Raw genomic sequence first — 72,089 nt, forward strand, 5'->3', positions numbered from 1 at the left:
TGCCCAAAGTTTAAATTTTTTACCTGAGAAAGATGTCAAAACAAGAATTAATCGTTTCAATATTGCATCAGTTTCTTCAAATTCTTCATTGATCTAGCCAAATTCGACATTTTGATTCTCATGTATAGGTACTTCTGCTCGAAACATTCCAATTTTTCCTGCAACTTCTTCCCTTTGATTATTTCGCTTACTTCAATAACAACACCTCGTAACTCACAAAAATCTAGATCATTTCATGACAACTAAGAAGACAACTCAACAAACCCATCACATTTATGGACTCTTCCATTTCTACATTATTCTAATAGTTAAGATATCATATAAATGTGTGCATTAGTAAGGCATCCTTCATGTTGCAATAGTCTTTTTGGTTATATTTATGAAGCCTTCGACTATATCCACCACATTAATATTTTTAATGTGGTTGTACTAATTATCAAATTTTTAATTTAATATTTATATATGTCAAAAATATTGTAAAATAATAATAAAATTGTTATATTTAAAACGATTAATTGAGAATAAATGTTTCTTTCTATTTTTCAATTTATTATTATCATAGTTATATTAATGTTAATTAAAAAATGAATTTCTTGATTATGAGATTAAACAATTGGGTGAAACTCTATTGATTCACAATCTTTACATCGAGTGCAATTTTTTGAACTAAACATAAAAGACAAGGGCTCTGTAAGATTTGATTCTCCACCCTCATAATGTAGAATTACAAATAACAAAATACCTCAACTTACATTGTAATAGCTAACAATATTCACAAGAATAAAAACCATACATAATTTTTTATATAATATTACACTATGTATTTGTAACATAAGTCCATTAATGTATTGAGAAAAAGTCCAATCGATGAGTTGCCTTTAATTAATTGCCTTAAAACATACCAGGTTCTTTGAATGCCCTCCGCTCATGTGCAATCTAATGCCCAAGGTTCAGTACATTGATTCTTACAGTTACCACACTCAGCATAGTACTTAGCAAATGCGAAACTTGATGAAAATTTATAATCTCTACAACCATGCAAGGGTAAGGTTAATGTATAATGTTAATTTGATGTTTGTGATGCTCTGAATCCCGAGGTCATTAATTTTATTAAGGGTGGTAGGAGGATTTGTTGTCATACATCGCTTGTATTTACCACAGTTGTACGCCTTCCAAACCCTTCTGCACAGATGGAGGTTTCTCCCAACATCGATGGTCGAGATCCCGATCCAATAGATGAGCTGCGACTAGGGGCAAAGAGGTCAACACCTACCTCCTCCATCTGGCAGCTCACGACATTCGCACAATGGTTTTCCTGTGGAGAGGTTTTGCAAGTCAAGGGTTTTCTAAGGTGAGGGTTGAATGGCTAATCCACCAAATATGACACAATTTTTGGCATTCACTGAACTAGAATTTCATTTCTTCCAGGTCAAGCATGAGTTTGACAGTCTCACTGGTCGTTTTCGCTTTCTGAGGGAGCGTTCTGGTTGCGACGATGATTCTACTCCTTCCTCTGCAACGCATGTGTCCACAGTTCAAACCAGGCTCTGCTTCGATGGAGCTTTTGGCACAGGTAAGGGTGGTGTCATACCCCAGTAGGTTTGGCTACGTTGAAAGAATTTTTCCCACACTTACCCTTGTTAAATTCTTTGGCTGACAGAGTTCCTCGAGGTTTTATTGCTTTCAAGGCTTCTTATACAGGTAGGTTTCTTTTCCCCCCTTCCCCCTGTCTAAACAATTGTTGAGTATTTTCAGTTCAATGATTTGGTTTAACTCTCAACAACTCTCTCTTGTAGGTATCTGAGACCCCCTCACTGCGCATTCTTTGCATTTATGAATTCTACCAGCAATGAACCCACCAGTATCTCATGCTTGTTTCAAGTTTTTCTCCTTACATGGGCTTGCAATTTGGTTTTGAATCAAATTTTATTGTTCATTGAATCCGACCACAAAGGCCACGACCTCTACCAGTTCTCTAGCGGCAAGGGATGTAGGGTTCCACACTAGGGTTTCATTTCATGTCTTTTGGACTTCAAAACTATATTAATTTTTGATGTTTGTACATGGAAGGAGTAACTTCTTGAATTCGTTTGTGGATTATTATCCATTCTGTGTTTTAATGTATGATTCGAATATTGTGACTACGCAATTGATGCGGAAAGACTCATACAAAGTTTATATTTATTAATGTTTTGTTGTTGTACAACGAATGTAGTTCATAGTCATGTATATATTTAGGTCTATGAATCTCGTTATTGGACAATGCATATTGCCCGACTCCACTCAAAGATTTATTTTCCTTTAAGTTTGTTCTAGGGCTCTATCTCGTCTTACGATTTATGTTTGTATAAAACTTAGATATGAGGGTTTGCGTACTCTACAAGCAATGAACTTGATTCTTTTAGTGCACTCTTGTATTCTCTGTATGAGATGGCTTAAGCTTTTGTTGACGGTTTGGTCATAGTATTTTCTTAGCAAAGGCTACAGGGCCTTAGAGTAATTCCATGCTTGGGAGTGTCATGAAACTAATGCCTTTTGCAGTTATGCTAGAACCTAGATGCTTACTATTTTTCTTTTTTCTGAAAATGTTTGTACAGTTGATGATGCAAGTTTTATTATTCTTTACATCAGTTCATAAATCCTGCAGCAATAAACTATGATTATACATATTATGCAATGTACCAATTCCTTAATATCTTTCTACATACCTATAGAATGGAACTTCATCATTCATAACCTGAGTTATTTTAGCATATACAAATTTGCATTTGGACATTACATAATAACAACTCAGTAATTCTTAACCACAGAACTGTATACTGGAATGAAGTAAAACTTAATAAACTAAATCATACTTATCTATTTTCCCTCAGCTAAACAACCTCAGACTTTTTTGGAAGATCTCTCCACCCAACCTCGAGTCTGGCAATGACGTCTAGACTCTCCCTCGAGCTCTTCCTCCTTCAGACAATATTTATAAGGTCTGTATTTAGTCTGTGTATCTGAAGCGTTAGGGCTGACTGTTCAACATCAAGTCACATACCCTCATAACTTTTCTCCAGATCTCCCATTGGTTTATTTCACCCAGCTCAAGGAGTTTCTGATGGTAGCACTCTGCCTTTTGAGCAATCTATTCATTTTCCTCTCTTTAATTCTCCAACACCCTAGGCCTTCCTCGAATTCTCCTTTTGAGGAAATAGGTGAGTAACCACCTTAACTATCTCAAGAGGTTAACAATTGTTTTTAGTTCTTCAAAATACTTTAATTCTTATTATGCATTATTTGTAAATTGTTCTTGCCAACTCATCCATAGTTCTTTAATGTTCTGATCGAACATATGATGACAAAATCATAACAATAAGTAAAAAAGTAAAATAAGGTAAGTTTCCATATAACGTGGGGTGTTACGTCTCCCCCCCCCCCTTATGAGGAACACCATCCCTAGTGTTCTCTTTGGTTTAGGAAAATAGTGCAGGATAAGCTTTCCGCATGAAATCCTCTTCTTCCTAGGTGGCTTCTTCCGAGCCAAAGTGCTTCCACTACACTTTAACCTGAGTGATGCCTCGTTCCCGCAAGGTTTTTTCTCTCCGTTTGAGAATACGAAGAGTTTTTGCTAGAAATTCTCCTTCTGGGTTTGACCTGCACATTTTCACAGACTTCCATCAGAAATTTAATTTATAAAAAAAATTATACACTAATTATTTCATTAACTGATTTACCTACACATTTTCCCAATTAATTATATGTTGAGGATTGTACACATATTTTTTTAACAAGGAGACATGGAAAACATTGTGAACTCGGATATGGCTTGGTAACGCGAGCTTATATGCTACAGGCCCAATCCGTTCCAATATTTGAAAAGGACTACAATACTGGCGTGCTAACTTAGTACAACCCCTCCACTGCAAGGTGCGTTTCCTTGGCTTGACTCGTAAATACATGTGATCTCCCACCTGGAATTCTCTATAGGTTCTCCTTTTGTCCGCATAAACTTTTTGTCTGTCTTGGGCGGCTTTTAAGTTCTGACGAATCTTTTTAACCGTTTGCTCCATCTCAGCTAGCATATCAGGACCCAATGTTAGTCTATTGACAGGATTGTTCCAATCTATGGGTACCCTACACCTTCTTCCATACAATGCTTCGAAGGGACTCATTCCCAATGACTTGTGGTGTCCGTTATTATAAGAAAACTCTACTAAGTGGAGGTAATCTTCCCACTTATGTGGTTGTTGCATCACAAACATTCTTAACATATCCTCTAAAACTTGATTAACCCGTTCAGTTTGACCATCCGTCTGAGGGTGGTAAGCAATACTGAATTGGATCCATGTGCTTAATCCAGAGAAACGGGTCTTCTAGAATGTGGATGAAAATTTTACATCCCTATCGGAGATCACCACCTTGGGTATTCTGTGCAATATAAAAATATCTGCAATTTCAGCAATCTTGTAAGTGAATTTTACCGGTATAAAATGAGAAGTTTTTCTTAGCTTATCAACCACCACCATAATTGAGTCATGTTGCTTCTTAGTTCGGGGAAAACCTGTGATAAAATCCAAAGTAATCACCTCCCATTTCCACTTAGGGATATGAAGTGGTTGCAGTAGTCTAGCAGGATGTTGATGTTCTGCCTTCACCAGCTGACATTCTAAACATTTAGCCAAATATTCAATAATATATTTTCTTAAACCTGGCCATAAATAACCTTTCTTGATAGTTGAAAGTAGTTTTTGGTATCCTGGGTGGGCAGCATATGGTTTCCTGTGAAATTCATTCAATAAAAATTGTTTAATAGAATTCTTATTAGGAATATAAATTCGATTTATAAAAGTTAACAGTTTATCTAGATTTATTCCATATTAAGATTTCTCCCCTTTATTCTAGGCATTGATTGCTTGCTTCCAAAGGAAGGTATATTACGGGTCCTTAAGAGTTTCCCCTTTAATAATATCAAGGAGATTTGACTTCACTTGGATGAATTGTGTTTCATAAATACAATGAAACTTTCTGCTTAAAGCATCAGCAACCCGATTTTCTTTTCCCTTAAGGTACCTTATTTCAAATTCAAAATCGCTTAAAAAAACTGTCCATCTGGCTTGACGGGAATTTAAAATGGATTGGTTAAAGAAATTTGTAAGGCTATTATGATTTGTTAACAACAGAAATTTCTTCCCCAGTAAGTACTATTGCCACATTTTTAGTGCATGCACTATTGCTGTTAATTGAAGATCATAAGAAAAGTATCACTGCTCATATTCCTTCAACTTGCGGGATTCATAAGCTATAACCTTTCCCTCTTGCATTAATACTCTGCCAACACCCTCCTTGCTAGTATTTGTGCATACAACAAAATATTTCTTCGGATCCTCCACCTTTAATACAGGTGCAGTAGTAAGTAGGTTTTTTAATTGCTCAAAGCTTTGTTGACATTCAACTGTCCACCAGAAATTCCTTCCCTTCTTTTGTAATGAAGTCATGGGGAAAGCAATTTTTGAAAATCCTTCAATGAACCGACAATAGTAACCAGCTAGGCCTAAGAAGGACCTAATATCAGCGACATTCTTCAGGGTGGCCCACTCCATAATGGTCTTAATCTTCTCCGAGTCTACCACTATACCTTCTGTTGATATGACATGACCGAGATATTGTATTTGACTTTTGTAAAAATCACACTTGTTGTACTTAGCGTACAGTTGATTGTCCCATAAGGTTTGCAATACAATTCTCAAATGCTTTTCATGTTCCACCTGATTCTTAGAGTAAATTAATATGTCATCAATGAAAATCAACACAAACTTATCTAAGTATGGCTGAAAAATACCATTCATCAGACTCATAAAAGTTGTCAGGGCATTCATAAGACCAAAAGGTAACACTATGAACTCATAATGACCATAACGAGTTCGAAAAGTAGTTTTACAAATGTATTCTTCCTTAATCCTTATTTGATGATACCCAAACCTTAAGTCGATCTTGGAGAACACACTTTCTCCCCGAACTTGATCGAATAAATTGTCAATTCAAGGTAAAGGGTATTTATTTTTGATAGTCAGTTTGTTCAACTAACGATAATCAATACATAATCTTAGAGTTTCATCCTTCTTTCGTATGAACAATATGGAGCTCCCCAGGGAGACACACTGGGGCGAATATATCCTTTATCAAGTAGCTCCTGCAGCTACATTTTGAGTTTTGTTAATTCGGGTATACTCATACGATATGGAGTTTTGGAAATAGGAGTTGCACCTGGAATCATCTCAATTGTAAAATCGATATCCTGCTTGGGTGTAACCCAGGTATGGATTCAGGAAACACATCAACAAAGTCTTGAATGACAGAAATATCTTCCAGAGAAGTCATCTTTCTCTTGGAATTTGTATATCCTACATGTACAGGATAAATTTGATAACCTTTCCTAATGCATTTTCCCAGCTAGTTAGAAGTAATAGGACGTAAGTTAATATTTTTCTTAATTCCTTGAATTTCCTTCCTCTGTCCCGATTCAGTGAGGTAACTAACAGATTTTCCCTTACAATCTACTAAGGACCAAGGTCCTCCCAACCAGTCCATCCCTATTAGTACATTGTATTATCCCAATGGGAGTATATTTAAATTAACATAAATCTGTTGTCCCGAAATATCCACAGGACAATGTTTTGTTTTTGCAACTACCCTTCGCTTTGCCCCTGTAGCTAATTGGACTAACCAAGGTTTTTGAAATTTATTGCTTTGCAGTTGGCATCCCTCTACAATCTTAGGACTAACATAGCTTAAGCTAGCACCCAGATCAAACAAAATAGAGACAGGTTGATTAGCGATCATACCTTCACACTCAATCATGGTGGGCTGGTATTCTTCTTGATGGTCGTCAAGTGCAACATTAATCTTGGGCATGCTCCTCGCCACCTCCCCAACCGTGGAGGCTTCTTGCATGTTCGAAAGTTGCTTTGTTCTTGCTCTATGCAGACAATTTTTGTAATAATGGGATTCTCCGCACCCCCAGCACTGCAAAGGTTGTTTTTGTTGTTGGTCATTAGCAGGCTTATTAACTCCCTCAGTTTGCCTACTTTCAGTAGATGTTGGGACCTTTGGTTGATTCTTTGCTGGAAATTTACTAAAGGTTCTTTGTTGCAAATTCCTTCCACCGACAATTTTTGTCTGTCTATTTGGGGGAAAATTTCTTCCCCTTCGGTTCAAACCTCCTTTCGAACCCTCACTTTTCTATTTCATTTGTTGGTAACAGATGCGGGCTTTTCGCACAACGTCATCCATCATTTTTGGATAATCAAATTCCATCTTCTCCTTCATGAAATTAGGTAGACTACTAATAAAACGTTGAATCTTGGCCTTTTCTTCCTGCATATATGGTACATACCATAGTAAAGAGGTAAACCATTTCACATATTCATTCATAGTTAAGGCTCCCAGCCTTAACTCATGTAATTCCTTCTCTTTTTCATCATAATAGCATTCCGTCAAATATTTATCTTTGAAATGATTATGAAATTCTTTCCCTGTGACCTACTCTTCGTCAATTTTCCTTACATTTTTTATTTCTTCCCACCACAGGGTGGCCTTAATTCTTAGTTGATAAACTGCCAGCTGCACTTTTGGTTTATCATTATAGTAATATACCTAGAAATATTTATTCATATCTATTAACCAAGCTTCCACCACTTCCTCTAATTCACCTTCAAAAATTGGGGGTTTTATATTTTTAAATTCCCCTTGTAATTCAACTTTCTGTATTTATTTTCGCTGATCAAAAACATTATCAAAATGTCCTTCATCCTCCTCATGCCTTTCCTCTAACTCAGCATTATATTCCCCTTGATGGATAGTGGAACTTTTCTCTCTGTTACCAGCACTGGGGTCTGGCCCACGTTGATTTTGTCAATCGAACAGGCTTTTTAGAATTCTCTCTTGTTCTTGTTGTAATCTCTCATTATCCATCCTCAAGTTAGTCATCTCATCACGTAACTATTGAACGGTTTCGAGTAGGGCAGCATTGGCCTGACGAGATTCTTCTCCCAACTGTATCCACATATCAGGGTTGGCCCCTACATATGTCGCACCTGACTGGTTTGGTGGTCTGGAACCCCTTTGCATTCTGTTCTTGTGGCTCCCTGCCTTTCTTCTCTCTCTTTGTCTTTATCTCTGTGTTCAATCATTCACACCCAGTTCCACTTAGTTTTTTTTTAATGTATATTATATTTGTATATATCCCAGAAGCCTCAGTGTCGTAAACCGTCTATGATACCACTTGTAACATCCAACCATATTCACAAGGATAAAAACCGTACATAATTTTTATATATATAATATTACACTGCATAAAATAATATAACACTATGTATTTGTAAGATAAGTCCATTGATGTATTGAGAAAAGATCCAATCGGTGAGTTGCCTTTAATTAATTGCCTTAAATCATACCAGGTTCTTTGAATGTCCTCCACTCATGTGCAATTTAATGCACAAGGTTTAGTACATTGATTCTTACAGTTACCACACTCAGCGTAGTACTTAGAAAATGTGAAACTTCATGAAAATTTTTAATCTCTATAACCATGCAAGGGTAAGGTTAACATATAATGTTTAATTTGTTGTTTCTGATGCTCTCAATCTTGGGGTCATTAATTTTATTAAGGGCGGCAGGAAGATTTGTTATCATACATCGCTTGTATTTACCATAGTTGTACGCCTTCTAGACCCTTCTGCACAAATGGAGGTTCTCCCACCGTCGATGGTCGAGATCCCGATCCAATGAATGAGCCGCAACCAGGGGGGAAGAGGTAACTGCCTACCTCCTCCGTCAGGTAGCTCACAACATTCACACAACGGTTTTCCTGTGGAGAGGTTCTGCAAGTCGAGTGTTTGCTAAGGTCAGGGTTTGAATGGCTATTCCATCCAATGTGTCTCGATTTCTGGGATTCACTGAACCGACATTTCATTTCTTCCAGGTCGAGCATGGGTTTGACAGTCTCACTGGTCGTTTTCGCTTTTTGAGGGAGCGTTCTGGTTGCGAAGATGATTCTACTCCTCCCTCTGCAACACTTGCATCCACAGTGCAAACCAAGCTCTGCTTTGCTGGAGGTTTCGGCACAGGTAAGGGTGGTGTCATACCCTAACAAGTTTGGCTATATTGAAATAATTTTTCCCATACTTACCCTTGTTAAATTCTTGGATGATAGATTTCCTTAAGGTTTTCTTGCTTTCAAGGCTTCTTATACAAGTAGGTTTATTTTCCCCTCTTCCCCTGTCTAAACAATTTTTGAGGATTTTCAGTTTAGTGATTTGGTTTAACTCTCGACCACTATCTCTTGCAGGTATCTGAGACCCCCTCACTACGCATTCTTTGCATTTATGAATTCTGTCGGTAATGAACCCACCAATATCTCATTCTTTTTTCAGGTTGGTCTCCTTACATGGGCCTACAGTTCGATTTTGAATCATAGTTTATTGTTCGGTGAATCTAGCCACGGAGGCCACAACTTTGCCCCGTCTTACGATTTATGTTTGTATAAAACTCAGATATCAGGGTTTGTGTACTCTACGAGCAATGAACTTGATTCTTTTGGTGCACTCTTGTATTTTCAGTATGAGATGGCTTAGCTTTTGTTGATTGTTTGGTCTAAGTATTTTCTTAGTAAAGGCTACAGGGCCTTAGAGTAATTCCATGCTTGGGAAACTGATGCATTTTGCAGTTATGATAAAACCTAGATGCTTACTGTTTCTCTCTTTTCTGAAATGTTTGTACAGTTGATGAGGGAAGTTTTATTATTCTCTACATCATTTTATAAATTATGTGGCAATAAACTATGATTTTACATATTATGCAATGTACCAATTCCTTAATATTCTTATACATACCTATAGAATGGAATTTCATCATTCATAACTTGAGTTATTTTAGCATATACAGACTTGCATTTGGTTATCACATAATAACAACTTTGTAGTTCTTAACCACAAAATTTTATTCTGGGACGAAGTAAAACTTAATAAACTAAATCATACTTAACTAAACAACCTCAGACTTTTCCAGAAGATCTCTCCACCCAACCTCGAGTCTGGCAATGACGTCCAGACTCTTCCCCGATCTCTTCCTCCTCCAAACAATATTTATAAGGTTTGTCTTTAATTTGGGTATCTTGAAGCGTCAGGACTGACTGTCCAACATCAAGTCACATACCCTCATAACTTCTCTCTAGATCTCCCACTGGTTTATTTCACCTAGCTCAAGGAGTTTCATATGGCAACACTCTGCGTTTTTTACCAATATATTCTGTTTCCTCTCTTTAATTCTCCTGTCCCCTAGGCCTTCCTCGAATTCTCCTTTTGAGGAAATAGGTGAGTAACCACCTTAACTGTCTCAGGAGGTTAACAACTGTTTTCAGTTCTTGAAAATACTTTAATTCTTATTATGCATTATTTGTAAATTGTTTTGGCCAACTCAACCATAGTTCTTTAATGTTCTTATCGAACATATGATGACAAAATCATAACAGTAAGTAAAAGTAGTATGTAAAACAGTAAAGTAAGTTAAGTGTCCATATAAGGTGGGGTGTTACATACGTAAAATTTGCAATATTTGTTTAATTAGTTAATATAACTAGTTAGTTAATTAACACGTTTAATTAACTAAACATATAGGAAGGTTAATGCCAATAATTTCCATAAATTGATTTGAATCATTAAGCTAAGTGGTAGTGAATGCTAATTATACAACCTTATTATTCTGACAATCAATTTTGCAATGAATTTCAATTAGCTCCACCGCTGACAAAAAATTAGATGAAATTCTAACAAAGTTGACATTATAGTATTTTGTTTTATTTTTGTTTATTATTAATTTAATTTATTTATTTGCATTTCTATTGGTTAAGAGCAATTGGGCCTTATTGTGCAATCATTATACTTTTCTCCCAAACAACAATCATCCAAAATATGTCTGTTGTTGGTTACAATCTCCACGCGCGTCTGATCTTTTACTTGTTCAAGTTGCATATCAGTCATTCATTCGAAGGCATCAATGCTTCTATGGTTCGATCACAAGCGTACTCAACGACGTGCGTTTGGTGAATGCATGGTTTTCTAATGGGTGGCACAACTCTGAGAGCCAACATGGGTCCCAAAACTTTGTTGGAGGTTCTCTCCATGGTAAATACAAGAATGGTAGTAGTATGAGTTTATTGTTACAGAAACTCTCACATCATAAAACTATTTTGATGGGACTTTAGATCTGAAAACTTTGATTAAAGTATTTTAGGCGTAGTTTTTTTAAAGGGTTTAATTAGTTATATTTTTGGTCATTTTTTGCCTAATTATATTAATAGGCATGTTTATTTTGGAATATTTGGAATAAATTTTTTAAAATTTTAATTTAATTATCAATAAGTGTTAGATGAATAGTAAAGATGTAATTTCATCAAATATTTTAGAATATTTTTAAATAGTATACACAAATGAAATATTGTGATTTATTTCCAAAGTAGTTATGTCTTTTAATTAAATTGATTAATTTAAAAAATTTCATATCATATTAAATGAGTTATGGTTTTTTGGGAAACTTTTATGAAAAAACGTCCACATTAAAGGAGACACACTATTCAAATTACTTGTCATCATCTAGGTTGCCAGATAGAGTCCATATGAAATAAAGTTACAATTTAGTTAATTTTATGATTTTTTTTTAATTTTAACAATTTGAGATGTATTATGAATTGTTTTGATGTTTATCATGAATTAATGCTTATTGAAATTTACCAATCATTTAATTTATATAATTGTGTTAGTCATTAATTCAATTCAAATATTATATTTTGATGATATTTCAACTTTTCTCAAATAATTAATGAAAAAAATCCCCACATTAAACCAAACACACCACTCAAATTACTTGTGACCATATGATATCCTGATAGAGTCATATGAAATAAAGGAAACTCAATTAGTTTGTTTTTTTTTTTCCTTTCTCTTTTATTTAATTATCTTAATTAATCTTTTAATAAATTTTCATTATTAAATATTTAACTTGTTTGTGAGTGATTATATGGATCATTATGTGAGATTCAAGAGTATAAATAGAGTTTCTCAACTTAACCTCAAACCTCCTCAAACAACGGTTCTCCATAGTGAATTCCAATGGTAATGCTGGATTTCAATTAGTTTGGTTGTTGACCAAAAATTAAACGAAATTCAACAAAGTTAACATTATAATATTTTGTTTTATTTTTCTTTAATTTAATTTGTTTATTTTTATTTCTATTGGTTAAGAGAAATCGGGTTTTATTAGGCAATCATTGTACTTTTCACCCATAGTCAGAAAATTCAATGAAGATTGTACGAGCATATCTATTTTGAAATTCCACAAATACATCAAATTCCACCCATGTCACGGGGGCATAACTCTATTCATTGTGCTCACATCAATGGATCATATCTGTAACTAAATTTTCAATAACCTACACTTGTTGCATTACATATAGGATTTGATTTAAGATATGTAAAAGTTTCATACTTAGATTTGAATTCGTCAAAATTCTTTTGATGGTCGTTGTGAACACTACCCTGCTTTTAGTTTTAATTATGATTATAAGAATAAAATTTTAATTATGATTATAAGGATGAAGGTGAGGACTAAAAAAACAAAACCAAGTAAAAAACCATCAGTACCTTGTTATAGTTCAATTGTTTTGGACCCTCTCAATGAAGAACAACCTCAGATCTATGACCCACTCAAATCATTCAAATCAAATCAGTAAAACATGGGCATATCTCGTTTACCGATGTATTCCAAATTTCCTACTATCGCTCAACCCACAATACTCTCCCAGCAAAAAAATGAATGGACACGATTTCCTGGTGGAAATAATTGGTTTAGGTTGGTCATCCCATTAACATACAAGATGTTCATGACAACTTTACCTCAAAAATGGAACATCAATCTTTGCTTGCCTATTCAGTTTTATATTTCACTTCATAAATTCAATGTATGCAAAGCATATTGATAAAGGTATTAAACTTTGATTTTATTTATTTTTAAATAATGACAATTACAATTTCATTATATAATTGTTATAATTTATATTTTATAAATAATAATTAGAAATTAATAATAACTATTTTCAATATTAAATTGGCAATTAAATTTTAATAAATTATTGTTATTATTATTATTATTATTTTTGAATTTGTCTACTCCTATATTGATACAATTTTTTTTTTACATAGAGGCAGCGGCCTCGAGAAGTCTTGCCCAGAGAGGCGGCATATTCACATTACAAAGCTGAACACTGACCAAAAAGACTTGCTGTTGATTGACCAGAAAAGCTACTAGGACCAAGACCATGACTAGTGCACAGAAACAGAATATACCATTGTCAAAACTGTAGACTGACCAGAGGTAATTCAAGGACCAAAACGGATTTTCTGGGCTCATACATATAAACAGGGAAGCGCTACCCAGTTCAAAACTGTAATCTGATCCATTAAGCAACTGTAACCGTAACTTTGAGCAACAGGGAACCAAAAACCAAAGAACGCAGACCTGTTTAAGCTTCATGAGTGGTGGAAGGCGACTCTTCAACAATATGACACCCATAATTGTCGGGGTCATCATCCTCAGAGGGATGGCCCTCTTTGCCTGAAGAACCACCGCCAGTAGGGACACTCGAACCAGCTTGAGTTTGCATTTCCTAGGTAGCAATACCACTAGGATCCTTAAACTGAGAAGTGGCAGGCAAATCTTCCACCCTCGTCTCTGTAGTCACGCCTATAGTTGCGGCCACCAGACCAGCAGTACCCTCACGTAGCTCAATGGTGACTGAAGTGATGGAGTGATTGCTGAGAGTGCAGGGGAATTGAAAACGAGTAGTGTGAGAGAGAGAATTGTGAGAGCTCGTTGCTATGTTATGTTGCCCTCGACCTTGTCCACGACCGCTCCTGGTAACGGGGTAGCAATCAGAGCAGAAGCCCGAGGAGTAAGATGAGCAGTTCGAGGTAGAGGAGGAGGGCTAGCGGATAACACATCCACGGGAACTTCCCCTCTTGCAGCCCATTCTTTGGCGCAATTTAGGAATGATGAAAAGAGCAGGAGGAGCTGAATAGGCAACAAAACTGTGAAGGCAGAGGGAGATTGAAAGGGGCCTGGCTTCAACACGTAGAGGAGCACTGAGAATGACGGAGGACAAGCGACAATTGAAATTGCAGGAAGGACTCTGTAAAACATGAAATCCCTACTGTGAATCAACACCGCAATCCTGAGCGCAACGATTCCCTGGTCTGGTCCGAGAGAAGGGCTCTGCGGCAACGAGGGAGCAATACACTCGCAGGGGAGGAGCATTGAGGAATTGAAGGGGCGCCATAACAGAAGAACAGGAAGGCTGGTAAGGAAGGACGCGTTGCATTAACGCAGCATTGAAGGTATTTGCAGAGAACATAAAGGCTGGCAATGCGCGAGGCCAGATGGCAGTGGTAATAAGCCACGCGCCAACCCACCAAGTTGCCCTCGTACAGAGCTCAGTACTACACACCCGCATCCGGGGAAATTTTAATAAATTATTAAATAAATTGGTTAAACATAATTGAATAGAACTTCTTATTATCGAAAAAAAAAATTATACTTTCATCACTTTTAAAATAATAACTAAAATTATTTATAATTAATTACTACAATGTATATATTTATAGATATTTTTAAATATAATTGAAATTTGTTAAACACAATTTTTTGAAAAAAATTCAATAAATACTATGTACGAAAGTCATGGGTATCTGACTTTTCATTAATTTTAAATGAACATTACATAATTTTAGCATTGAGATTCTTCAATATTCTCTTACGGTATGTAATAAGGTAAAAACATTTTTTGATTTTAGGATTTTCATTCCATGATCTACATAAGTTGCAGGTGATTAACAATATTGTATGGTTGCTAAAAAATACTTTATTTATCTATTCATGTATGTCTTTATTTATTTTTAATTTTCAATAATTAAATTAAATGACAAAAAAAAATTGAATAAATAAATTAAATGACAAAAAAATCTCACTTTCAAATAATTATTGAAACTAAAATGACAAAAGAACACTAACCTTATTATATATCAATTTTATAATTTATAAAATATCCAATGCCACACTCTAATGGATATAGAAATTCAGCTATATTCAAGGTTGTCCTTTCCTGACAATAAATAATAGTAATAAATCCTTGTGTCCCGGGCAATAGAGTATATTTCTTCTTACGACGGGTTTGCGATGACAAAGATATGGGCGGGCGAACATCGAATAAAGTGTGGGCGCAAATTTTGGGAGGATTACGTCAACACGTGGACAACTTGTGCCAACCCATTAAAAATCTCTAATGGCAATAAACAACTATCAACTTGTGCCAACTCATTAAAAATCTCAAATGGCAATGGCAATGGGTTGAAATGATTGAATTAAACACATTCAATGTAGAATAAAATAGAAAAGGGTATGACGGAGCCTTTTTTTTATTATATTCTTACAATACTATGGGTCACTAATTTACAAGTATAATAGCATTTACACATAGATTTGATAAAGAACATAGATTTATTCATTTACAAAGCAAATGTGTGTACCACTCATTGCCAAGAATGTACGACCTGCAATAAGTTGATGAAGTGTTTACCAATGTCTGCTTTTTGTATATAGAAACTTCCGATAAAGAATTTCTTTTTATGTTTATGATAATTAAATATTAATTTATAATTTTTGAAAAGTTTTTATCATAAACAAAATTTTATATTTATTTATTGTTTTTAAAATTAAATAATAATAGGAGATAGTATTGTTTTTAAAATTAAATAATAATAAGAGATATTTATTGTTTTTAGAATATTATTAAAAATGTTTTTTTAATATTATTATTTTCTTAAGTAACATTGAATTTTTTTAAATAATTGTTATATTTTTTTTAATAATGATAATAAATTAATTTATATTTATTAATAAATGTAAGTGAGAATTATTTAAGTTGTGAGGTGGGGACAATTTGTTGTCTTTTTCTTTATTTGGGTTCTGGGCAGGGATAGTTTGTTGTTTTCCTCCTTACTCGGGTTAGAATTTCATGTTATGACATGTTTATTTGTAACACGATTATCTATCTCTATTTCTTTGAATAACAAGTTGTGATATCCCCAGAGAATGTAAATATTTAATTTACTGCAAACTAAACAAACTAATTATTATTTTAAGTTATAAAACTATTTCTTGAATCACCCCGGATGCGGGTGATTGCGATGCGATTTAAGTTGACGGGACAGGGGCTGGGCAAGGCAGGATGCCACTTGCCCGACCAGTACAAGGATCGTGGAGTGGTTATGGCACTTGGCGCACGACACAATCATTTGAATGGTTATCCGGATTCGCAAGGCCATCGGCTCAGCTGGAACACCAGGTCTGCAGTGAAGGAGTTCAGCTTCGCATGCAGCAGAGAGCACGAGCCATCAATGTAGCAGTTATGGGAGGAGACTCCCGAGACAAGGCAAGGAACGTTAAAGCCAGAGAAGGGCCTGGGGGGATGGACATTTCATTGGCTTTGTCACTCCTCCCGCTTACCTTCGATCCCGCAAAGAATTTCAGGGAGCATGAGGGGAATTGGATCCTGGCGTTGATGGTCTTGGCCTTCCCTGCGAGGCTGGTTTTACTCCTCCCCGGGTATCTTTCAGGTATTGCAAACTGGTCTTCTCATTCACATATCTTGGCAACTGATTTCTTTGTATGGTCTTTGGTTTCGCACACGAGCAGGGATTCGACGCACCAGAAGGAAGGGTCCAAGCTCGGCAAAGGAGGCTCAACAAGTAGGCAAAGCCGCTGCCAAGATATTACTCTGCAGCTACAATCCCGGACCTGGGCCATCGTCAATTGCAGGATGCCTCGACTGAGACCAAGAATGGGCAGCCGCAGGGGGCAGCCGAGAAGGGCCCCAACTGAATCGTCCTCCAGTGACTTGTCAGGGAGGCACAGGCTTTCTTCTCGCAGCAGAAGAGGAAGATCTCGTGCCTCTAGCTCTCGGCCCGGACCTATCCCTACCTCTGGCTCTGCCATATTTACCTTTGACAACGCTCTAAACAGGCCCAGGATCACTGCCTATTTTACAGTGGTTTTTCAGGAAGAAAGTCAAGTTGATGATTTAAGGACTCAGGCAGGGAATTCAAGGGCAATCCCGGATCCCTCTTCATCATTTCAGCTGGCTGCGGAAAATGCCCCTCAGCAGGAAACAAATGAACAAGTGGGCAGAGCACAGGAGGCGATGATGGTTGATCCGGGTCCCATGGCTCAGAATGCGACTCAGACAGAGGAATTACCTGATATGGGCTGGTGTCGAATCATAGAAGAGCCCATTGATGAATAGCAAATCCACCCATGCTTCTTTTTTGGTAGAATGCCCCTCACCACTGGGCACGGTTGTAAGGCGACTTGGTTCTGGGATCTTTGGTATCCCTCAGTTTATTTTGAGTTTTTGAATTGTCTTATGTATCAGAGATCGTTCCCCTGCGTGGGACACAAAATTAGACAATTTTCAAATGTGTTTGTTCTGGACAGATCTGCCTCCTACAAGAGCAGAGTGCTTGACTTCGATCATGATGTAAATTCACTGTTACCCTGTTAATATAATAGATATAGTTTTACATAGAAAAAAAAATAAAAATTCTTGAATCAAATTATGCAGAAATGAAATAGCAGTTACATGTAAATATTGTTTTCACCTATTATAGTAGTTAGGATTGACAATTACTTGTCCCTAACTAATTTCTTAACGATTTATTCAAGAAAGATCAAGAGAATAGGGGCATCTGAGATCAAGAGAGAAAGCGAGCAAGAAAGCAAAGGTAAAGGAAGAAAATATGTGCTGAGATGTTAGGTGGTTTTCTGTCGCTACGTCTGGTTAGGACCAGATAGTTGTGAGACAATGGGTTCTCAAAATAAAAGAAGAAGCTTCCTGTATCCAAGGACAGCACGGGGGCAGACTAGATGGAACAATAGTCTCAAGGTTGGGAGGAAAAGTAGCGAGGAGCTCAAGGTTTAGCTACAGACCAAATCTGGAAGACATTGTGTTCCAGATAAGTGAAATTTTCATATTAAATAATTAGAGATCTGATATATATATATATATATATATATATATATCTATGTCTGATATTTGCTAACAAATGTTAGAGATAGAATGGTTAACTTGGGGTATCTTGTATAGAATAGTCCATAAGTAATTTTTATGTAACTAGATGAGAGGAAGAATTACTTTTCTAATACCCAGTGAAATGCACAGTCAAATGTGGTGAAAATGACAAAAGAAGCTTACAGAGCCTAGATATGCAAACATTATGGCAATAGAACAAAAAACAAGAAGACAAGAATTGTCAAAGACTTCTACACAAAATATATTCATACAAAAGAACTAGTATGCCCATAATCCTTTTAATAGGTAAAGGAAAAACCCTGATCACCAAGGACAGAAGGAACATATATATCTATATATATATATATGATCAAATAACCTTATAAACATTCGTATCGTGTAAAAAGAAAACAATTAGGAAAATTGACCTTCCGATGTTAACAAAGAAACTTGAGGCAGTAGAATGAAATAAAATTGAATTTATAGACTGCGACAGGTAAATTACAGGTATACATCCTTTATTTCATGCATGACCAAAATTCCTACCCTTGCGGGCCAGGTCAGATAATGGTAAACTCTACTTGATAAACCATAGCCGATCAAAATTTTATAGTTTCAACTTGAAAAATAGATGAGCATTTCGACTTCTATTTCTGATGGAAATGATGAAGCGACTACCAAAACATTACATTACCCAGAAGAGGTTTATAGATAATTATGTAAATGGAAAAACAAGAACTGTAAGCTGGCCAATAAAAACCTCTTAAAAACAATAAGAAACTATTCGAATTTGTTATCAAATAGAGGAAGAAAATAGAGTTGGGCCAGGATTTTGGTTCATCGTTAAACCTTTACAAAAATTTACAAATGTATTTTTTTGGCAATGCTTCTAATAGTAAAGATATTACAGATATATAAACAGATAAGTTAACAATTCACATAATGAAGTCTTCTTTCGGGAGTCCAAAACCCTCAAACTAAGAAACCCTTAAAATAACATAATGGGCAAGGCTCAAGTACCCGGTAGATGGGTTGGAACAACCATCACCGTGCTCAGTGGGTCGAGCAAAGGCTTTCTCCGACATTTCGCCCAAAACACTGTCACCTGCGAAACCCTCCATCCCAACTAGGAGGAGTATCAAAGATTAAAATCTTGCGTATGAAAACAAAGACTGGGTAAAAATCTTGTGAATAGAAATAGCCAGCAAACCCACTCAGAAATTACTTGTTTTGAAGTTGCATGTAGAAACCCTCCTCGCAGTAGAATTCCGAACTAGAAACCAAATGAGCCTGTCAACAGAATCCTTAAACGAATAGGAAACATATTATGACAACAATGAACCAAATTAGAAGAAAAAAGAACCTCCAACAATAAGCAATAGAACTGTAAATACCAGAGTGCAGGAAAACCCCTCTGCAGAGTACGCTATCTATTTCCAGGAGAAAGAAAATGAAAAGACGACGACATTACACCAGAGGCATAGGACCTCAATTTTCTCCACCACCATCTGATTCGAATCGAAACCTGGGTATCGTTGATGAGGAGCCACTCCTGAGGTCACCGACGATGTCGTACAACAAACGAAGACTCATAGGCTGATGCAACAACCATAGAGTTAATGAGATATAAATGTAGACGGGTGGCAATTTAATGTATTGCTCAGTGACATGACACAATTAAAGTCCTGAGCTCAATCACTGTTGAATATACTATATAGAAAATTGTGGATTAAGGGTTTACAAGTGGACTAGTTGACTTGGTTGAAACCCAACCAATGTATGACCCTATTAAAAATTAGGTGTGGAAAGTATACAAAATCTATGTTTGGTTTGTTTGTAAAAAGAACCATATTATATTAGTTCGAAGTAATGTAAAAAAAATCAACATTGGAAAGAACTTACAGTCCTGGCGTAAATGTATATGTTAATGGTAAAAGATATCTGTTTAAATTCAAGTAATTTATTTTTAAAAATTATTTATGCATATCTTGACATGTGGGTGTGTGACATATGGTATCAAAGCACTCAGGTTGCAAAACTGAGACCTCCGGAATATAAGTAAATAAAAACGTATGTGATGTGCACAGAGGAAGAAGGGAAGCAGTCAACATGAAGAGGACTAGAAATCCACCACATAGGTCCATAACGAGAACAAAGCCAACATCATTTCAAGAAGGCAATCATAAGGTATGGGTGCAGTTGGGAGAAGAGTTGCGCAATACCAATACTGCTATCATGGAAACTGTACAAGAATTGAAGGATGAGATGGCCCGGTTGTGGGAAGATAACGAAAGGTTGATGCAGGAGAAGGAAAATATTATGAAGAGTCTATCTAATAGACAGAATCATCGACCACTAATTCCCAGTCTTAAGCACGGAAATATGACTAGTGAACAAGAATTGCTGAGAATGTGGAAATAGAGGGTGGCGAAGAGAATCATGAAGAAGAATCAGATAATGTGTCGAGACACAAGACATAAAAAAGGCAGAAAATGGAGCTTCAAGGGGAATTTCAGAAAATAAAACCTCCCCTCTTTGATGGTGAACAAGAAGAGGCAGCGGAAGCCTGACTCATCAATATGAACAAGTATTTTTAGTTGTATGAGTACGACCACAATTTAAAGGCTTGTTTGGCCATCTTCCAGCTACAAGGGAAAGCCACCCTGTGGTGGGAAGAAGTAAACATTTCGCAGTAAATGAACAAAGCATAACCTGGGAAAATTTTCAAAGGTATTTTAAAGAAAAATATCTAACTAAAAGTTTCTATGACGAAAAGGCAAAAGGAGTTTCATGATCTTCAACTGGGTCAATTGTCCATGGATGAGTTCATAGCAAAATTCACATCCTTACGTCGGTATGTCCCTTACATACGCGAAGAAAAGGAAAAAGTGCAGCGGTTTATCAGCAGTCTTCCACTATTCATGAAAGAACGACTTGAGTTTGATAACCTGAAAACCATGGACGAAGTTATACGGAAAGCACGGATATGCTACCAGCAAAACAAACAAAAGGGTGATGTGGGAAAGAGATGGGTCGACAAAAAGGGGATTAAATTTACTTCCAATCACAAGGGAAATAAGGGCATAGTCAACAAAGGACCGTATAAAGGTCAAACTAGTTGGAATATGAACAGAAATCAGCCCAGATTTAAGCTACCAGGTGAAACCAAAATGAATGAGCAGTCAGGCAGAACTGAAGTAGAATTAACCACTAGACCACCTGTACAGTGTTGGGGATGCGGAGGCCCGCATTATGTCAAAAACTACCCACACTGTAAGGGAGCTGATCAAATTTCATAGATTCAAGAATCATCTATTGTAGGAGAAGTGGCAAGAAGTAGTCATAAATTAATGCTGCCCTTGAAGACCATCAGACAGAATATCAACCAACCATGGTTGAATTCGAAGGTAAAGTTTTTGACCAAACCATATCCATTTTAATTGATCCAGGAGCTACTTTGAGTTATATTAGCCCCAAGATAGTGGAACAATGTTGTTTGCAAGTTGTTAAGTTTAAAAATCCATGGTTAGTACAACTAGCCACGAGAGCAAAAAGAAGGGTGTTGGCTAAGGTCAGTTGATGTCCCCTAATGTTAGCTGGTTAGTCTATTATGGCAGACCTGAATGTGTTACCCTGAGATCATACGACATCCTTATAGGTATGGATTGGTTGGAAAAACATTGGTCCCTCATTAACTGTAAAACCAAAACCATTAATTACCTGGATGAGAAAGGAGAAAGATAGGAAATTCAAGGTATTCAAAAACCTCTGAAATTAAGGCTTGTAATAGCCTCCCAATTAGCGAAATGCATCAGAAAAGGTTGCCAGGTTTATGCAATACAAGTAGGGTATGCTGATTCTAAGGATAAAACTATTTCTTTAGAAAATATACCTGTGGTGCAAAATTTTCTGGATGTGTTTCCTGAAGAAATTCCGAGACTACCCCCAAAAAGGGACATAGATTTCACCATTGAGCTAATTTCGGGAGATGCCCCGGTCTCCCGAGCCCCTTACCATATGAGTATACCGGAGTTAACAAAATAAAAAATGCAACCAAGAGCTGCTTGATAAAAAATATATCCGTCTGAGTGCGTCACCTTGGGGAGCTCCAGTGCTTTTTGTTAAGGAGAAGGACAAAACCTTGCGAATGTGCATGGATTACTGTCAATTAAATAAGCTGACTATTAAGAATAAATACCCCCTCCCCGTATATATGAGTTATTTGATCAAGTGAAGGGTGCAACCGTGTTTTCAAAGATTGACCTCTGCTCGGGTTACCATCAGATTAGGATAAAGGAAGAAGATATAGCAAAAACTGCTTTTAGGACTCGTTATGGACATTATGAGTTCGTGGTGCTACCTTTTGGACTGACTAATGCCCCCACGACCTTCATGTGCCTCATGAACAATATATTTCATCAGTATTTGGATAAGTTCGTGTTAATCTTTATCAATGATATACTGATCTACTCTCGAAACATAGAAGAACGTAAGGAGCATCTCTGTATTGCTCTACAAGTTCTAAGATATCACCAGTTGTACGCTTAAAGAACAAATCCAGTACTTGGGGCATGTCATCACCAAGAATGGAATCACAGTGAACCAAGAGAAAATAAAGGCTATCGTGGAGTGGTCGGTACCAAAGGAGGTAGTTGATATAAGATCGTTTGTGGGTTTAGCCGGATATTATAGATGATTTGTTGAAGGTTTTTATAGGGTGGCATATCCCATTACCTCTTTGCAAAAGAAAGGGAAAACCTTTAGGTGGACCTCGGATTGTCAAAGGAGTTTTGATCAGCTCAAACATTTACTTACCACCGCACCCATTTTGAGCATTGCTGATCCCAATAAAGAGTATGTGGTTTGTACAGATGCTAGCAAAGAAGGTGTAGGTGGCATATTAATGCAAGAAGGAAAATTTGTTGCCTATGAATCAAGGAAGCTTAAAGAGTATGAGAAAAAATATTCAGCTTATGACTTAGAGCTGACAACAGTCATCCATGCCTTGAAGATGTGGCGACATTACTTGATGGGTAAGAAATTTCTGTTAATGACTGATCATCATAGTCTAACAAACTATTTCAAACAACCCACCTTGAATGTTAGGCAAGCTCGTTGGGCTGACTTCCTAAGTGAATTTGATTTTGAAATCAAGCACTTGAAGGGAAAAGAGAATCGAGTTGCAGATGCCTTAATTCAAAAGGTAAATTGTTTTATATGAGGTCTCTTTCAGTAAATCACGAACTAATTTTTATGAGAAGATTTGAGAAACAACCATGAAAGATTTAGAATATAAACATTTATGGAAGCAAGCTAAAATTCTGAACAACCATGAACAACAACTGGGATATGAGGTAAATTCAGAAGACTTGCTGATTTATAGGAAAATGATATATGTGCCTAATCAGAAAAATCTTAAAAATTTAATTTTAGACGAATATCATAAGATTCCTTATGCAGGCCACCCCGGGTACCAGAAACTGATTACTGCTCTTAGAAAGGAATTTTTCTAGCCGGTATGAAGAGGGAGGTAGCAGAATATTTAGCCCGTTGTCTGGAATGCCAACAAGTGAAAGCAGAGCACCACCACCCAACGGGATTACTCCACCCATTTCCTATTCCTGAATGGAAATGGGAGACCATATCCATCAACTTCATTACAGGATTGCCCAAGTCTAAAAGGCAAAACGACTCAATAATGGTGGTAGTGGACAAGTTGAGCAAATATGCTCATTTCATACCAGTACAGTCAACTTATAGAGTGGTGCAAATTGCTAACATTTTTATGCAAAACATTTTTAAATTACATGGAGTACCCAAGATGATCATTTCTGACCGTGATGTGAAATTTACATCAGCATTCTGGAAAGTTCTATTTGAAGGTTTGGGCACACAGCTACACTTCAGCACTGCTTATCACCCTCAAACGGATGGGCAGACGGAGCGAGTAAATCAAGTAGTAGAAGACATGACACGGAATTATGTAATGCAACAACCATCTAAATGGGAGGACTACCTGCACTTAGTAGAGTTTGCTTATAACAACAAATACCATATATCCTTACAGATGAGTCCCTTTGAAGTGTTATACGAACGTAACTGCAGGACACCCTTGAGTTGGGGTGGTCCAGAGGATAAATTGATGCTAGGACCAGATATGTTAGAGGAAATGTAGGAGATGGTTAAAAGGGTACGAGCCAATTTAAAAGCCGCTCATGACAGGCAAAAGAACTTTGCTGATCGGAAGGGAATTTTCTAGGAATTCCAAGTGGGGGATCATGTTTACGTTCGGGTACCAGTCAAGAAAATCACATTGCAATGGACTGGATGTGCTAAATTAGCACCTCGATTTTGCAGTCCTTTGGAAATTTTGGCTCGAATTGGACCAATTGCTTACCAACTTGCCTTATCCAACCATATTCGTATGCATAATGTCTTTCGCATTTCTGTACTTAAGAAATACATATATGATTCTAACCATATAATCAATTGGCAAGACATTCACGTAAATTATATTATAAATATTTTTTTAAGAATTAGGACTTATTAAACAAGTTGGATGATGATTTAATTGTGTTTTTGTTGCTCTGTATATGTCAAACTAGAAGGCGAGTTCTTGGTCAAACCCCTGGTTATACTCGATCGGAGAGAAGTAACACTGTGAAATGAGTTATCACCCAGGTTAAAGTGCAATGGTAGCACTATGGGCTAGAGGAGGCTACCTGGGAAGATGAGCAGGTTATGAAGGAGACCTTTCTGGACTTATTTTCAGAAGGAAAACATCGGGAAGATGTTACATCTTAGGGGGGGGGGAGATGTGATATCCCCAGACAATGTAAATATTTAATTTACTGCAAATTAAACAAACTCATTATTATTTTAAGTTATAAAAACTATTTCTTGAATTAAATTATGCAGAAATGAAATAGTAGTTACATGTAAATATTGTTTTCACTTGTTAGAGTAGTTAGGGTTGATAGTTACCTATCCCTAACTAATTTCTTGAGGATTTATTCAAGAAAGATCAAGAGGATAGGGGTATCTGAGATCAAGAGAGAAAGTGAGCAAGAAAGCAAAGGAAAAGGAAGAAAATATGTGCTGAGATGTCAGGCAATTTTCTGTAGCTACGTCTGGTTTGGACCAGATAGCTATGAGATAGTGGGTTCTCAAAATAAAAGAAGAAGGTTCTTGTATCCAGGAACAACACAGGGGGAGACTAGCTAGTACAGTAGTCTCAAGGTTGGGAGGCAAAGTAGCGAGCAACTCAAGGTCTAGTTGCAGACCAAATCTGGAAGACAACGTGTTCCAGATAAGTGAAATTTTCATATTAAATAATTAGAGATCTGATATATATATATATATATATATGCTTGATATTTGCTAACAGATGTTAGTGATAAATAGTTAACTCGAGTATCTTGTATATAATAGTCCATAAATAATTTTTATTTAACTAGATGAGAGGACGAATTACTTTTCTAATACCTAGTGAAATGCACAGTCAAATGTGGTGAAAATGACAAAAGAATCTTATAGAGCCTAGGTATGTAGATGTCATGGAAATAGAAAAAAAAAACAAGAAAACAAGAATTTTCAAAGACTTCTACATAGAATATATTCATACAAAAGAACTAGTATGCCCATAATACTTTTAATAGGTAAAGGAAAAACCCTGATCAACAGGGATAGAAGGAACATATATATATATATATATATATATATATATGATCAAATAACCTTATCAACATTCGTGTTGTGTAAAAAGAAAGCATTTAGGAGCACAGACCTTTTGATGTTAACAGAGAAACTTGCGGCAGTAGAACGAAATAAAATTGAATTTATAGATTGCGATAGGTAAATTACAGGTGTTATCACAAAATTAGTACTAAGGGCTGCTACCTAGCAAGATCTCATGTAACTATTTCAACCAGACTTTAGACTAAGGATTAGCCTCCTTAGTCAGAGAGGGCTCTCTCACAGACTTTTGATAAGAATCAATTACAAAAACAGATGGCTAACTCTTCACACATTTCATGAAAATAAAGCTGGTTGGACACATATCAAATTAGTCTTCATTGGGCTATGGAGTCTCACACATTTAGTAAACAAAAGCACAGTCATTTCATGGAAGTCAAGGCTCTTTGCATTAGATGTTCAAACATACTTCACATAAACCACAGCTTGCCAAGCATACAGGAAGTCAGAGCATACAACATGAATTCTGAGTGATTATGCTGTAACAAGGCTGTAAAAGAACATTAAGAGAATAAACCACCATCACATTTGAACAATATAATCCATTGAGAATCTTGAGAAGAAACAACAGCTGTTTTACTATTACTGTAATAAGTCTTTTACATTGGCCCAAATAAAACTCTGTTTTTGTATAAAATCTCCAACCCCTATTACATCCTAGTTTTCACCATATATAGGAAAACCCAAAACTATCACTATCTTGAGTCTCCTCAACAAGCATGAAGGGAGAACTCGATGATCTACCATTAATTACCCTTATCTATTTCTAAACCAACTAATTAAATACATGAAGTGTTGGGCTGTAAATACATAGAATCCCAATTATATTTCAAATCCAACTCCATCTCCTCGTATGCATGATTCTCCTTGGATCCTTGACAGCTGTACAATTTCTGTTGTGGCTGAGACATGTTGAGCTACAGATGCAAGGAACGCTGACCTTCGGGTGCTAGCTGTGTAGATGGCTCATAAATTAGTAAACCTGAACACCCTATTTTCACGGTCCCTGTCTTCCATTCTTCTTTACCATTAAAAGACCACACTCCAAGCTCTTTAATCCTTTAATAACCACGCATAACACCATATGCCTCATGATCTGGATGCCTTGTGGAGTGAACAGGTGTGCTAGCCAAAATCTCGGTAACCCTACCAGAACCCTAATATTTCGGTCATAAAGTGCCTTTAAGAGAACTTTTAGCAAAAAACAAAATATTTCACTTTTTCTTCAAAACTCACACCTGTCACTATTTGAGCTGCTATGATATCCATGTATAATCTCCCTCCTGTCCTCGAGACATTCTTTTCAAAATTCGCTGACCTCATCATCAAATTTCATTATTTCTTTATAAAACAGCGTTCTACAGTAGTTTCGTAGCGCGCTACGAAACTACTGTTTCTTGCCAAAACAAAACATATTCATCTTGCAGCGCTTTCAGCTTAAACTCATGACTTCTTCAGATATTTGTACAGGTGCATAGGGACTTACATAACTTCAAAATGATAGAAGTTGAACCAAAATTTATCAAAACTTTGAAAAGTACCTTTCTTCTTAAGTCAGTGAGCTAGTTTACCTAGCTTCTTCTTCAAACTGCTAACCTCTTTCTTCAAAGCCTTATTTTCTGATCTCAGGCTCATGTTCAGCTTTCATCAAGGGTATCTTCAACAACAGCTTTATTAGCACTATCATTTGAGAAAACTTCATTCACTTCAGCTTCATATTTAACCCATAAATCTGCAATCGAACCAACTACTCCCATATGTTCTGGCTGAAAAATATGTCTTGAGACAGAGCTCGTAATTTCTCACAGAAGACGTATTTGGAAAAACTGAAGGAGGTTTTTGTGAAACCATCCGTGCTTAACAAAAACCTCTTTTGGTTTTTTGAAAACCTACTCCAGCTGCCCAGAATCGATCCTTGAAGAAGATGTGTAAAACAGGAAATTAAAAACTGCATCTACAGCAGTTTCGTAGCGCAACCTTTAGTCACTCGTTTCTCCCAGCTCATAATTAATTTCAAGAAAATGAAAGAGGTTTTTCTAGCTCAGTATGTTAGGAATAAAAACCTCTTTCAGTTTTCGAAAATATTCTTTCAGCCGCGCTAAATACCTCCTGGAAGCTGACTGCTTAAAACAGAGAAATATGCCTTATTTGCATTGTTTCAATATCATGATGACAGGACCTTGAGTCAACACATGAAGCCTGAATGCAAACATTTGTTACAATATCATCTGCTAGTTCAGTGCCAATGGCAAAACTCAAGTTTTCTTCACATTGTCTTGGAGAGAGAAAGCATGTGTGCTTGAAATCATAATCATTGTAATACAATGGTGAACCTTCCAAAATGCAGAGAAACTTGGGCATGTCTCAGCAATAGCACGAAGTGATGATGGCACCAAATGGTGGAAAGAAGACCACTCCTGCTCAAGCCTAGGAGCAATTGAAGCAAAATCATGTGTCTGAGTTGTGAAGATCTCATTGCCAGCCACTTGAATGAGTCGTTGCAATCGATGCTTGTCCTTCAAAATCCGTTGCCAAAACAGAATTGCACAAAATTTGCCATAAGAGTCTTTGTATGATATGAAGAACCAACAGATCCATTAGCATCATTATAATAGCTGTCCACATATTTATTGAACAAAGATTGCTGCCCAAATGGCTGTATGATAGGCATTGGTCGTGCATCCATCAATAAACCAATTATTGCACCCTCTCTAAGAAACCCACACTGACCAAACTTAATGACAAGCATTGATGCCTCCAAAGAAAGGGGAAGACTCCCAAGCAAATTGCCATATAATGTTGGTTCATACTTTCCCCTATGATGAGATGGTGCCTTCAGAGCATCTAAAGAAACCAACAAATCTAGTGCATCTTGAAAAACAGAACACTGCACTAAGGAACTCGGCAGTGCAATCACTTCAACCCTTTCATTCTTACCAAGATCTTTAATGTAGTCCCTGTATCTTGTTATATCTGCACCTTTGGGGATTAGGTTGTTTTGCAGTTGCAACACTTCAGACTTTTCCCTTGTCTCTGCTTGGCAACAGTGGTGGATGCAAAGCATAAAAGTTACCATCCCACTCAAAACACTCCTTCACCTGTAATATTTCCCTTCAGATTCAGAACTGATGACAAGCATACATGCAGGAGCTTGAGAACATGCCACCTGTAAAATGCATCCACCCCAGAGCTATTTTGCATGACAGTTGCTATGGATTCGAACAAATCCCCAATTTCGTAGCGCAGCCAGTGCAAAATATGGATTATGCGCTACGAAATCACCTAGAAGATGTTGCGCTGCGAAACTGTCTTCAAGCTAGTCTGAAAAATTTTGGCAACAGAATTTTCAGTGATAACAGTGGCTCCACTTGGGATAGTGCGCCCTTGTGGTACACTAAGAACATGCAGCTCCAGTGCCTTATCCATTTGTGACAAACAGAAATTTGCTTGACAAGCATGACTGTAGGAGAAAGAAAGCTACATCTACTGAAAAAAGAAATGCTCAGTCAACCTTGAGCTTATTTGCATTCACCTACCTACCTATCCTAACAATTTCAAACTTCATTCAGCTCAATCAATGTGAAATTTCCAATGCAGCCAATCATTTGTCCTATCTGATATTTGATTTCTTTGACTGCATCGGAGTTCAGAGCCAATATGACAGTGTGATGACCACTGCCACTGAAATTGTCTCTGACTACATCGGATTTCAGAGCCAATGTGATAGTGTGATGACCGCTGCCACTGAAATTGTCTCTGATCTTCTTTGAAAAACTGAAATACTGGAGAGTAAAACTCTTCCATGTAATCAGCTACAGGATCCCAGAATACATGACCAGCTTGTTTTTCCTTGTAACTTTCCAGCTGTACGAACTGATCTTCAACCACAATGTTTAGTTCTTCAATCGTGAAAGAGAAAGGAACCAGCATAGTCTACCTGCATTCTGCCATAGAAAACTTCTGAAAATAATGATCATGATCATGAAAACTGTATGCCTGAATTTGTCCTTCTAAACCTTCAATTTCTTTTTCAAGATCCTCAGCAAATTCATCCAAAAATCTCATCCTATCCTCTGCCTTGCAATCAAAGGATTTTAGATATGATGACAAGGACAAAGAAAAAGATTCATTTGTTTCTTCTCTACTATGATCATCATTCCATTGTTTGAAACCCTCAACTGAAGGAGAGTTTACCACCACATCTGACCTATCTATCCATTCCTCCAAAAACATAAGCCATAAGTCTTGAAATGACTTAATGGATTTGATAGGAAAACTTTCAATCCATTGTTTGCATTTCCCTTGAAGTGAATCATAAAATAACATAATGCAAACATCCTCATGTTTAACTCTAAGAAGCTCAGTAAAATGACAAAAATCTGTTATATGCTTCAAGGTTAAACTCAAATCTTCTCCGTTGAATTTTGGACCATTCCTTAGAAAATATGCATCCTTGGGAAAATGATTTGGGAAACCATGAATTCCTGAAAAATCTATGCATGCATACCTTGAACTAAGAATGGCAGCTTCTGGGTCCTTCATAACTCCAGTGGAATCACCATGAATGTATGAACTTTGAATTCTTCAACAATGGAGTCGCCAAGGTAGATTTGCAGCCTCGAAAAACCTCTTTGAACTCCTGCTACCTTCAGAAATTCAATCTTAAAACTTCGGGAATGAGTAATCATCAGGCTCCCGGCAGACGCACCAAAATGTTATCACAAAATCAGTACTAAGGGCTGCTACCTAGCAAGATCTCATGTAACTATTTCAACCAGACTTTAGACTAAGGATTAGCCTCCTTAGTCAGAAAGGGCTCTCTCACAGACTTTTGATAAGAATCAATTACAAAAACAGATGGCTAACTCTTCACACATTTCATGAAAATAAAGCTGGTTGGACACATATCAAATTAGTCTTCATTGGGCTATGGAGTCTCACACATTTAGTAAACAAAAGCACAGTCATTTCATGGAAGTCAAGGCTCTTTGCATTAGATGTTCAAACATACTTCACATAAACCACAGCTTGCCAAACATACAGGAAGTCAGAGCATACAACATGAATTCTGAGTGATTATGCTGTAACAAGGCTGTAAAAGAACATTAAGAGAATAAACCACCATCACATTTGAACAATATAATCCATTGAGAATCTTGAGAAGAAACAACAGCTGTTTTACTATTACTGTAATAAGTCTTTTTACATTGGCCCAAATAAAACTCTGTTTTTGTATAAAATCTCCAACCCATATTACATCCTAGTTTTCACCATATATAGGAAAACCCAAAACTCTCACTATCTTGAGTCTCCTCAACAAGCATGAAGGGAGAACTCGATGATCTACCATTAATTACCCTTATCTATTTCTAAACCAACTAATTAAATACATGAAGTGTTGGGCTGTAAATACATAGAATCCCAATTATATTTCAAATCCAACTCCATCTCCTCGTATTCATGATTCTCCTTGGATCCTTGACAGCTGTACAATTTCTGTTGTGGCTGAGACATGTTGAGCTACAGATGCAAGGAACGCTGACTTTCGGGTGCTAGCTGTGTAGATGGCTCATAAATTAGTAAACCTGAACACCCTATTTTCACGGTCCCTGTCTTCCATTCTTCTTTACCATTAAAAGACCACACTCCAAGCTCTTTAATCCTTTAATAACCACGCATAACACCATATGCCTCATGATTTGGATGCCTTGTGGAGTGAACAGGTGTGCTAGCCAAAATCTCGGTAACCCTACCAGAACCCTAATATTTCGGTCATAAAGTGCCTTTAAGAGAACTTTTAGCAAAAAGCAAAATATTTCACTTTTTCTTCAAAACTCACACCTGTCACTATTTGAGCTGCTATGATATCCATGTATAATCTCCCTCCTGTCCTCGAGACATTCTTTTCAAAATTCGCTGACCTCATCATCAAATTTCATTATTTCTTTATAAAACAGCGTTCTACAGTAGTTTCGTAGCGCGCTACGAAACTACTGTTTCTTGCCAAAACAAAACATATTCATCTTGCAGCGCTTTCAGCTTAAACTCATGACTTCTTCAGATATTTGTACAGGTGCATAGGGACCTACATAACTTCAAAATGATAGAAGTTGAACCAAAATTTATCAAAACTTTGAAAAGTACCTTTCTTCTTAAGTCAGTGAGCTAGTTTACCTAGCTTCTTCTTCAAACTGCTAACCTCTTTCTTCAAAGCCTTATTTTCTGATCTCAGGCTCATGTTCAGCTTTCATCAAGGGTATCTTCAACAACAGCTTTATTAGCACTATCATTTGAGAAAACTTCCTTCACTTCAGCTTCATATTTAACCCATAAATCTGCAATCGAACCAACTACTCCCATATGTTCTGGCTGAAAAATATGTCTTGAGACAGAGCTCGTAATTTCTCACAGAAGACGTATTTGGAAAAACTGAAGGAGGTTTTTGTGAACCCATCCGTGCTTAACAAAAACCTCTTTTGGTTTTTTGAAAAACTACTCCAGCTGCCCAGAATCGATCCTTGAAGAAGATGTGTAAAACAGGAAATTAAAAACTGCATCTACAGCAGTTTCGTAGCGCAACCTTTAGTCACTCGTTTCTCCCAGCTCATAATTAATTTCAAGAAAATGAAAGAGGTTTTTCTAGTTCAGTATGTTAGGAATAAAAACCTCTTTCAGTTTTCGAAAATATTCTTTCAGCCGCGCTAAATACCTCCTGGAAGCTGACTGCTTAAAACAGAGAAATATGCCTTATTTGCCTTGTTTCAATATCATGATGACAGGACCTTGAGTCAACACATGAAGCCTGAATGCAAACATTTGTTACAATATCATCTGCTAGTTCAGTGCCAATGGCAAAACTCAAGTTTTCTTCACGTTGTCTTGGAGAGAGAAAGCATGTGTGCTTGAAATCATAATCATTGTAATACAATGGTGAACCTTCCAAAATGCAGAGAAACTTGGGCATGTCTCAGCAATAGCACGAAGTGATGATGGCACCAAATGGTGGAAAGAAGACCACTCCTGCTCAAGCCTAGGAGCAATTGAAGCAAAATCATGTGTCTGAGTTGTGAAGATCTCATTGCCAGCCACTTGAATGAGTCGTTGCAATCGATGCTTGTCCTTCAAAATCCGTTGCCAAAACAGAATTGCACAAAAATTTGCCATAAGAGTCTTTGTATGATATGAAGAACCAACAGATCCATTAGCATCATTATAATAGTTGTCCACATATTTATTGAACAAAGATTGCTGCCCAAATGGCTGTATGATAGGCATTGGTCGTGCATCCATCAATAAACCAATTATTGCACCCTCTCTAAGAAACCCACACTGACCAAACTTAATGACAAGCATTGATGCCTCCAAAGAAAGGGGAAGACTCCCAAGCAAATTGCCATATAATGTTGGTTCATACTTTCCCCTATGATGAGATGGTGCCTTCAGAGCATCTAAAGAAACCAACAAATCTAGTGCATCTTGAAAAACAGAACGCTGCACTAAGGAACTCGGCAGTGCAATCACTTCAACCCTTTCATTCTTACCAAGATCTTTAATGTAGTCCCTGTATCTTGTTATATCTGCACCTTTGGGGATTAGGTTGTTTTGCAGCTGCAACACTTCAGACTTTTCCCTTGTCTCTGCTTGGCAACAGTGGTGGATGCAAAGCATAAAAGTTACCATCCCACTCAAAACACTCCTTCACCTGTAATATTTCCCTTCAGATTCAGAACTGATGACAAGCATACATGCAGGAGCTTGAGAACATGCCACCTGTAAAATGCATCCACCCAAGAGCTATTTTGCATGACAGTTGCTATGGATTCGAACAAATCCCCAATTTCGTAGCGCAGCCAGTGCAAAATATGGATTATGCGCTACGAAATCACCTAGAAGATGTTGCGCTGCGAAACTGTCTTCAAGCTAGTCTGAAAAATTTTGGCAACAGAATTTTCAGTGATAACAACAGGTATACATCCTTTATTTCATGCATGACCAAAATTCCTACCCTTGCGAGCCAGGACAGATAATGGTAAAACTAAACTCTAGTTGATAAACCATAACTGATGAAAATTTTATAGTTTCAACTTGAAAAATAGACAAGCATTTCGACTTTTATTTCTAATGAAAATGATGAAGTGACTACCAAAACATTACATTATCGAGAAGAGGTTTACATATAATTATGTAAATGGAAAAACGAGAACTATAAGCTTGCTAATAAAACCCTCTTAACAACAATATCAAAATTCGTATTGTGTAAAAAGAAAGCATTTAGGAGCACAAACCTTTTGATGTTAACAGAGAAACTTGCGGCAGTAGAACGAAATAAAACTGAATTTATAGATTGCGATAGGTAAATTACAGGTATACATCCTTTATTTCATGCATGACCAAAATTCCTACCCTTGCGGGCCAGGACAGATAATGGTAAACTCTAGTTGATAAACCATAACTGATGAAAATTTTATAGTTTCAACTTGAAAAATAGACAAGCATTTCGACTTTTATTTCTGATGAAAATGATGAAGTGACTACCAAAACATTACATTATCGAGAAGAGGTTTATATATAATTATGTAAATGGAAAAACGAGAACTATAAGCTTGCTAATAAAACCCTCTTAACAACAATAAGAAATTGTTCGAATCTATTATCAAAGAGAGGAAGAAAATAGAGTTGGGTCAGGGTTTTGGTCCACCGTTAAGCCTTTACAAAAATATACAAATGCATTTCGCCAGTAATGCTTCTAACAGTAAAGATATTACATATATATAAACAGATAAGTTAACAATTCACATAATGGAGTCTTCTTTCGGGAGTCCAAAACCCTCAAACTATGAAACCCTTAAAAGAACATAATGGGCAAGGCTCAAGTACCTCGTAGATGGGTGGGAACAATCATCACCGCACTCAGTGGGTTGATCAAAGACTTTCTCTGGAATTTCGCCCAAAACACCATCACCTACGAAAACCTCTGTCCCAAATAGGAGGAGTATCAAAAATTAAAATATTGTGTATGAAAACAAAGATTGGGCAAAAAGCTTATGAATAAAAATAGCCAACAAACCCACTCAGAAATTACCTGTTTTGAAGCTGCATGAAGAAAACCTCCTTGCAACAGAATGTCGAACTAGAAACCAGATGAGCCTGTCAACGTAATCCATAAATGAATAGGAAACATATTATGACAACAGTGGACCAAATTGGGAGAACAAACAACCTCCAACAACAAGCGATAGACCTATAAATACCAGAGCACAGGAAAACCCCTCTGTAGAGTACACTATGTCTATTTCCGGGAGAAAGAAAATGAAAAGACGACAGCATTACCCCAGAGGCATAGGACCTCGAGATTCTCCACCATCGTCTGATTCGAATCGACACCTGGGTACCGTCGATGAGGAGCCACTCCCAAGGTTGCCGACGAAGCTGTACAACAAATGAAGACTCCTGAGGGGAAATACCTCCACACCTAGGCCGAACACACCAGTTAATGAGGTATAAATGTAGACGGTTGTAAATTTAATGTATTGCTCAGTGACATGACAGAATTAAAGTCTTGAGCTCAATCACTGTTGAATATACTATATAACAAATCGTGGATTAAGGGTTGATAAACGGGCTAGTTGACTTGGTTGAAACCCAACCAATGTATGACCTTGTTAAACATTAGTCGTGGCAAGTATACAAAATCTATGTTTTGTTTTGTTTTAAAAAGAACCATATTATATTAGTCCGAAGTAATGTAAAAAAAAAACATTGGTAAGAACTTACAGTCGTGGCATAAATGTATATATTAATGGTAAAAGATCTCTGTTTAACTTCAAGTAATTTATTTAAAAAATTTCTTTATGCATATCTTGACATGTGGGTGTGTGACATATGGTATCAGAGCGCTCAGGTTGCAAAACTGAGACCTCTAGAATATAAGTAAATAACAACATTTGTGATGTGCACAGAGGAAGAAGGGAAGCAGTCAGCATGAGGAGGACTGGAAATCCACCACACAGGTCCGTAACGAGAACAAGGCCAGCATCATTTCAAGAAGGCAATCCTGAGGTATGGGTGCAGTTGGGAGAAGGGTTGCACAATACCAATACTGCTATCATGGAGACCGTACAAGAATTGAAAGATGAGATGGCACGTCTGTGGGCAGATAATGAAAGGTTGATGCAAGAGCAGGAAAATATTATGAAGAGTCTATCTGATAGACAGAATCATCGACCACTAATTCCCATCCTTCAACGCGGAAATATGACTAGCGAACAAGAATTTCGAATTGAGAATGTGGAAAGAGAGGGTGGTGAAGAGAATCATGAAGAAGAATCAGATAATGTGTCGGAACATAAGACACAAAAAAGGCTGAAGATGGAGCTTAAAGGGGAATTTCGGAAAATAAAACCTCCCCTCTTTGATGGTGAATAGGAACAGGCAGCGGAAGCCTGGCTCATCAATATGAAGAAATATTTTCAGTTGTATGAGTATGACCACAATTTAAAGGATCGTTTGTCCATCTTCCAGCTACAAGTGAAAGCCACCCTCTCGTGGGAAGAAGTAAAAACAGTTCACAGAGTAAATGAACAAAGCATAACCTGGGAAAATTTTCAAAGGTATTTTAAAGAAAAATATATAATTGAAAGATTCTATGACGAAAAGGCAAAGGAATTTCATGATCTTCGACTGGGTCAATTGTCTATGGATGAGTTCATAGCAAAATTCACATCCTTACTTCGATATGTCCCTTACATATGCGAAGAAAAGGTAAAAGTGCAGTGGTTTATCAACAGTCTTCCACTGTTCATGAAAGAATGACTTGAGTTTGATAACCTGAAAACCATGGACGAAGTTATACAGAAAGCACGAATATGCTACCAACAAAACAAACAAAAGGGAGATGTGGGAAAGAGATGGGTTGACAAAAAGGGGATTAAATTTACTTCCAATCACAAGGGAAATAAGGGCACAGTGAACAAAGGACCGTATAAAGGTCAAACTAGTCAGAATATGAACAGAAATCAGCCCAGATTTAAGCTACCAGGTGAAACCAAAATGAATGAGCAGTCAGGCAGAACTGAAGTAGAATTAACCACCAGACCACCTGTACAATGTTAAGGATGTAGAGGTCTTCATTATGTCAAAAACTACCCACACCACAAGGAGCTGATCAGATTTCATATATTCAAGAAGCATCTACTGTAGGAGAAGTGGCAAGAAGCATTCTTAAAATTAATGTTGAAGTGGCAAGAAGCATTCTTAAAATTAATGTTGCCCTTGAAGATCATCAGGGAGAATACCAACCATGGTTGAAGTCAAAGGTAAAGTTTTTGGTAATTACTCATCTGCAAAACATCATATTTACAACTCTGCTGCAAAACATCATATTTACAACACTGTAATGAAGTCAAAACAATTGTATTCACAAAAACACAAGGAAATCAGCACACTTATATTAGGTTATGATTTTAGGTCACATCCAAAATACACCGTAAATTATTTAGCATTTACTCTTGGGCGGTGACTGAACTCTGAAACAACATTTAGTATTTTATCCAGTGGTTGACTTTTGAACCATGATATACACACTGCAACTTGATAAAATAATAATCTCAGTCTTATCACAACGAGCTTACCACGTCGTATCTTTCCAGTTATACAGCAGCTGTACGAAAGAATATGTGATGAATCTATACACAGACATTTCCGCGTTGTATCTTTGCAATGATAAAATAACAACCTGCGAAGGTCCGGATAGGCTGTATTATTGTATAAAATAATATGTAATCATGATCCTGCTCTACCTAAATCCAAACTGGAAACCATGTTCGCCTTGCCAAGACGAACTCCTACGAAGACTTTTCACTATTCGAACTCGCCCACAGAGAATTGAACCCTGCAGCACAACAATACCCATCCCTTCACATTCAGATTCTTATACTCCTGGTTTCTTCCACATTCTATAGCAACACTGCTTACCATCAATTCTCCTTGTCCTTCCCCTCTTTACTACCCTGAAACGCCAATGTCGAAGCTTCATCATCAGCACTGTAAATCAACCTTCCTCCTATTATTATTTTGGGCCTTAGTTGTTGTTACAGTAAGCGTGGATCTTGGAGTTGTGAATGAAATAGTGGGTGGTCAGAACCTCGGAAATGCCAAATCTAAAGCACCGGGGTTTTATAGTGATCAACTTAGAGTGGCTTTCTACCGTTGGAGTTGTCCAGCTGCGGAATCCATTGTGTTTGAGGCTGTGCGAAATGTATACATGAAAAACAGTGGAGTAGCTCCTGGACTCATTCGAATGCATTTCCATGATTGTTTCGTCAGGGTAAGGCGCAATACTCATTAATCCATCATACCATACATCAATTTATCAACATTTTCTCGTGCCTCTGCTAATACTTTATCACCTATTGCTTTCAGGGATGCGATGGGTCTGTTCTCATAGACTCCACTGCCAACAACACCGCAGAGAAGGATAGTCCAGCTAACAATCCAAGTCTTCACGGATTTGATGTCATTGACGCAGCGAAATCAAGATTAGAGGAGGTCTGCCCAAACACTGTTTCTTGTGCAGACATCCTCGCATTTGCTGCTAGAGATAGCGCAAAGCTGGTAATTATATTGTCTTTTCTTTCGCTCACAATTTTATAGAAAATGTCCCGCACGACAAATACCTACAGCTACGCAATATTGAAAAGCCACTAACTTTTTAATAAATATCGGCAGGCATCTCCATATGGTTATGGTCTCAGTTGGGATGTTCCGGCTGGACGGAGGGATGGAAGAATTTCACGAGCTTCAGATATCGCGGGAAACTTACCTCCCCCATTTTTCAATGTGACACAGCTAACCCAAATCTTTGCAGCCAAAGGTCTGTCACAGGAAGAGATGGTCATACTGTCGGGTACGTACTAATTATTGTGAATGTTTATTAACACACTGTATTGCAACCAGTCCCAGTAGTAATATTGTATTTAAAATCATTAAAAATATTTTTCGGAAAATTTTGTTAGTAGAAATGCTGAAGTTTTAAATATTGAGTATTTAGAAGAACATAAAAGCGTTAATTTGTAAATTATAATTCGCAACAATTAAAACTAACTCAAATAGTATGAATATTGCTATATAAATGTTCATCATTGTAATTAATTTGTTATGTTAATGCAACGTTGGGTGTATGCGTGCAGGCGCTCACAAAATTGGCGTGTCTCACTGCTCTTCATTGGTAAGCAGGCTCTACAACTTCAACGCTACTTTTCAGACGGACCCATCTCTGGATCCTAATTATGCTAACATACTCAAGGCACGCTGTCCCCAAGGAAGCCCCAGCAACGTGAAAACGACAGTCCCCATGGAGATTGTGACGCCCAACACCCTGGACAATGTGTACTACGACGAGCTTAAAAGGAAGCACCGCTTGTTTACGCAGTTGTCTATAACGCGACTTTTTGAAAGACTTTCTGCCGGATTTTTCCGGTCGAAATCCGGCAGGAATTATTGGAATCGCAAGTTTGATAGCTAGTTTCTGCACAATGAAAGCGTCCCAGGGGTTTTTCAAGGTGCTGAATCCAAATATACAGTTAAAAAACCATTTTAACTGCAAGAAATCAAGATTTGACCTCAATTCTTCCGCCGGATTCCGTCACCGAAATCTTCAAAAAGTCTCATTATAGACAACTCCCTTGTTTACCTCCGATGCAGCTCTGCTTGCAGATCCAAACACCAACAATGTGGTGAACGCAAACTCAGGACGCCATAACCTGCACAGGTGGCAGCTAAGTTTTGGTGCAGCGATGGTTAAGATGGGAAAGATCAGCGTATTAAGTGGGAATGAGGGAGAAATCCGGCACAACTGCAGGGTCATTAACAGCTAATCTAAGCCCTCATAAGCTCTTTGAGATCTAAAATAATTCATCATCCTCACTCACTCCTGGTGCTGCATAACCCCGCCATTCTTATATTCTTCTTTCACCAATAAAACACGTACTACTCTCAGGAGTTTTACCTGTTATTTGTTTTCCTCTTAGTTAGCTCTAAGAAGAAAGTCTTCGCATTTGATGGGTAATGACTTACTCAGAGATCTTTCTGGTTATTTGTTTTCCTCATAATGAGATGTATGTCGAGATCTTTCTCGTTATTTGTTTTGTTCTTAATGAAATGAAATCTGTCTTTGATTATTAACGATATTTTTGAGTCTTTAATGATGTGTGTTCATGTGTGCCATCTGCCTTATGTCCATAAAATATTTTTTCCAATTATAGTTAATTATATTTTATCTTTAAATAATTAATATATAATTTTTATAAAAATTTCTATAAAGTTATTATTTAACTATTTTAAGGTTTTCTTATTATTATATTTTTAATAGTGTATACTAAAAACTTTTTATCATTTTTTTATTATAATAATTTTAAATATAGTTTTTAGTTGAGAATATATTAACTTTCTTGGGAAACAGGAAAAAAGTTTTTCAGAAAAAATAAATTCTCCAAATAAATTATTTTAATTATTTGATTGAAATAATTTTTAAAAATAATGTTATTTTAATTATTTAATCTAAATAGTTTTTAAAAAGTATAGTATGTAACTTTTACAATTAATTATAGTTTTGGATGGTAGTTCAATTGATATGGTATTTTTCTAAATATATAATTTAAAAATATATATACAATTAATTATAATTGGCAATAGTAAGACTACATAATGGTCATGTCCAAAAATAACAATAGAAAAAAAAAATTAATCAGTAACTTAACATTTATTAATAACCCATTTTAGAAATACATACAAACACAACTATAAAATTAGTAAATATTATATTTATCCATTATACTAAAAAATTTGAAAAATATATTTAAATAATTTTTTTCCTTTATTATAAAATAAATTAAAAAATCATAAAAAAAAAACGTGATCACAACCTAATTTCAATATAATAATATTAATCTTAAATATTTTAAAATCCACTTTACAAATTTTATTCACACCATAAAATAATAAAAATCTAATATCAATTCTATTTTACCACAATAATACCATTCTTATTTTTTCTTTTTAATTTAATTTACATCAAAACATTCCTATTTCGTTTATAAATTTAATTATATCAATTCACAAAATTAATAATTAACTTTTTGCTATTAATTTTAACCCACATCCATTCCATACCAACACCTACACCAAAAATAAGATTAAGTGCAATACACCAAATAGAAATTCATTTTAATCAGTCAGTCAATCTCATCCGCTTTTCTCCTAACATTATTGACCAATGTTAAACTCACCTCAATTATTTGGTCTATTATTAACCGAAGGTCGTATAGTTCACTGCCTCATTTCTTTGAATAAACCTCTTCCTCACCGATATTTAAATTTAAATTATCTCACAATTAAGTTGAATAATTTTGGGAACATATAGGGATAGTTGAGTTCTGGTATAAGTGCTTCGCTGGAAACAATGAAATGCATGACGGCCAAAAATAATTTAATTATCAAAAAAATTATTTCCATCTTTGACACCTTCTTATATAAAAGTTAATAAAACCTAAACCTTACCAAAAAAACTTTTTTTTGTCATTATTAATATTAGTATTTTTTTAAAGTGGTTTAATTTTATTTCAAATTATATCAGGTTTGACGTGTTATTTGAAAAACAAGAGTTCGGAAATATCTAAGTCATCAAACTTATTTGAGATCACATCAAATCTAAACCACACTAACCCTTAACATAACTAAATTTTTATAGACAAAATTTAAAACAAATTATATTAACAGTACACCACGTCACCATAAACATTATCAATACTAATATTAATAATGAACATTATTTTAATTTCTAATTAAACATTATTTTAATAAAAATAATTTATGATTCTATGTCATTTCGACACATGTATTTTGAATCTTGATTGTAAATTTCAAAAAGATTCTAGAAAAACAACGGCGAAGTCAAAGATTCTAGGAAGATTCTAGAACCACTTGCTGTCCGTCGGCAATCGGGTATGATAGGGATAAGGATGGCGTGAACAGGCTATCAAATGTAAATCGAGTCCACATGTGACTCCCGATATGACGGTGGCGCTCTCCTCTTCCGGCTATCACCCAATCGCATGCTTCGCCATCGAATATCCCACTCTGTCGGCCGCCTTGGTTTATTAACTCAAATCTCAATCCGCAATGTCAATGTATTTCTTTAATTTATCTTTGCTGCTTAATCATATCTTTAATTCACCTTTAATTTCTGATAACAACTAAACGATATGCCCCTGAGAATTCCAATTTATATATATATATATATAATAATTTACTACTCATTTATTTAACTTTGAATTCACTCTTAGCTTTTAATTTTTTAATAATAATTAAACTATATGTCCCTGGGAATTTCAATTAATTTACTTATATAAAATAATAATTTACCATTAATTTATTTAACTTTGGTTGGTCACATTTCCCAAGCGAAGTTTATATTTTATCCTTCATTAGGCTCTGCCCTTCGAGCTCGCTAGAGCAATCGATTTAAGCATTTGCTTGTTAGTTTTGCACGAAAATTAATTATCCATTTTACTTTGAAATAAAGTTGGATAAAATCGTATAATTTTTTTATTATTAATTTTCATCAAGTTTAAGATTTTATATTTTATTTCATCTTTTATTGAGGCACAATCACATATCTTCTCTCAATATTCTAAGTAGTTAAAAGAAGTATTCAATAATATTTTTTCATAAGTTAAAAGAACTATTTAATTAATATTTTTTTTCTAGTAATATTATAATTAGGTTGATAGGCTTTCTTTTGAATGAGTTTAGTCTTTACTTTTTGATTCTCTGATTGACATCTAGCGTCTAACTGGCATTTGGTTTAATTGACATTTGGCATATGTTCTCAGACTATTCCTCCCTCACCAAAACTGCTTTCTGATTTCTGCTCCTCATGCTTTCCGCTTTTTGCTCTTCCACAACCTGCTACAATAATGTTTCTGGGCTCTTCCACGACCTGCTGCAATAATGTTTCTGGTTTCTGCTGTACACTCTACTGTGCACGACTTGCCTTGCTGCCTAACGATGAATTTAACTCTCGGTTATTCAGTGGTGATTCACTATTCTGCTTTACAACTCGATCTTGCTATACCCTGTTTACAACTCGATTATGCTATACCCTATTTACAGCTCCGTTGTTCTGTTCAGAAGTTGTTCATTCAGGTGCTCAGAGTTCTTTTGTTCAAAGTTCAGTGGTTAGTGCTCTCAAGACTGGCTTTTCTGATCCCATTCTCTCTCATTTTGCTTACACTGTTATAATCTCAGTCCAGTGTTTTGTTGTGGGTTTTTTATGGCAGGTACAGGTTAAATCAGTTTTCTACGTCGAATAAATTAGTTTTCTGCCTCGAATCTGTAAGCCTTGCAGGTACCAGTGTAGCCCATTTTCCTGGTTGTATTAAGTTCTTGCTTGGCTTAATGACCAATAGCACACTAGATATGGTTTGTTGCCTAGCAGCGGAATCAAAATCTCATTTTTATCGTTTCGAATATGTGGCTCGAGGGCGGGAAATAGTGGGGGGCATGCATATTCATACTAGAGTAAAATCAGCTAAGCTAAAATGTCATAACATGATCAGTTATACGCTTTGGAAGTAGCAGTAATCCCTCTAAGTGACCTCTACGCGGCATCTGCACTCTGAATATTAACGGTATTGAAATTTTCATTAAAACCTCTGAACCTACTACTGTCGATGGCGACGATGAAGAGCTTGCTTTCCTAGAGGTCGTTCAAAGGGTTTTTGTCTCGGTTCGGTATTGAAACCCTTTGTCTGTGTTCAATTTTTTCATCTTCCTCGTCTTTTAAGAAAGAATTCAATGGTGATTACATGTACAGAAGCGACATCGACACTCGGAATCTTAACGGTATTGAAATTTTCAGTAATTTTTTTGTGAAGTTACCTAAACACCATTAGGGTTTTGCCCATTTCTATTTTAGAACCTGTAAGAGTCGATGTGGTGCAAAAAATTTAGAGGTCTATAATAAAACTGTATCTTCTAAGTTATTTTGTAACTAATTTTTCCTGGAATTCAAATGTTGAAATATTAAGGTCAAGTTCTGTGCATTTTGCCCAAAACTGACAGCTTGAAAAGAGTCGATGTGGTGCAAAAAATTTAGAGGTCTATAATAAAACTGTATCTTCTAAGTTATTTTGTAATTGAAACAATGTAAACTTTGAAACGGAAACTATAAACTCAAAACGGGAACTCTGGCCAAAAAACCCCAAAAAAACATCAAAAACAGTGCTAAAAACGAAAAGTGTGTATACTGGAACGATGTTTTTTTTTTAGGTGTCAATTTTGAACGTGTTTTAAAAATGGCAGTGACTACGAAATTTTCGTGCAAAATATAGCTTCAAAATGAAAGTGATGATACTGGAATAATGATTTTTTTTTTTAGGGTCAATTTTCAAACTTTTTAAAAAATGCTAATAAAACCACTTTTTATGTCTCAAACAAAGTTAATTTTTAAGGAAAAAACACATTAATGTTTCTGGTAGAATATCATTTTTCTTTCCTAAGTATAAATTTAACATGTTTTCAACCACAGCATGCTAGATACAAAAGAAATTGAAATTTTTTAAACTATAAAATTAAAAAACCATGACATTATGAACAAATTATATCACTGAATGAATTCAAAAGTCTTTATTTGTACACTGAATAAAACAGACATTATATCTCTAATTTGATATTGCATTGTAGATATTTAAACAATAAAATTTATCATACTTAAGACATAATCCAACAACATAAAAATGCTTCATAACTTCTCATTTAACAACATATGGAAAACATTAATTTTATTTGAAGATACGATCCATACATCAGTTATATAAACTGTCTTAAACAATTATTCAAAATCACTCATATTTTCTTGCACACCATCACAATTCACATCTTCAGATGAGTGACTGGATGCTGACGAAGATGTTCCATATTCTTCTCTTTCATCAACTAGTGCCCCATCTGAGTCCACATGCATGCCCAACATTCCAGGTTTCAAAAGTCTTCTAGATCTACGACTGGTTTCAGCAGATTCCCATGTCAACATTGTTCCTTCTGGTAACAACCTTTTCAGAATCTTTGTCGTCTTGAAGCGAAGAGTTCCTCTCTTTGTTAAATTGAAGTCATAAACAAGTATGTCAACATCCTCCAATTGTAATATGTCTGTGCGGCGGCGATTTATATTTGTACCCTTTCTTTTTCTTTTTCCGCCATTTTTTTTGTCAACTACCATCTCTGGCTTATACACACCATTGAATGGGTGTGTATTTGTGGCATACTAATGTACTTCAACACCTGTAACATCCTCATTTTCTGTAAAGACCTTTATAACTTTAGCAACCCAAAATGGATAGCCATTGGGATCTCCATCTGCTAGCACTGCAATCATGCAACCCTCCTTAATATCATGTACTGAACCCCTATAAAGGTCTTCCATGGATTCACGTTGTGCACGAGATCTTCTGGAACCAATATACATCTCTCTTTCCATTGCCTATGAAGAATTAATAATACCTTGAGTTTGTTATTGTTCAATAATGTTTACTTCCTCTTGTTCATTCGACACTTTTTGTGGCCAAATAAATGGATTTTTCAAAGATATATCTTCATTGGTTGTTGTTGAAATGATATCACTTTGATTATTGAAAAATGACTCCCACCAAACTGAATCAGCAATGTCAAAGTACTCATATGTATATCTAATACATTTTTTAATTTCTTCTAGGCAATCAGAATAATTTATATGTCTATTCTGTCTGCATGCATTCTGAACTTCACCAACTGATTGTAATAACAATATTTTTGATGCAAATATTGGACGATCTGGAATGAACTTCAAAAATTGCAAACCTGATGACGGTGCCCATTCTGTAGTAGTTGAAAACTTCTTGCCCCCTATTAGTGTTTTCCCATCAATTTTTTTTATACGAAATTGATGTTGGAAGCTAATATCATTAAGTTGTTCAATGCATTTCCCCTCACCATATGATCCTAGAATAAACCTTCGCATGTTAACAGTTTCTTCCAACACTTCAAAAGCAGGCTCTGGCATGTATGATTTTAATACATTCAATTAGTGATGGCAAGCTCCCAACTTCCTTCCTCCTCAATGTGACTGAAAAACGACTGAACATCTGATCAATATGGTCATGAGTGTGCCCAACAAGAAGGAAACCAACCTTTACCTTTTGAAAAATTCTCAATTCAACAAGCATGTTCAGATACCCAAAAACAACTTGATTTTTGTTTTCACGGCAAGTGTTGTCCAATTGTAGATACAAAACTTCAGGAAGATTACCAGACCAATGAGAAATCACATCATGAATTATGGTTATGGTCAGATTTGCATCATTATGAATATTTGGAGCTGTGAAGTACACCCTTGGCAACATTTTCCCATTGAAGACCATACAACCGACCAAGTGAAACTGAATAAAATTTTCCTCTTGTAAATTTTTGGGTGTGCGAACAAAATGTGGTAAAAGTGTTTTCTTCTGGTCCATACCATCAATTATCAAACCCAAATATTTATTTGGATTATCATAACACTTCTTTCGATGCTTGTACAACTTCTTCCTTTCATTTGTTTGTTGTTCGCGATGCTCCTGAAGTTCTTTGACAATTAAATCTACACAACATAAAAGAAACTCATTAAGAAATATGTTTTCATAGTTGATGACTATACAATTTTAAAAGTAAAAGTTATGAACGCTTACCTCTTTCTGAGCCTTCACATTTGTCCCTTTTTTATTTAAGAGAAGCACATGTACTGCAAATCCCCATCCTTGTCTTCTTAGGAATACGAACATTATTGAATTCTTTCTTCCATATCTTCACAAAATATTGATATGTAATAAATTGGCCCTGTCCCTCAGCACTTTCTGCATATTCTTTGTATAAGTTGTAGATTTCTCGTCTTGAAAAATTATCTGGAATATGTATTGTCTCTCTATTTGGCATACACTCTCCATGCTTTGAAAAGAAATCTTTCATCCATGACATTGCAGTATTTGATAATGGCCCAAACTGTCTTTTATAACGTACTTCTGAATAAAATGTGGGATCATTTTCCAAATTTTCTTGAATTCTCGAGAGACGAAAATTCCCAATTGAATGAAACATTTTGAAAGCTTTTCTACACAATAATAAATTCCTAATATGATAATCATAACCTGACAATGTAGATTGCATGCAGCCAACTAAATATGAGTTTTGCATGCTTTTATTCATTGACAAATATCTCTTCCTGCTTTCTAATGCAAATGTGAAATCCATATGTTTCAAGCAATTTTTTTGGCAACATTCACTTGAAATGAGAGCGCTGATAGAACTTCTTCTCGTCAGATATTCTGCTCTACCCCTTGTATAACTAGAATAGCTTGCATTGATACGAAAAGGTCTGCTCCTACTCCTCGATACAATATTTCTTGGCAACATCTCTATCATTGGATCATCATTTTTATAAGGATTTTCATCATCATTAAGAGGAATGTTATCCACACTATGATCAACTCTGATTTTCAAATTTTGACTGAGAGGATACCCTTCATCTTCCCCTTCTTCAGTGCAACTGTCATAGTCCTTAGAATTCAGACTAAATGGAAAATCTGACTCAATGTTTAATGGATATTCTTCCTCATGTACATTGTCAGTGCTACTCTCATAGTCCATAGAATTAGGACTACGTTGAAAATGTGGCTGCTTACTTATTGAAGATGCTACATCCTGTCCTTTGTCACTGCTACCTTTATACTGATTAGAATTAGGACTAACTGCATCATCATATTCTTCATCACTGCTGCTCTCATAGTCCTTAGAATCAGGACTAAGAGGACATTGTGATACTCCAATCTTTTGAAAATCATCATCCCGCGCTTCATCACTGCTGCTCTCATAGTCCTTAGAATCAGGACTAAGAGGACATTGTGATACTCCAATCTTTTGAAAATCATCATCCCGCGCTTCATCACCGCTGCTCTCATAGTCCTTAGAATTAAGACTAACTGGACACTGTGACACTCCATACTTTTGAAATTCATCATCATGCTCTTTATCACTGCTGCTCTCATAGTCCTTAGAATTAGGACTAAGTGGACACTTTGACACTCCATTCTTTTGAAATTCATTATCACACTCATCATCACTGCTGCTCTCATAGTCCTTAGAATTAGGACTAAGTGGACACTTTGACACTCCATTCTTTTGAAATTCATTATCACACTCTTCATCACTGCTGCTCTCATAGTCCTTAGAATTAGGACTAAGTGGACACTTTGACACTCCATTCTTTTGAAATTCATTATCACACTTTTCATCACTACTGCTCTCATAGTCCTTAGAATTAGGACTAAGTGGACACCATGACACTCCATTATTTTGAAATTCGCCATCATGCACGTCAAAACTGCTGCTCTCATAGTCCTCAGAATTAGGACTAAGTGGACACCGTGACACTCCATTCTTTTGAACTTCACCATCACACTCTTCAAAACTGCTACTCTCATAGTCCTCAGAATTAGGACTAAGTGGACATCGTGACACTCCATTCTTTTGAACTTCACCATCATGTTCTTCATCACCACTGCTTTCATAGTCCTTAGAATTAGGACTAAGTGGAATCTGTGACTCTTTATTAATTTGAAATTCTCCATCCCCTCTTTCATCAGTGTTGCTCTCGTAGTCTTTAGAATCGGGACTAAGTGGAAGAATTGACTTTCTATTCATAGTGGAAGAATTCCCGCTATATTCATCAATATGAATAGAGTTGTTACGCGATGAAGATGTTGATGGTGTATAAATCGAAACTTCACCATCAGAACAATCCATCCCTTTCAAATAGAAGTAGTTGAATGATACAAATGGAGTCTCCTAAGAATATTATATAGCTTAAAGAATGAAATATTCCCTCCAAAATTATTCCCTCCAAAAATTTTCGCGAAAATATTTCCCTCCAAAAATTTTCGCGAAAATATTTCCCTCCAAAAGTTTGTTAGATTTATTTACCTTTATTATTTTATTCTACAATTGATTGAAAAACGTAAACTAATTTTTTTTATGAAATCAATCACTGAAATTCAAATTGTAAACTACAACTTGTATATTAATTATTCTAATAGTTAAAGTATATAATATTTACTAAACAACTAATTTTTTTTTTTAATTTTTATAATATATTCTAAAACAAATTAATCCCACATTCAGTCCATTGTAAAATAACTCTACAATATTCGCTCTATAATAATTTAAAACAAATTATCCCACATTAATCGTACAGAAAAACATCTTCGTAATTTCACTTATATATTAAATTTCGTTATCACTATTACTCACCTCACATCCAGGTTTTCTGAAGTTCGTTGAAAGACTTGTGAATTTGTAGAGCAGCTATATTGCTATCAACAACATATTCAACGAAGAATTATCGCAATTGAAAGGTAAGTTCAAATTTTTTTCAAAATTTTCATATTAAATTAATTTAACGAAGAAGATTTTTTTTTTTTTAATTAATAATTTTTCCAAGCCAAAATAACAATTATGTCAATCGTGAGCATGGTGGGCCCAATCAAACTCAATCACCCAATAACCGTGGGTAGGCCGTCGTCGTGCCCCCTTCCCCCAACCCATTACCAATCTTTCCCATTCACCCATGCCCTCTTCCCCCTTCTACCCAACCCATGCGCCCCCTCAACCTCTAACCCGGGCCCCGACTAAACCCCACACATGTGGTCCCGCCTACCCAACTACCCTACCCATGCGCCCCCCTCTAACTCCCATTCCGCTCCCCACCCAACTCCCCTACCCATGCGCCAGCCCTTGCCACCCCAACTCACCCACCCATGCACCCCCTTCCCTAACTCTTCCTTCCCTACCCCACAACTCTCCTCCCCATAAGCCCACCCCCTAACTCCCATTCCCCTCCAATCTCAACTCCTCCCCCCCTTCCTTAACGTCGGCCCCATGGGCCCCACCCCCCAACTCCTTCCCCCTCTGTTTCCTTCCCCATGCCCCCTCTCCCTCCACGCCCTTCCCTCGCCACCCGCACCCCCACACCCTAACTCCGACCCCCCTCCCCAGCCGCCGCACCCCACGCTATCCCCCATCCCCCCCCCCCCTTTCCGGCTGCCCCCTATACCCCCCTCTCGCTCCCCGCACCCCATCCCTCATACCCCCCTCCCACGGCCTCCCCCCTGACCCCACCCCCTTATCCCCCCCGACCCCCGCCCCCATCCCCCCACACCCCCCGCGCCCCATTCCCCCTACCCCCTTACCATCCCCCCCCCCTACCCCCACACCCCTCGCGCCCCATCCCCCCTACCCTCCCCCATCCCCCCTACCCCCCTACACCACCCACCCCCTCCCCGCGGCCGCCCCTCCCCACCTCGCACCCCCTCCGCCCACCTCTCCCCACCCCACCCTTCCCGGCCCCCTCCCCCTCCGCCCACCCGTCCCTTCCCCCGCCCCCTCCCCGACCCCCTCCGCCCACCCCTCCCTCCCCCCGGCCCCCTCCGCCCACCCCTCCCTCCCCCCGCCCTCTCCCCCGGCCTCCTCCGTCCACACCGGGCCACCCCCACGGCGCCCCGCCCGGCCCGACCGGCGGCGGGTCGATTCCCGCCGGGCGGGGCGCCGCGGGGGTGGCCCGATGCGGGCGGAGGAGGCCGGGGGAGAGGCCGGGGGGAGGGAGGGGTGGGCGGAGGGGGCGGGGGAAGGGACGGGTGGGCGGAGGGGGAGGGGGCCGGGGGAGGGAGCGGTGGGCGGAGGGGGCAGGGGGAGGGGGCGGGGAAGGGAGGGGTGGGCGGAGGGGGCCGGGGGAGGGGGCCGGGTGGGGAGGGGTGGGCGCGGTGGGGAGGGGCGGTCGCGGGGATGGGGGGTGTAGGGGGGCAGGGGGTTAGGGGGATGGGGGTTTGGGGGATGGGGGTAGAGGGTTAGGGGGGCGGGGGGTTAGGGGGGATGGGGGTCGGGGGGTTCGGGGGTGTGGGGGGAGGGGGTTAGGGGGTATGGGGGGCGGGGGGTTAGGGGGGACGGGGCGCGGGGGTGTGGGGGGACGGTAGGGGGTAGGGTGAGGGAAGGGGAGGGGGGGTGTGGAAGGGAGGGAAGTGGTGGGCGGCTGGGGGGGTGGTGGGGTAGGGGGAGGGACCGGAGGGGGGCGTCGCAGGGGGTGGGAGGGAGGGAAGTGGGGGGGCCAGGGGGGTGGGTAAGGGGGGTGAAAGGGCACGGGCGGAGGCCGGGGTAGGGGGGGCGGCTGCGGGGGTGGTGGGGGAAGGGAGGAGGAGGCCGGCAGAGGTGGGGGGAGGGGAAGCCGCAGGAGGGGTGGGGGCAGGGGAGGGAAGGGCACGGGCGGTGGAGGCCGGTGGAGGGGCGAGGGGAGGGAGAAGGGGTCAGGGCGGCCGAGGGGGCCGCGGGGGTGGAGGGGGAAGGGAGGAGGAGGCCGGCGAAGGGGGCAGGGGAGGAGGGGAGAGGGGCGGCCGGGGAGGGGGGTGAGGTATAGAGGGTGGGGTGATGGGAGCGACTGAGGGGGTGCGGGGAGTGTGGGGAGGGAAAAGGGAGGAGAGGGGGGCGAGTTGGATTGGAGGGCCGAGAGGTGAGGGGGTTGGGGGTGAGGGTGATGGTAGAGGTGTGGGCGTGGGTAGGGGGTTTTGGGGAGGTGGAGAGTTGGAGAGTTGGGGCACATGGGTAGGGGGCGCATGGGTAAGGGGGTTGAGGGGAGGGGGCATGTGTAAGGGGCTTAGGGGGTCAGTTGGGTAGAGGGGGGCATATGTATGGGAGTTATGGGGGGTAGAGGGGAGGGCATGGGTAGGGGATAGGTTGGTTGGGTAGGGGGTTGTGGCGCGTGGGTAGGGGCTCGCCCATACTTGCCTAAATGTCCACTTAGCCTCATCATCCCTCACCTGACCTCCCGCTCGCCCATCGACCCGTCTGCCCGTTAGAGGTGGCTGGGAAATTCTAATTATACAAATAAAAAATTTATGGTATATTTTTGTTGTTAATTTAAGTTAATATGTTTTTTTATTTACTAATTTATGTGTTTTTATTTTTTAGGAAAATGGCGTCAAGGAAAATTTCTGTGAATCTTTCTGGACCAAAGACTCTTAAAGGTGCATCTTCAAAAAACATTGGTGAACGAACTCCACCTGAGCTCATGGCTACAAATATTTCAAGTGCCTTAAGTGATAAGAAGATAATCTCAGATTGGAAAAGTTCAAAAGAGGTGAAATTTCCATCAAGAGTCTGGTATGTGAAAGAAAGAGAGAGCACAAATGTGAATATATATCTATACATTGATATACCCCATAATAATGAAAATTTGGAGGTGATGGGAAGAGTCATAGATATGTGTTCGGTACCAAACACTGAAGTTGTTTACGTACTTACAAAAGCTCCTAAGTCACATGAAAGGATTAAATACCGACTATCATATTCATTATATGACACAAGAGATGTATCTACAAAGTTGTGTAAACAAATCGTAAATGAGATGACACAAAACATCGTAAGTATTGTTATTTGTATTTTTATTTTGCGTTTTGAAAGTGTCTCGCTATATTTTTTTAACTTTGTTTATATTAACATATGATATTTTGTTTGGCAAAATTTTGTTGAAAGTTGTTCAATTAGGTTAGGAGGCATTCATTTCATAGAGCATGATATCATGAAAGTTGTCAGCCATTTTTACTCAGTGTTAGAAGAAGATATGGAAAACATGGAAAATGTAGTAATTGATGATGCTACAAAACTACATCCAAAGAATCAGAAAAAAAGGCCTCTGGTGGATAAATCTAGCAAGGGTAAACAAGTTACTTTTGAGGACGATGAAGTTGAAATTGACAATGAAGCATATGTTGCCATTACTGAAGATGACATTGGAACTGAGGAAGGTCGTAAAAGACCAAAAGTAACAATGCCCAAGAATAGATCTCTTGAGAATGTTTTTACGAAGAAAAGTAGAGTTGAAGATCTTGAAGTAGTCATTACCAGCAGTCAAGAACCTAGTGAAACTTCAAAAGAAAGCAGAGAAATCATTACACCATGATCTGATTTAGATGATGGCATTATCAAAACAAAACAAAATTCCATTCGACAGAATTTGACAAAGAGAAACTTAATTGATGGTGGTCGTACATTTCAGTTAAATGTCAGACAAACCTATAAGGCAAGTGAAGGACAATGCCAATATCAAGTCAGAAAGCCACATCATCTGCATGTTCACAACTTGAAGACATTGATGAGGTACAATCCATATGCTCATGTGGTTAGTTATGTGTTTCTTGTTGATCCACTTCAAGTTCCCAACAAAGAAGCATTTGATAAGTCAAAATGTTTTGAATACAATTATTATGTGGTTGGGGGGAACCATTCTGTTGAAGCTCAAAGACAATTGATGGAAGAATATCCTAATAACCCATGTTTTGAAACAATGAAATGTATCATTTATGCTGGTTTAAATGAAACAGAAGCAAAGTTAGTGGCATGGGATCATGATTCAGATAATGAATATAGGATGTCTATGACTTTCATCCAAAGGGTTAGATTTATTCATAGTGAATTCCTAGAAAAATGTGGTGGGGATAGGATGAATATTACTGCAGATTTCCGAAAGGAATGTTGTATGGAAATAGGCTATCAAATTGAAGAGAAAACCAGTTCAAAAGGTGGAAAAGACAGCAGATATAGCGATTTATTCAGAGGTGTTGATAACATTTTCCAATTGGCATTTAGAACTGGAGATATTTGGAAGTTGATTGATGACATTTTTAGCATGTGGGAAGACATTGGCATTAAAAACCAGAGAGTCAAAAAGTCTAAGCCATTGATATGTAGCAACAATAAATCAGCTCCTGAACTGAAACAACTTCCAGACGATATGACCATCACGCCTTGGAGGGCGATGTAAGGAGTGAAAGATGAAAAAATTGTCAAAACAATATTATCTCGTGTGAGGTCAGGGGAATTATCATTGGAAGAAATGTCTGAAGAATTTCAAAAGTAAGTTTGCTGAATTATTTTTACTTATTTCCAGGATTATAGTTATCTTTTAAATAAAACATGTTGTTATTGGTAGTATTTGTTATACATATCAATATATTAATTTTTTCTTACTTTATCTATGCAGTCACAAAGTTTACATGAAAATTCAAGAACAAATGGTTAGATTGTTGAATGAAGATAGTTGGGATGATGTTGTACGCAACTATACAGATTCAAGTTCTACATCAACATTAAAAGCTTTTTATCTTGCATTTAAAAAGGTAACTTGATTTATACATTCAGTTTTAATCATCTGTGTACTATTTTTAATTTAAAACTTACACATACATTTGTTTGTTTGGTAAAAGATGAGGAAAGAAGATAATGAAGCACCAGACAGTTTCAAGACTTTTATTGAAAAAAATAAAGATTGAAAGACTGAGAAAGCAACGTATTAAGAATGTTGAACTTGATCCAACTCTTAATCATTTCATTTGGAATGGGCTAGACACTATTCAATATCAAGTAATACAAGGCGACTGTGAAGACATTGCTAAACTCGTACCAAAAAGGGATTATGCCCTGGTTATTGCAGATATTCCCCATGGTTTCAATATTCCAAACATTTACTATGATAGTGACCCTTATACTTATCAAGCTTTTAATAAAGTGGTGGCGGGATTTATGGAAGTGACGTCATCACCATTATGGAGATTTGTGACATTTCATTCAGACACACAATTGGCAATGGTATTGTCAAGCTTCAAGGGGAAAACAAATTCAAGGGTGCAGCTTACATGGTAAGATGTTTAAAGGTATATTTGATTAATGTTGAAAAATTCATTTATGTACAAGTTAATTGAACTTTTACTATTTTATGTTACAGGCAAAAGTCAAATCTTCTTAACAATAAAGATCAACAATTTATAAATGACTGTGAGTTCATTCATATTGATAGTTGGGCAAAAGATGATAGCCATATGTCTATGATTTTTAATCGGGTGGACAGAAAGAGTCATAGCCAAATACTGACTTATGATGTTGTTGTGAGAAAACTAACATATGAAGACAAAGAAACGAAATGAGAGATAGTTAACATTTATCAGAAACCACAATTATTGATTAACTATCTTATAGACATATGTTCAAATGAAGGAGATTGGGTTCTGGATTTATTTTCTGGCTCAGGTAGGTTTTGCCACATGGAATTGAATTTCAATATGTTGTTTTTTTTAATTAATATGTCATTGTACTAATTTACTTCATTATTTTTTTGTGCTTGATAATTAGGTACAACACTAGCATGCTGCCTTCAAAAAGGAAGAAATTGCATTGCAATTGAGAAAGATCCATTACAATGCAACTTCATTCAGCAAAGAATTAATGCTTTTCAATTTCTTCCAGATGCAATGCAAGAAATTGGGTTGAAGAAAGGGGACTTTAGTGAATCACGTGTGGCAAAAAAGGCAAAGGAACCCCAACCACCATTACATGGAATGTTTGGAAAGACATATATTGGGAGATTTGCAGAAATCAAAGACCCATTAGAAGAGGAAATTGCGCAAAAGGAAGCAGAAAATATTGTGGAAGATGACAATGATGAAACTCTAGAGGACGAAGAGTTTGGATTACGTGACATTGTTGATTAAATTTAAGTTATACCTTGAAATCAAGCTTTGCAATGTTTTGACTCTGACATTTCATGAAAAGAATAATCAATGAATTAAAGTTGTTATGTGTTCAATATTTGTAATTTGTGATTTTCGCATTGATTTTAAAGTTAATTATTATTTTTTGAAAAAAAAATTGTTATTATTATTTTTTTGACATGAAATTCATAAAAAAAACTATTATTTGACCATTTTTAGTTAATATTTTTGTATAAAAATTGTGATTTTCACATGTTAATTCTAGCAAAAAATTATCAAAACGTTTAGTTTTTTTGTTATATTTATGTTAAAAATGATTATTTTTATGTCCATTGTTAAAAAATGTTGTTTTTTAGAAACAATTATTTCATGTGGATTGAAAAATTAATTAAGGATGTATAAATATGTAGATTATCTAAAATTCAAACTATCGACTTTCTAATTTAAAAACGCAAAACAATAAAAACCCCACTAAAAAAAAAAAAAAAAATTAAGATAGAGAACAAGAAAATATGAATAAAATGACCACTTCAAAAACTATCAAATTTAGAAAATAATTATTTACATTTCATACACTAGAAAATTTAAAGTCAAAAAATAGGTCTTTTAAAAAAAGGGTGTGATGCAGAATACTCACTTTTTAAAATCAGCATGAAAATCACTACCATTCTAAAACTTAATGCACATGAAAAAAATTAAAGTTCCAAAAACTATGTTCTAAAAAAAACATGTGTGTTCTGCATCACCACTTTTGAAAATCGGGTCATTTTTTTGCTATCTCTACGAAACGGGTAGCAGTATTAGTTCCCGTTTCAAAGTTTACATTGTTTTGATTTTTCCTAGAATTAAAATGTTGAAATATTAAGGTCAAGTTCTATGCATGTTGCCCAAAACTGGCAACTTGAAAAGTCTGCGAAAATGTTTTTGGGGTCAATTCAAAGAACAGGGGTACTATAGTTAAGGTGAAATTATAACTGGGGAGGGTTTCTCTATGTGAGGTATCGTTGGTCAAATTTGTAGTTCGAAGGGTTTCTCAATGTGGGTATTAAACTTGAATCAATTTTTATTGGGCGAAGAATTTCTCAATGCGGGCATTAAACTTGAATAAATTTTTTTATTGGGTGGAGGATTTCTCAATGCGGGCATTAAACTTGAATCAATTTTTTATTGGGCGGCAGGTTTCTTCATTCGGGGTATTGAAATTTAGATGTATTTCTTTAATTGACAGGTGTTTGGGGGTAAATTTTTTTGTTGGTAGTGTTATCACTCAGGTTGTCCTTAAGCTCCGGAAAAGGATACGGCCGAGGTAACCACAGACCAACTTTGGACTGCAGGTTCTAGCCAACCTGCAATCAAAGAGGGCTCTCTCTTTTAGATTTAGCTTTGTTGAAAAAGGATTTTAGGCTAGGTCTCGAGTTCAGAGGGTTTTTGTTTTGTTTTTGGTGGGAAAATTGATGTTTTCAGATAGAGAGGCAAGGCATATTCTGGAAGTTTCAAACCATTGGGCGTGGAGTCAAGGAGTCAGACTGCTGGTGCGTTTTCTTGGTCACAAGAGAAATAAGGAGCAAGATAGCTTGCTCATGAAACAACACTTAAAGCTTAAAAGGATGGAATGAGGGACAAGGAATGAGAGGCAACAAAGAATCTCTCACTATGCTTAAAGGGGGAAAGTGAATGAGCTCTATCTAGGAGCAGTTAAGAATTCCTAGACAACTGTCAAAGATGGATGGATTAGGGGAAATATGAGCCGAAGGGAATTCATATTCATGACTAATCCAGAAGAAAGCATAAAGAAACAGCAGAAAATGAGCATAGAGGGCAGTCAAACCAATTCTAGACTATTCTTTCTTTCTTCTATTTATACGGTATATCAATGGAAAAAACAAGAGATAGGAAAACTTATTGAGTCATGTTGCAGCACATGAATTCCAAATTCACTTCTCTCCACCATTAAACACAGAGCAGCAGTCTTTCTTCCAAGCTTTTCAGCAGTCTTTGATTACAGAAAACATATCAGGTATACAGTGCGAGTCTCCACTGAAAAACTATCAACCAACCGACCCTTAAAACAATACAGAGGGTGGTATAAATAGGGAAGATTTATCCAAAATTATCTATTACAGCCGACCTAACAGGTCTGACAGAAAATTGATTACTTTAACCTAATCCTATCCAGAAATAAATGCTAGAAAATATCTTTGAGCTTTGTTGGGGGCGGTTGTATCAAAATGAGTTAATATTTGTCCTGGTGGCTCTGTGCTCTTCATCTGTCATAACTGTGCATTGGTCTTTGCACCTTTGCTGTTCGGCGGTTTTTAATGCCTCTGACTGTGATTTGAGAGCTAGGATGGGCTTACTCCTCTTGATTTGACTTTCTGGGGGGGGCTCATCAATGTTTAAGTACCTCGAGCCCTTTAAAAATCTTCGACTGATACTCTTTGGCTCTCCTTCTTCCTCTGATACCCTTTGGCAATAAATTGATGCTGTTCTGAGGTGCTGTGGGTCTTATTCACCAATAAATGGCCGCTGTTCGGGCCCTGTTTCTTTCGAAACTGTTTTCTGCTCCTTCCGGCAAGCTTCGCGAGGAAAAATGGGTCATTCGGCGTCTTTCGGGCTTGCTGGGGGCCGCAGAATGAAAAGATTCCCCATTCAGGCCCAAAAAATCTAGGCGCAAATCGCTCATCAAAAACTGCCTCAGAATCGGATTCCGGGGCTCCGAAGTGCGATTTTTGCACCTTTGCGCCCAAAAAGTGTTGATGATGTCAGCGTGATGTGACATTGTACGGCGGGTGACGTCAGCAGGGCGACGTAGCGGGATAACGTCAGCATGACGTCATCATGTACGGATGGTGACGTGGCAGGTACGGTGGCAGGGGTACGTGGCAGTGACGTGGCAGGAGGCCACGCAGGCAGGTGACTCGACATAGTGACTGGGCAGGGGGTGACGTCACTGGGCAGGCGGGTGATGCAGGCAGGGGCGATTTCCGATTTCGGGTGCACCGCTTATGGACAAAGGCGGTTACGGGGGAGAGGGGTCCGCCACGGCCCAACGCTTGACGCGTGGTGGGAGGTACGGCGGCAATACCGCCCATCTCCCGGACGCTAAAGCTTGGGCGTTTTGGAGATGGGACGGCCCGCCCACCGTCGATCTGCGGGGCAGAAGATCCAACGGTTGGCGGTAGACGCGAGGCGGTGGCGGGTTAGTGGGCGGGGATATTCATGGGAATATTCCCATTTAAATATAGCGCGCGGTGGGTTTAGACTTAGGAAATGGTGGGTTTATGGGTTTCTTGAGGTTTTTAGAGTTAGGGAAGAGGTTATTAATCTGACCAGGTGTCAGATTAATCCCTGCTATGACTCGGATGGGCTAAATACAGCCCCAGATGGACCATTTTTTCCCGGACTTTATGAAAATATGGCTATATTGCCAGGGAGGGAATATTTACATAGGGGTGTTTTATAAGTATAGTTTAATAGGGGAATGGGAAAAAACTGATAGGGAGTTTATATAATAAAGTTAGTAGTTAATATGAAGATGAACAAAGGGCACTAAGGTATGAGACCTTAGGCTTTGTTGGGAAAGGAAGGCTCTCAGAAGATGAGTGAGCAATCCTTGGGTGAAGCAGATCCTCAGCAAGGCGAATGTCATGGAAATGATGAAACTGAGAGGCTCAAGCAGATCTTGACCTCTTGGGGAAGTTAATAAGTGGCTTTGGGGATTTTAGAAGAAAGGGGAGTTAGTGATGTTCATCTTTGAGCCCTTTTGCATAAAATTGCATGCACTGTGATCTGAAAAGATAAAATACTTTGTACCACAAAACTGATCACAAATTACCATTCTGCAACCACACAACTACCTACCCAGCCTACTTTTCTAACATTTTTTTCTTTTTTTTATGGGTGGGTGCATTTAGACTTGCAGACCCAGCTTTACAATTTTTCTCTTTCTTTTTATCTAAATCTACACTTATTTCTGCCAGGGCCCAGATTAAACAGTTGGGTCCCTTTGATTCTCTACTTTATCTACAAATCTGCCAAGATTTAGCTGTTTCGATAGATACATTCTCTATATTCTACAACAGGAAATTGAAATCTAGGGAGACCAAGATTTAACTGTTTGGCCTTCCCTTATCACAAATAGAATACAGCCGTGGCATTTGGACCAGCACACTTTCATTGCTTTCTTGTGGAAATATGGAACACTGCAGCTTGCAGAGTATGACATATTTGGCATGTAAAAATGTCAATCATGAAAAATGAATACCTGCTGCAGCAGGAGGCTAACAGGTAGGAGGGTTTGGAATTGATAAATAGAAGGATGACAATGTTGTAATTAATATCAAAACCCTACTGGTGTGTAGGCAAATGTAATTCTTCATTTGAAGAATTGATTGAAGACTAAGAAAAAGGTAGAAGGGTAGCTCCTGATTTTCGAATTATGATTGTGAATAATTTGCTCACGTTTTTTTAACAATTACATACTCACAAAGCGATTTTTCTTATGTTTAAGTCATGAAGTGGTTTATTGAGAGAGTTCCATGAGCTCTTGTCCCATAAAGGAACTGATTTTTCTTGGAGGCTGAGAAGATAGTTAATCGAGGTTAAAATGCCATCTGCGCAAAACTTACTGAGGTTGAAAGCTGCTTTCCAAGGAAATTGCCAAAGAAATTAGAAACACCCAGAACATCAGAAGTCTGCGAGGGGTTTACTCAAAGGAGGCCATCAGTGGCCAAATATCTCATTTTCCTATTCTTTTGGCACAGATAATTTATCATCAATTGTTGGCTTGCGCAATTTGGGTTGTTTCAATCAATCAAATAGATGGTTTGATCAGACATTTGATCACAAAAATACAATTTCTATGTCAGGAACTCTTTCCCAGATGTTTTCAATCCCCTCGGTCCATGGTCCTTCATGACAGGTTTGCTTTCCTAGAGGTCGTTCAAAGAGTTTTTGTATCAGTGTTCCATTTTTTTTCATTTTCCTGGTCTTTTAAGAAATAATTCAATGGTGATTACATGCAAATTGATGAGGAAATACGCTAGTGTTAATTTAGTTGTTTCCCAGTAAAAGGGACAAGGTATGTGGAGAACGGAGGGATTCTAAGGTGAAAACCGAGAGGAGCTGATTCCAAATGTGCAGAATATATACCTTCTGCCTGAATGTTATTGAAATACATTTTTTAGTGGGTTTTACGTTGTGTAAGAAAATACATCCTCTGTCCCATTTGCTTGGGTTTATTCTGAGTATTTTGTTCTACCAAATGTGCAGAATATATACCTTCTGCCTGAATGTTATTGAAACACATTTTTTAATGGGTTTTACGTTGTGTAAGAAACATGTGGATTTTTCCTACAAGGATCGCATATCATGTGCGAACAACATATTGCTGAAAGGATCAGTATTAGGTATGGCTGGGAAATGTTTCTATGTCATACATGTTTTTAAGGTACTGTAAAAGGTGTCCTCGACCATACCCTGATCATTTCTGGGATTTTCCCGTTTGCAGACTATAAGGATCTTTGAGTCACTTGAGCTATTTCCAAATTTGCACAATATGTACCTTGTCGTTGAATGTTATTAACAGACATTTTGTCAATGTGGTCTAGCTTGGGTGGTTAATATGAGAGGTTGTTCTCCTCCCCATCTAGGTTGGATTTCTGCTTGTGACATGCTTACCCCTTTTGGGGGCTGTCTGTCTTTGGAAGGAGTCATATTAGGTGGATGTGTCTAGGTACTAAGAGGATGCATAGCTTATGCAAAGCAAGATAACAAATGTAGATCAAGGGAGGGAAAGTCATATTATGTTTATGGGCTGAGTTCCTTTATGAACAATGAACCAAATTGGGAAACTCATGATTGCATTAAGCAAGGCTTGAGTGGAGTAGTGACAGAGGGTATCCCATGTTGTAGACCAATGTAGCTTCTGGAGGTGGGGGTATTGTGGGAAAAATCAGATGAGTCCAAATTAATATCACATGGATCTTTTGATGAACTAGTAGTTGTACCTAAGCTATCCTTAACTGACAACACCTACAAGTCATTACCAACTCCCATGTTTTATGATGCTAATAAATAACTTATAGCCTTATCTGTTACAAAAATGCTTCTCCACCAACAAAAGGAGCATTCTACATCTGCAAGTGAATGGATTTATTTGGATTTCCATCACTCACAGGGAGGGGCCTGCAACAATCATAGTTGTTTTCCTCTTCAGAAAAATATACAAGATGAAGACAATTGCAAATTGATTAATTTTACAGATCCTTCTTTGAAAGTGACTTCAATTTTTTTGAATATAATGGAGTATTTTGATAAGCATCGGGATAATCAACCTGAAAATAATGGTCCAGAGCTCTCTGAAAGTGTTGGTATATCAGATATTCCAAGGTTCAAGTCTGAGACTATTCTGGGTGGGGTACCTTACAACATTGACATAAAAACACAGGATAATCTGCAAAATGCACTTCAATCAAGAACTACGAAGGTCTCTTTATTGTTCAACTCTATGTTTGTATCTAGTGATCTGTCATTTTACTTGAATGTGAAAAGATGTTCTACAAGATGTGGAGACTCTTCAACAAAAGAAACAAGTAGCATGCAAAGTTCTTTGCATACTGATCTCAATGAATTCTCAAATACTATTTCAAACTATTATTATTGTCAAAAGAACATGATACAACTTCATCATATTGAAATGTCCAAATCTGTCATAGACATTATTGATTGCATTCGAACAGATTATGAAATGGTTTATGAGTTAGATAATGAGCTAAAAAGAATAGTAGATACATTTCCAAACCTGAAAAAGCTTTGTATTCTACATGTTAATCAGGTAGATCTAATGAGTTTGATTAAGGATAGGGTTTCCCAAATAGGTTCCTTGAAATATGATACAAATTTGAGAGGACTAGGGACTATGCATATATTATAGAAGACAACTTTTGATGTTTGTTTCTATGGTGTTCAAATAGCATATCTGTATTTGATAGAGTTGGTTCAAAGCATAGAGTTTTTGGAGGATTCTATAAAACTGCCCTATTCTTTGCTTAAATATGCCTACCATAAATTTGAAAATGGGTTCGCTGAAGGGCATCCTATGTTATCATCACTTGAAAGAATACTTATATCATATTTCTTGCCTCGGAGTGATCACGAGGTCTTGGTTGTGTCCAGAAAAAGTACATTTTTTCCTCTACGTAAGAAAATATCTATAACAAGTTTGAAGCTTCATGACCTTAGTTGTGATCAGGGAGAAAATTTGGACAAGTTTAATAAAGCAATTTTGGACACAATGTGACTACCTGATGGTATCACACAAGTAAGTGAAATATTCCTATACCTGAAAGTATGATGTGAAGTAATTTAAAGTTGAGAGTGATCAGTATTCGGTTTAACCCATGTTGGGCACATGCACAAAACATAGCTTTCCATCAGTTGGCATGTTCAGGCAGATTTTGAGCACGTTATAAGAGTTTCAGAAACATCGTTACAATTTCCAGAAGGTTTAGACATGTACCTTACATACAGAGCATGGAATTTACGTAGAACATTTTTAATTTATGCCAAAACGTGTTAAAATTTTTGTTCTACCAAATGTGCAGAATATATACCTTCTGCCTAAATGTTATTGAAACACATTTCTTAATGGGTTTTACATTGTGTAAGAAACATGTGGATTTTTGCTACAAGGATCGCGTATCATGTGCGAATAGCATATTGCTGAAAGGATCAGTATTAGGTATGGCTGGAAAATGTTTCTATTTCATACATGTTTTTAAGGTACTGTAAGAGGTTTCCTCAACCATACCTTGATCATTTATGAGATTTTCCCATTTTCAGACTATAAGGATCTTTGAGTCACTTGAGCTATTTCCAAATTTGCACAATATGTACCTTGTCACTGACTCTTATTAACAGACATTTTGTCAATGTGGTCTAGCTTGGGTGGTTAATATGAGAGGTTGTTCTCCTCCCCATCTAGGTTGAATTTCTGCTTGTGACATGCTTACCCCTTTTGGGGGTTGTCCGTATTTGGAAGGTTTCATATTAGGTGGATGTGTCTAGGTTATTCATCTAATTCATGACTAGGCTTTTTACCTGAGCACTGAGCGTAAGAAGAAGCTGAAAGAGGAATATGGGGTAGAGGCATGGACATTGGAATCTGCCATGAATGAGCTCGACACCTTGACCATGGTTACTGAGGAATCAAACAAGGGAAAGGGTACAGGGTCGTAGAAAATGTGGATTCAAGCTGTTGCTTTCTAGCTTCACTACATTTGTATGCACAACTAGCTTTTCACTATGACTATGCAGCATGTCTTCCTTTGCCTCTCCCTCCACATCATCCAATACAAAATTTGTGTCCGCGACATACCCTCCTTCCTCCATCTGCTTAGCCAAGCTTTTCAACATTGTACATATTTTCTCAGCTTGAGGGTGAGCCTTGTCTCCCACAATGAATGCATGCCATTTGGTAGTTCCACGAATTTCTAACATATCAAACCATAGCCACAGCATTGTGCCAACTGAAAACATTCAACCCCAGGGGATGTTCTGTGCAAACAAGAATAGTTACTTTTGCTTAAAACTACTCTGTTACTAGTGTTGTATGCAGAAAGATGATAGAAACACTAGATTAAACAACAAATAGGAAAAATAACAAAGCTTAACTGTGAAAGCAAAAGGAGGTTAGCTTGAACAGAAGTTGTATACAGGAAGATGACAGGAACACTAGGTTAAACAACAGATAGGGAAAAGAACAAAACTTAACTGTGAAAGCAAAAGGAGGTTAGCTTGAACAGTCAAAATTTCTTAAGCATCCTTATATCCTTTTTTAGTTAGAAAAATTGTCTCCTATTTTTCATCAACAATATAATGTGTACTTTTCACATCAGCGATTTTCTATGTACGTTTTATAGCCTTAGTAATATTGTCGTTAAGTATCTTTGTAATGCATAAGTCTTTCTTGAACATCAATAAGTACTTTGGATGTAACAGCACCAAAACAAGCACTTTGAGATCACTATCCTGAGATTTCAGAGAAGATGAAAACCCTGAACTTAGAATTTTGAGGTGCTCTATGGGATATTTTCCGGAGAGATACTGTACCCAAATTGTGTGCTTATTTGGAGAAACACAAAAGAGAATTCAGGCACATTAACAATCAGTGTCTTGATTTGCAGCAAGGGATTCATTTTGGGAAGAGCTCTTGGCGGTCAGGCCTGTTTGGTCACATGAACTGTTGTTGTGAAACGCATCAAGATAGACTTGGTGATGCCTATCTTGAAGAATCAAATAAACATGAGACCCAAGACGAAGAAGAAAAAAGAGGAGATAGTGGTGGTCAAATCGAGCTCGAGATTGATCAACCAAGTGAGAATTTAAGCAGGCTTGATAAGTGGGCGATGGAAAAGATATTTTAAAGACCCAGGTATGCACTCCACTGGATTAATGGATTACGATGGAATTCCACTGGCGCAGCCCCGCAACGGGTTGTATCTCAAGCGTTACTATGCTTAAATAGTAACCTGTATGCTTTTGTTGTATTTTGTTTTCGCTTAAGCATTTGTTCTGGTCGAGTGATCCACCTTTTTCATTGATGGCAGATGTCAAACCTTATGGAGACATGTGTTGGATATGCCGACGGAGTGAGTCGTAGTTCGCAGAACCTGTCCTCCGCAGCCTGGGCCGTTTTTTATCCAAGCGGCGAGTTAGTAAGTTTCAGAGGCGTATGTATTGGGCAATCAACGAACAACATCATTGAGTATAGCGCGTTGATAGAACTACTCTCTGATGCCATCACACATGGCATACGCCGACTAATTGTCAGGCTAGACTCACAGCTCGTAATACTACAACTCAATGGTATATATTCTGTTCGCAATCCAGCTATTTATCGCATGTTCCTAAGGGTTAAGATCTTGGAAAGACGATTTGATTCAATTCAATATCAACATATTTCAAGAAACTTAAACACATTAACCGACTCATTAGCAAACTATGTGCTAGATAGACATTTGCAACATTTATAAAAAGGACACATCATCAAAAATTGTACATATGGATCACATAAATCAACCAGAATAAAACCCAAAAATCAAAATATATAAGTTGTTTATATAAGTTCATACATAATGTTTTGTAACCAAGACAAAAATGGTCATATGACCTAAGAACTCAAAAAGATGCTAGGGGGCACCCTAGCCTAGTGGTGCTCATGATAGTACGTCACGGCCTGTGCAATCATGCGCAAGAGACGAGTCCATCGTCTAGGCACACCAATGGTATGCCGCTGCATCTGTAAAGGTAACTCGTCAATCTGTACATCCGGAAGGCCACGAGTAAGGCTCTCAACCTGCTCCTGCACAGCTGTAAGGGTCTCAGTGTCGTCAAGATCGCGAATAACAACTCTCCTAGCAGGCTCCCCTGCTGGGGCAGCAGCTGGCGATCTCGGACGAACTGCTGGACGAATAGGACCAATATCTGCATGCACCCAAGAGTACAATTAAAAGTCTTGACAGAATAAAGCACAACAACATTATGAGTAAGAACAATAAACAGTAATATGGTCAAAGAGTTTACCAATGGCACCCCACTGCTCGCCATCCGGTAACATCAAATCCGGATCACCTCGGAAATCCATGCCCACATATGGATACTCAGAAAACGCCATCTCCTGGCGCTCGAACCACCTAAAGAAGGCCTCAGTAAAGGTAATCTGAGGTTGACCTGCATGCCTAGACATGTGGTCAACCCACCTCTGCATGCGTGGCTCGGTTGGGGAAGGCAAATCAAGTATGATGTATTGAGGCTGCATCAGTGGGGTTTTCTCCAAGGCGAAGGCAGTCATAATAGAACCAAATCCAAAGTTCTTTAGCTTCCCGTCCTTTACCTTGGTCAATTGACTTTTCATCTGAACAAGTACCGCATCACACCAGTTGAATACTTTCGGTTGGAGACACTCCAAGGCGTGCTGCATATAAGACCTGTTGGCAACATGTAGAGCTACGCTGCCGGCCATCCTACCAATAGTGAACAGAATGGACCTGAGAGCCCGATCAGTAATCTCTCGGATAACAATCTTGCCGTCTCTGCTCGGCTGAGAACCTTCCCTGCAATACTAGCGGACATAATCTCTGGTGGAATCAGTCCCCCGGGCCGTACCTGATAAGGAAATGGGGGCACCTCGTCTTGACAGTCCAGTCAAGAAATACATGTCCTCTATGGTCAAGGGGATGGTCTTCCCCCTAATCTGGAACACTTGGTTAACAGGATCCCAAGCGTCAAGCATATACTGCAGTAAAGAAATCTGTGCTCTCATGCTAGAGATACGGAAGAACTTCAGCAGGCCACAGTTCCGCAGCGCGTTCACCGTGACCGGGTCATGGAGGGCAATCATGTCCTCCTCTTCATGTTCTCGTTCTCGCCATGTAAGGGACATTTTGCTCAAGTCACCCTGCAAAACAAACAAGAGAGAGAATGAGTTCCTGTTTTGATGAAAAACTGGTGAAAATCAAGGGGGAAGAGGCACCTCCAGAGCTCCAACAAACCAAATGCAAATGAAATGGTAAATGAGAGGTAAAATCACCTTTTAATGGCTTTTTACATAGTACAAAGTGAAATATTAGGGTTATAATCTCATTTTCATGCAAATATTATCCATTTCTAACATATTTTGTTGTAGCAATTGAAAAATACAGTACTACATTTGAAAAGAGAAAAGCTAGTAATGGTAAAAAATCAAAAATTTGACCACAATTCGAGCAGTTTTAGCATAAAGTTCATGCTCGTTAAAAAATAAACGCAAGATCCGAGCAGTTTTAGCGTCATAGTTCATGCTCGTTAAAAAATAAACATAAGCTTTTGAGCAAGAGTTTCCTCCAGAGTTCAAGCTCATTAAAAAATGAACCTATTCCGGTAAATAACCATTGTGATCATAAATTTATTAGCCATAAAAGCCTTGGTCGTGTTTGCACCTGCCACCTCCATTCCATTTGGCCAATCGTTCACCTCCATATGATTGTTTACCCATTTTGAGGAACAGCTGCGAAGAGTGATTTCACTTAGCCATCCTTGTGACACTGCCGTGATTGGAAAATTCCAACCTGTACCTGGAATCTGCTGCTATCCCTGTTTATCACTCGTTCCTCAAAAGACGAGTCTTCTTTGAGCTCTTTTCTCCTGACTCATAAAATATGAAAATTTTGCCGAGTTTTGGCCTTCCAGCTCGTTAAAGTGACCGGAAGAGCTATCCCTCCTCTAGATTTTAATCTTTTTGGACCTGAGGGATTATTGCACAAAAAGGTCAAGCGCTTGTTTTATTCGGCTCGTTAAAGTTATCGAAAATTCATCCCTTTTGTATTGTTTTATACTTTTTCGGACTTAAGGGATTAGATGACGAAAAAGGAATTTTGGAGTTAACTTTCTGTACCTTTTCAGACTCTCTAAAAATGAAAAGGAGCAAGTTGTCTTTGTCGCTAGACTCGTTAAAATGATTAAATAGCGACAAACTTGTCTTTAGACGAGAACAAGTTTCCCTATCGCTAGGCTCGTTAAAACATAGCGATGGGCTTGCCCGAAGGGCAGGTTATAGAACAAGCATATGTTATCCTCCTCAAGCTTGACAAAAATAAAGAGGTACTGGTCAGAAATGACTGGGGAAAAATTGAGAGAACCTCAAAGCTTTGATGGTAGCAAGTCGCTCTTGAACATGACACTTTGTCCTCCGTATCACATCGGGTTGGGTTGTTTCATTCACTGGTCTCATCACCATGGTCTTCGCCAAACCATCCGTATTTTGGGTAATGCTACCGATCCATCACATCAGTGTCGTTATATGTTCAAGAGATGTGTTCAGAAAGAGTCAACCGTGTCCCATCCACTGCCATACATTATCCTTCATCCACCCATGATCGCCACCCTGAATCATATTTCACAGATTCTTTTCACCTCCACTAAAGTCATTAGCTCCGTTCTGTGTCACTGATGAGGGATTCATTAAGGCCCTCCTTTGACGGATCGCTTCTTGTCGACTTCAGCTCATTATCCAAGAAGTTGATCTAGGAACACCCCCCCAGTACTTTGAAGCTTGCATGCCTCAATGGCAAGTTTATCACTTCCGGCGACAGGTATACATCAATGACCTTCGACCAGAAGATTTTGCGTGGTGTTTGACGCCAAGTCCTTTATTCACACCACGTGAATTGTACTGTAGTACCTTGAGGGTCATTGTCATTATTGGTGATTCCTCTGACGCTTGTTAACGGTTTACATTATTGACCGGTAATCAAGCGATGTCTTTCCATGTTCGACTTCAGCGCAATTCTCACATGGATCGACTTGTACTTAGAGTGAAGATCGAACGAGATTGAAGACCCCGGATCTAGTTTCATCCATCCGGGCTGCGATATATATTCAGGAAATATAAAGACATTGGATATGTACACTATTGCAGTAGATGATCATCCTACTCAAAGGATGATAATTTCAGCAGAGAATTATCAGTCTATAATCAGACGGTCGTCTGTTATGTGTACCAAAATGAATTTATAAAGCTGAGCATGGGAATGCCCGCCTCAGCTAGATCATGAAAGCAGAATGAAAAATAATGTATTGTATTGTATTTTATTGCAGGGCACCTCTCAGCGATTGAATGAACTTCGGATCCTCCTAATAAAGCATTTCACCCGATAAACGACCTCATACTTTAGGGGGCAACTGTTATAGACATTTTTGTGCCTAACAGCATGGAGCATGAAATGTCAATAATCTGAGGGATCCAAAGTCCCTAAACATGTTGTTCTTACCCTTAGAGGAACAAGGTCTGCAAACCACAGCACTAAGAATCAGTTCTCCACCCAAAAACACTCAAAAACAGGCTATTTCTGGATCATGTCAGCTGCTCCACTGAGCATCTGCGCTGAATGTCAACTGCTCCTCCTTGTACCTGCGCTGAAGGTCAAAACTAATGAAGGCTACCTGCGCTGGGCGAGATTGGCCAAGTGGCACAGTCATTCTGCAAGGTGTCAACTGCCCAGGAAGCTTCCAAACTGACACTTGGGTCAAGGAATTCGCCTAGTGATGAGTAAGAGAGTCTTGATCTCCAAGTGGAAGCAAGATTCTCCAAGTGGACTCAAGAACTGAAGATTAACTAAAGTGGGAGAGGACACAAGTCAGCTTCAGGCCAGTCTCAAGATGACTCATCCTTTCTCCAAAACCCTATATATAGAGCTCTCTCATGAGGTCTAAGGGGGCTGGAATTTTGTGCAAGTAAGGAAGTGTTGTTGGTTTGTGTATAGAGCTATTGGGTGTTTTGCTTGAAGGAGGTGAAGAGGAGATTTCTTTCAGCTGGTAGGTGTTGCTGGATTGGGCCCATTGTGGTTGTAACTCTCTCAGAACTTTACTTCTATTATCAATAAAGTATTTGAAGTTCTTCTATATGCATGTGTCTTTATGATGAATAGATGCTTGTATATTTGATTTATGCTAATCCTATAATCGATTATGGATGTATGCTTCTTGTAGTTTCCTTTTCTTGTGCTTTTACAGGATCTGTGTGTAGCTGGGCCGGTGAAAGGGCAAAGGGCTAGGAGCAAGCAGCAAGGAGTGAAGACTGGATCGACTATTAGCGCAAGATAACGGTTAGTAGATCATCCTTTTCTTCCCTCTCTCATCTCATAAAGAAGAAACTTTGAATAGCTTTGCATTCAGTTGTTGCTGAAGTACTATCACCTTCAGAGTGGGATAGAGGCATTCTGCATTAGATACTTTTCCCCCCAACAAATTGGCGACTCCGCTGGGGAGCGTATCTTGTTGGTTGTTTGTGGTTTTTTGCTATTCATTTCATAAACAAAGGGAGTACCGAATCGAACTGTGTTTGAATCCATCAAACACAAAGTAGAGGGCAGCTACTCTAGCTCAGTTTCTGGGCAAGTTTATGATTTGAAGAGCTGATCCGCAAGGACTCTAATAAGCTCTTAGTGATAGTTTTTCATCCTCCTTTACATTCCTTAGTGTGTCCTTGACTGATAGCTTCTGATTTGAGCAAAAACTGTGAATTTTTGAGCAATCTGTGACCCGGAAACCAAGACGGACGAAAGTCTCGTTCTTCATTGCAGGCTGTACAAAGGCAGTCTGCATTTCAGCGCAGTTCTCGAAGGGGCTACCTGCGCTGAAGGTCAAACAGGCAGTGTTACACCTGCGCTGGACCAGTCTTGGCTTGAGTTACTGAGGTTTCCTGTTGTGTCTTGCCTTGTTTTCACTATTGTTTTTGCTGTTTGTTGCCAATCAGTAGGCCTATCTGAAATCATCTTCCTTTGTCATTATTCCGCCTCAGTTGTATAAAGAAACTGTATTTGTTCTTTTGTATTTCTTGTGTCATTTACAGTTTCCCATAACGAAAGTGAACCAGTCTTGCATTGACCTCTTAGATCTAGACCTGTGATTAAGTGTCGTTTTGATCTTAAGAGTTAGTTTATTTGTTGTTCATAGCTGATTGAGTTTGTCGCTTTTGTTATATGGTTTGAATTTATATATTTCTAAGTGTCGAAACAAGTGAATCGTAAGGTGTCTTTCGATTTTGGACAAACTTGTTTGCTTTCGCTTGAAACTGAATTCGAAATTATACAACAACTTTCTTTCTGTATTTCATCAAACATTAAGGAAGAGAAAAGAAATACTTGCATTTTTGCATTTTGCATTAAGTTTGTATGTTGATTTAGGAAAGAGTGCATTAGCGAGTGCTCTTTGATCTGTGTGAAAAGATTTTTGTCTCTCTTTTCCCTCAGTAGTTAAGATTTTCATAAGTCGAAAAGATTGAAAAAGCTTGCTTCTCATCTTAGACTGCATTTAGGAATTTGTATCAATACATCTCGTGGTGAACCTTGAAAGGCAAACTTTAAAAAGATCAACTTAAAATATACTGAATGAACCTAACAACGCTTTAAAACATAACGCAAACATCTAGAGGTCTAAGCTAGAGACGTGTTCCGGCGTCGTTAAACGTAGTGACTTTCGATCTCGACGAAGGTGGGTGATTCCTCCTGAGAGTCGGTGGCACTAATACGGACTTGTGCTCCCACGTACCGTCGCGTATATATTGGGAGACCCCTATAGGAATAAAGCCTTTATCCAATAGGAAACTGTGTCGGCCGCCCTATTGATCGCAATGCAGTGAACACAGCATTCACGAAGATCGACCACTCGTACCGTAAAACGTATTCTGTGGTTTTGCGAAAAGTTTGGCACACCCTCTGCCTAGAACTCCAGAGCAGTTTCTTTTGGCCTTTTTCAAACTCTATAACTGAAAAAGTCCAACCGAACATTTGTCACTTCGGGCTCGTTAATACATCGAAGGAGACTAGAGTCATCTTTAGCTTTTTCTCGACTCTTAAAAAGTGAAAAAGCAAGTTGTGTCTAAAAGCATCTAATAAAATTCATTCAATTCGGAAACACAAATTTCCCCTTTTAATATTTTAGTTGATCGAGTAATCCGCAATCGTGGAAGAAAGTCAATTGAAACC

General features: G+C 37.9%; 2 protein-coding genes across 2 annotated transcripts; both read left to right on the forward strand.

The window, feature by feature from the left end:
• Positions 1–1,162: 1,162 nt before the first annotated feature.
• On the forward strand, positions 1,163–9,339 carry LOC149238400 (uncharacterized). Its single transcript, XM_089369550.1, has 5 exons — positions 1,163–1,351; positions 1,429–1,573; positions 1,661–1,701; positions 8,966–9,110; positions 9,332–9,339. The coding sequence occupies exons 1-5, from the start codon at positions 1,307–1,309 to the stop codon at positions 9,337–9,339; spliced, it is 384 nt and encodes a 127-aa protein (XP_089225676.1). The 5' UTR covers positions 1,163–1,306.
• Positions 9,340–37,866: 28,527 nt separating this feature from the next.
• On the forward strand, positions 37,867–40,055 carry LOC149238401 (peroxidase 5-like). Its single transcript, XM_089369551.1, has 5 exons — positions 37,867–38,237; positions 38,333–38,524; positions 38,639–38,816; positions 39,100–39,399; positions 39,614–40,055. Exons 1-5 carry the CDS (start codon positions 37,932–37,934, stop codon positions 39,784–39,786), a joined length of 1,149 nt encoding a protein of 382 aa, XP_089225677.1. The 5' UTR covers positions 37,867–37,931; the 3' UTR covers positions 39,787–40,055.
• The last annotated feature ends 32,034 nt before the right edge of the window (positions 40,056–72,089 follow it).

The sequence above is a fragment of the Pinus tabuliformis genome, chromosome 8, assembly GCF_031772625.1.
Source record: "Pinus tabuliformis cultivar Carrire ecotype Pingquan chromosome 8, CPIR1, whole genome shotgun sequence".
Lineage (NCBI taxonomy): Eukaryota > Viridiplantae > Streptophyta > Pinopsida > Pinales > Pinaceae > Pinus > Pinus tabuliformis.

What these genes read in the sequence shown, in the direction of transcription:
- LOC149238400 (XM_089369550.1), top strand. Translation starts at nt 1,307, where the DNA reads ATGGTTTTCCTGTGGAGAGGTTTTGCAAGTCAAGGGTTTTCTAAG. An exon ending in CAAGTCAAGGGTTTTCTAAG is followed by an intron (nt 1,352 to 1,428) that starts GTGAGGGTTGAA and finishes CATTTCTTCCAG; the next exon opens with GTCAAGCATGAGTTTGACAG. An exon ending in CGATGGAGCTTTTGGCACAG is followed by an intron (nt 1,574 to 1,660) that starts GTAAGGGTGGTG and finishes TTTGGCTGACAG; the next exon opens with AGTTCCTCGAGGTTTTATTG.
- LOC149238401 (XM_089369551.1), top strand. Translation starts at nt 37,932, where the DNA reads ATGTCGAAGCTTCATCATCAGCACTGTAAATCAACCTTCCTCCTATTA. An exon ending in CTAGAGATAGCGCAAAGCTG is followed by an intron (nt 38,525 to 38,638) that starts GTAATTATATTG and finishes AAATATCGGCAG; the next exon opens with GCATCTCCATATGGTTATGG. An exon ending in AGAGATGGTCATACTGTCGG is followed by an intron (nt 38,817 to 39,099) that starts GTACGTACTAAT and finishes GTATGCGTGCAG; the next exon opens with GCGCTCACAAAATTGGCGTG.